Source organism: Dendrobates tinctorius, unplaced genomic scaffold, assembly GCF_039654945.1.
Source record: "Dendrobates tinctorius isolate UK_male_01 unplaced genomic scaffold, ASM3965494v1 ptg000019l, whole genome shotgun sequence".
Taxonomy (NCBI): Eukaryota; Metazoa; Chordata; class Amphibia; order Anura; family Dendrobatidae; genus Dendrobates; species Dendrobates tinctorius.
This window is the reverse complement of record NW_027361687.1, coordinates 53,045,440-53,117,528: the sequence shown is the minus strand read 5'-3', so window position 1 is coordinate 53,117,528 and position 72,089 is coordinate 53,045,440.

The window sequence follows — 72,089 nt, the reverse complement described above, 5'->3', positions numbered from 1 at the left end:
AGGACATCATTACAAGGCAGATCAGTTCTATCTGTTTAGTCTGTGGCATTTTAAAGAGCAGTCTGTAGTTTAAGCCACTGGATGTTTTTAAAAAAAAAATTTTTTAAATCTATTAGCACAAGATGAGATCAGAAAAGTCATTGATTCTTCTCTGCAGCTTTAACAGTTCCCACTCTTCTGGGGACAATTTTGATAAGATTTTGGAGGTGTCTGGGAATTTTTGCCCATTTATGAGGTCTGACACGGATACTGAGGTGTCACGGGGCAGTAGGGGGAAAACAGGTAATGTGGAACCAGGGCCCCTGAACTGCCCCTAAGGCTAAGGGGGTGTCCTGACTTTCCTTACCTTGGGGGTACACATAATGGTAGTGAGGCCCAAGTCTCCGACCTGTCCCTATCTCCTGTTTAGCCCTGTGCTAAACCCCCAACCCCCTCCCCAGGAGGTGACACAGGGAAAAAGTACACTGCACAAAAACCCAAAGGAAAGATCTAACAGACAGGGTAAAACAAAACAACACTTAGCTTGCTCTGCTGCAATGCTCCTGGACAGCAGAGTTAGCCACTTGAAAACAGCATACAACTGTAGCACCACAGAACTCTGCCAGCTCCTGAACTCCAGCTTGGTTGGTCTCCAAAGAGGAATAATATCACCAACAGTTAGCTGGTGCACCTGGTGAGCTTATATAGGAAGGTGTGAGTGGTTTCCACCTGCCTCAACACATAGACCAGCCATGCAATTACACTAGCGGCCACCAGGGGCAAAAACTGATATTAACCCCCGATGGCCTGAAAGGGAAAAGGTTATATATGAGGATCCAGATCTGACATCGATCCAAAAATGGATTGTCACAGTACCCCCCTTACAATGAGGGGCCTCTGGACCCTCAACACCGCACCTCACCGGAAAACCACCTACAGTGAGGATGCCTAGATCCACCAGAGTTCACCTCAGCAGCCATGTGACTCACAGGTTTATGGCAAACGCGGTTATATATATGTTCCGGAGGTGACGTACATCTCCAGAGCGCCGACCTGGGGAACAAATTGTGTATGGGCATAACACCAGCTGGTAGGTTGCTGGGCCGAGAATGGCAGACACCCGATAAGGATCAATAACGTGAGAATTCCAAAATCCAGCAGCACACTTCCACCGGATGTGACTGGTGGACACCCATACATACTCGTTCACACACAGGTCCGGACCTGAACGTTTATTGCCATGCACACGTTTTCCACAAGATGGTGAACTCTTTAAGGAACTGACAACAGAGGTGTCCCCCTGTGTCACAACACTCACACCCCCACAATTCAGAGAGGGAACCACCCCCCTCCTCCGACCCCTCCTCCTAAGATTACTCCGCCTCTCAGGGGTTGGCAAATGGTGAGGGTTGAGACTTGCCCCTACTCCCTGGCAGCACCTCTGCTGCCCCCACTGGAGAAGAAGGGGATGGTTGTAGAATAACGGCAGAGACAGTAGCCCCTGGGCAGCAGCCCTCACACGACTGACCCCAACGGACTACTTCCCTGGACCGCCAATCTATCAGCTGGTTGTGTTTTTACAACCAAGGGAGACCTAAAATGATAGGTGATGGCATACCCCCCAAGACGTAGCATGACAGGGACTCTTCATGCTGAGTCCCTATATGCAGATGTATATTTTCTACGACTTGGGTCAACCTCCCCTGGCTCACTGGGACAGAGTCAATGGCCTGGACACTTAGGGGTTTGGCCAGCGTCTTACACTTCAGGCCATGCGTCTGGACAAAGTTAGCGTCCACCAAATTGACTCCTTCTCCACTGTCCACAAGCACAGGTATGCTCTCAGGTACCCCGCCAACCACCACTTCAGCTGATAAAGTACACTGAGAGGGCAAAATGGAGGAAATATACACTCCCTGGTTGTCTCCCTCCACACGACCAGGGGGACGCGGCTACTTAGGTGGTACCGAAGATTTGGCGCGCGCTGGGCAGACTCCTATGAAATGGCCAGTCTTCCCACAGAAAAAACATGCCCCCACACCACGGCGAACCGCAGGCAACCCCTCTTTGGAATCAACTACTCTGCGCTGCATGGGTTCCTCCAACTGTTCAGGTGTATCCTCCTCCCTAGCAAAGACTATAGGGGGAACATATGGTGTATTGGTGTATGTCTCTCCCATAGACGTCTATCCACCCGGATGGCAAGGGACATTGCAGCCTCCAGCGACCTGGAGGCAGCATACTGCACAAGAGTATCCTGCAACCTTGGGGACAAAATTACTCCTAAGGGCAGGGTCATTCCACAGAGTATCCGTGGCCCACCTCCTGAACTCAGAGCAGTACTCCTCACTCAGCCGGCCCCCCTGCTTGATTTTACTGAGTCAGGATTCCGCCAGGGAGATGCCATCAGGATCTCCATACACAAGCACCAGAGCTGCAAAAAACCCGTCCACCAACCGTAACGATGGTGAATCGGTCGGCAGGGAGAAGGCCCAGTATTGGGAATCACCCTTAAGAAGGGAGACAATAATCCCCACACGCTGTTCCTCACTCACTGATGAATGGGGGCGGAGCCTGAAATATAATTTACAGGCCTCCTGAAACACAAGAAATATTTCTCTCCCTCCAGAAAACCTGTCAGGGAGAGATATCGGGGTCTGCTTGAGCCTGAACCTGAGCCGAGGCCCAGAACCCCACTAACTGCTGCAGCTGCTGCACCACATCACCCCGCAGCCCCTTAAGCTCATCAGTGAGGGACTGAAGCAGTTGGGCAAAGCCCTGCATTGGGCCATGGCTATCCAGAAAAAATGGGATGGTTGGTGATAATGTCACGGGGCAGTAGGGGGAAAACAGGTAACGTGGAACCAGGGCCCCTGAACTGCCCCTAAGGCTAAGGGGGTGTCCTGACTTTCCTTATCTTGGGGGTACACTTAATGGTAGTGAGGCCCAAGTCCCCGACCTGTCCCTATCTCCTGTTTAGCCCTGAGCTAAACCCCCAACCCCCTCCCCAGGAGGTGACACAGGAAAAAAGTACACTGCACAAAAACCCAAAGGAAAGATCCAACAGACAGGGTAAAACAAAACAACACTTAGCTTGCTCTGCTGCAATGCTCCTGGACAGCAGAGTTAGCCACTTGAAAACAGCATACAACTGTAGCACCACAGAACTCTGCCAGCTCCTGAACTCCAGCTTGGTTGGTCTCCAAAGAGGAATAATATCACCAACAGTTAGTTGGTGCATCTGGTGAGCTTATATAGGAAGGTGGGAGTGGTTTACACCTGCCTCAACAGATAGACCAGCTGTCAGGAACCCCGCACTGCTCTTGCTCACTGAGCCAGTGCGGGTGTCCTGAGTACAAAAACAGTGCTCAAAGATACCTGTGGAGCAGGGCAGCAGCAATGACGATGCGTGCTTCAGAGTATCAAGGCCTGAAGCACGTGACTGCTGGGGGCGTGGCCTAAGCTCCACAGAGCTAGGAGCTGCAGGGAAACTCCTAGAAAGGTAACTACAGGACAATGTTACCAAGGGGCATAGACAGAGACAGATGAAGCCGGGGTCAAAGCACAAGATAGCAATACAGTACAAAGGGTTAGACAGAATGGATAGTCAGGAAGTAGCAATAGATCAGAAAACCAGAACGTACAATAGGGACAAACTGTAACAGAGTAACGATAGCCAAGCCAGGAGGTCAGAACCAGAAAAGACAATTTGGTACCAAAATGAGTGACGGAGTACAGAGTGAGGGAACAGACCGGGTCATACACAGGAAGCAAACAAGCAATGCAAAATACACGCACACCAGGGGTCAGACACACCAGAACAACAGTATAGCTGACAGAGAACCCTGGTAAAGAGTGAGTAAAAATACCCCTCCCAGATCCAGAAAGAGGCCACGAACACTTAACCCTGTGAGTGCAGCGCAAGAACCCTGTTCAAACCATGACAGTACCACCCTCTTAACGGGGGGCCACTGGACCCCCAGGTTTGTCTAGGTATCTGGCGTGGAAAGCCCGCACCAGACGATCGGCAGGCACCGAACTGGCCGGAACCCATGACCGATCCTCCAGAGAGTACCCCTTCCAGTGTATCAGATGTGCCCTACTTCATACTCCAGCTGCCCCTCTACCAGCACTGACAGAGCATTTGATGAGGGATCCTCTCTCACCGTCCCCACAGGCTTTAACAGGGAACTGTGGAAGACATCAGAAATTTTAAAGGAGGTGGGCAGCTGCAGTTGGTAGGCTACTGGGTTAACAACCTCCACAACTTTGTATGGGCCAATAAACTTGGGGCCCAGCTTTATAGATGGTATCTTAAGCTTGACATTGCAGGTGGATAGCCACACCTTCTCCCCTACTGCAATTGCTGGACCTGGCCCCCTCCTCCTGTCAGCAAACCGCTTATAGTTTTCCTGGGCCTTGGAAATATTTCTCTGAACCTCCCTCCAAAGAATTCTAAGACATTGTGTCGCACCATCAGCTCCAGGACAACCTGAATCCATGCGGGAAAACTCTCCAAAATGTGGGTTAAACCCATAGTTGATCTGAAAGGGAGACTTCCCAGTAAATTGACTCACACGACCGTTAAATGCAAACTCTGCCATGGGCAATACCACACACCAGTCCTCCTGCCTGGAAGAGGCCAAGCATCTCAGAATCTGCTCCAACGATTGGTTTGTGCGCTCCGTCTGTCCATTAGACTCTGGGTGGTAGGCAGAGGAGAAGGACAACGAAATCCCCAGCTTTTTGCAAAAAGCCCTCCAGAACCTGGCTACAAACTGTACCCCTCTGTCTGACTCCACATTCATAGGCACTCCATGCAACCGAATTATATGCTGCATAAATAAGCGGGCCAGGGTTTCAGCAGATGGTAACGCGGGGAGAGGTACAAAGTGGGCTTGTTTTGAAAACCTATCCACCACCACCCATATCACCGAGTTGCCCCTGGAAGGAGGAAGATTTGTGATAAAATCCATGGACAAATGTGGAAAGGCAAAGGCACCAACTCCCCGGCCGGCCGGATCTGAGAACTTTTAGAACGAGCGCACACCCCACATGCAGTAATAAACTTTTTAATATCTGTTACCATAGAGGGCCATCAGAAACCCCTCACAATTGCCCCCCGGGTAGCTGCAATCCCAGGGTGAGCACTCAACATAGAATCGTGAAATTCCTGCATAAGTCCGAGACGGAAACGTTCCGGTACAAACAATTTACCTGGGGGTTTACCACCCGGAGCCCGAGCCTGGACCTCCAAAATCCCTCTCTGTAACTCAGATGAGATTTCGGCCACCACTAATCCTGGCTGAAGAATGGAGGAGGGAGGTTCTGGAGGGGACACCGAATCAAAGCTTCGGGATAAGGCATCAGCCTTGATGTTTTTAGATCCCGGGCGGAATGTGATGGTAAACTGAAATCGAGAAAAAAAAAAGCACCCACCGAGCCTGTCTGGGGGTCAATCTCTTGGTAGACTCGATATAGGCCAAATTTTTGTGATCAGTGATGACTGTAATGGGATGAACAGCCCCTCCAGGAAATGCCTCCATTCTTCAAAAGCCAACTTTACCGCCAACAACTCTTTATTGCTGACATCGTAATTTCTCTCGGCAGAGGAAATTTTTTTAGAGAATTAGGCGCAAGGCCTCAGATTAGTAAGGGTAGGAAGGCCCTGTGACAAAACTGCCCCCACCCCTACTTCTGAGGCGTCAACCTCCACGACAAAAGGTCTTGACGGGTCGGGTTGTACCAATACAGGAACTGAAGAAAAGCACTTTTTTAATGTCATGAAAGAATTTTTTGCAGCTACAGACCAATTTTTTACATCAGCTCCCTTGAGAGTGAGGTCCGTTAGAGGCTTTACCACCTGCGAGAAGCCCTTAATAAATTTCCTATAGAAGTTGGCAAAGCTGCAACCCTTTCAAGTCATGAGGCTGCACCCAATCCGTAACAGCCTGGACCTTCTTAGGATCCATGTGGAACCCCTCCCCTGACACAATCAACCCCAGAAAGGATACTTCTTGCATGAAAAATGAGCATTTTTCCAACTTGGCATACAAATGATTCTCCCTCAGTCTCATGAGAGCCATCCGCAAATGGTGCAAGTGAGATTGACTGTCCACCGAGTACACCAGAATGTCATCCAAATAGATAACCACAAAACGACCAATTAAATCAGAGAAAATTACATTAAACAAATTCTGAAAAACAGCAGGAGCGTTGGTGAGACCAAAGGGCACAACCAAGTTTTCGAACAGCCTTTCAGTCATCAGGAATGCTGTTTTCCATTCATCCCCTTCCCGGACTCTTATAAGGTTATATGCCCCACATAAATCCAGTTTAGAGAACCACTTGGCCCCAGTGAGTTGGTTACATAGATCAGGAATTAGGGGGAGAGGGTATGTATTTTTCACAGTAATTTTGTTTAATTCCCGAAAGTCGAGGCACGGCCGCAAATCACCATCTTTATTCTTAACAAAAAAGAAGCCCGCCGCCACAGGTGAAACAGAAGGCCTAATATGCCCTTTGCGGAGACTCTCGGTAATGTACTCCTTCATGAATAGACGTTTGGGCCCGGACAAATTGAACAGGCGAGCCTTGGGTAACTTGGCTCCAGGGACTAGATTAATGGCACAATCAAAGGGTCTATGTGGTGGTAGCGCCTCAGCCTCACTTTCAGAAAATACGTCTTCAAAATCTTTCAGGTACTCCGGAACACCTTCCAGATCGACAGACGACACTGACACAGATTTTACTGGGGTGACAAGAGTTGTCAAGTTACAACATAGACCGTTAGCCATACAACCCCACTGAATGATCTCCCCCGTGACCCAGTCAATAGTAGGATTGTGACATTGAAGCCAAGGCATACCCAGTACCAGTTCAGCTGGCAGATTATTTAGAACAAAACACCTTAATTTTTCCACGTGAGTGGAACCCACTTTCAGAGAAAAGGTATCAGTCATGAAGCAAATTCCCTCCTGGGTGATAGGAGAAGAATCAATCGCCACGATTTTAACAGGATCTTTTAACCTGACTGTCCCTATCTTATGAAAAGTCACAACTTTCGCATTGATCAGATTAATAGAAGTACCACAGTCAACAAAGGCGGTAGTCACAACCGGACCGCCTGTAAGTTCTAGTTCCACCGGAAGCAGAATTTTAGTAAGTGAGGAAAAGGGTACCTGGGAGTCTGGGCAACCTCCTCGATTATTACCTAGACTCAGTCGTTTTCCTGACGGCTTCACTGAAGAAGGGCAAGAAGGACAGTTCCTTCTACAATGTCCAGTGGATCCACAGTAAAAGCACAATTGGTTGTTTCTACGGTGTCTCTTCTCTTTTTCCTTCAATGATGTGGCACCAACCTCCATGGGCTCAGGACTAGATGCAGAGTCTCTCAGATTGGAGAATAAAGGGGTCTCCTGCAGCATGACCCCTCTTGCCCGCAGCCTACTGTCCATGCGGACAGCCTGGATCAAAGCATCCTCCAAAGAATCCGGTGGAGGATGAAGGGCTAGGGCATCTTTCAAACGTTCGGACAGGCCTCTACAGAACAAACCCCGGAGGGCAGCATCATCCCAGGAAACCTCCGCTGCCCACCGTCTGAACTTAGAGCAGAACCATTCAGCAGAGTGCCTCCCCTGTTTCACACTCATCACCATATCCTTTGCCAGACGCACTCTATCAGGCTCATCATAAATGTGCCCCAGAGCCTCAAAGAACAAATTCACAGACATACATTCAGGAGCAGAGGAAGAGAGAGAGAAAGCCCATGCCTGTGGAGCCCCCCCCCGAAGTAGGGAAATGACGACCCCCATCCTCTGGAACTCATCCCCGGAGGAGCGGGGCCTCAGAGAAAAAAAAGCTTGCATCCTTCTCTGAACGACCTGAACTCCCTTTTATCCCAAGAAAAGGTCTGGCAATTTGACCGGAGATTCGGGGGATGCCAATGACACATCTCTATCCCCAGCACTAGGAGCCCTTGCACCAACAGCCCCCTGCACAGTATCCACCAACTGTTGCTGGGTATGGACCATCATGCGCTGTTCCACATTGAGTTTGTGGAACATTTGGGTCAGGTGCTTGACCTGATCAGCCAAAGCTTGTATGGGATCCATGAGGATAGCACACTTTTTTTTTTCCCTTCAGAGGAAAAAAAAACTGAAATGGTCAGCTATAATGTCAGCAACACACTGAGCCAGTGCGTGTGTCCTGAGTACAAAAACAGTGCTCAAAGATACCTGTGGAGCAGGGCAGCAGCGATGACGATGCGTGCTTCAGAGTATCAGGACCTGAAGCACGTGACTGCTGGGGGCGTGGCCTAAGCTCTACAGAGCTAGGAGCTGCAGGGAAACTCCTAGAAAGGTAACTACAGGACAATGTTACCAAGGGGCATAGACAGAGACAGAAACCAGATGAAGCCGGGGTCAAAGCACAAGATAGCAATACAGTACCAAAGGATTAGACAGAATGGATAGTCAGGACGTAGCAATAGATCAGAAAACCAGAGCGGGCAATAGACGGTACAATAGGGACAAACTGTAACAGAGTAACGATAGCCAAGCCAGGAGGTCAGAACCAGAAAAGACAATAGTACCAAAACGAGAGATGGAGTACAGAGTGAGGGAACAGACCGGGTCATACACAGGACGCAAACAAGCAACACAAAATACACGCACACCAGGGGTCAGACACACCAGAACAACAGTATAGCTGACAGAGAAGCCTGGTAAAGAGTGAGTATAAATACCCCTCCCAGATCCAGAAAGAGGCCACGAACACTTAACCCTGTGACTGCAGGGCAAGAACCCTGTTCAAACCATGACACCAGTCATGCAATTACTCCAGCAGCCACCGGGGGCAAAAGCTGATATTAACCCCCGATGGCCTGAAAGGGAAAAAGGTTATTTATGAGGATCCAGATCTGACATCGATCCAAAAATGGATCACTGAGAGTTTCATCCCAAAGGTGTTGGACTGGGTTGAGGTCCGGGTCCTGAGCAGACAGTCATGATCTTACTCCCCTAACCATGTCAATATGGACCGTGTGCACTGGACACAGTCGTGGAGATTAGAAAAGAGCCTTCCCCAAACTGTCCCCACAAAGCTAGAAGTTACAATTATCCACAATGTCTTCCATCACTGGTGCTTATAGGCTAAGGCTGACCTCTGAGGAACAAGCTCATAGCCAGGGACGTAAAGACCACGGTCACAAAGGTCGGGACTGCGACCAGGCCCGTGCGGGTGACGGGCCCGCCGACACCAGCACATACTTCCTCAGACACACATTCAGCCAGATGGGTATAGCGGCACAGAGACCTGAGCGGCAATACACGCTCCTGGCCAACCACAGGTCATCAACTGACGTCGGCATGCACATGACTAATGGGCACATGGCAGGGATGTTATCTGCGCCAGCAGCTTGCAAACTGAAGTAAGCTTCCGGCTTCAGAAGAGGACGCTGCACTGCGTGGGAGCGGAGGGATAGTGAGTATAATTGTTTATTTTTTTCTATGCATTAAAGATCAGCGGCAGGATGGGAGAATGGGTCGCCCTCCCAGGGCTGTGGGGTACTCGGTACCGGGCTGGTGTCAGCGGGATGTGTCACAGCAGCGGTGACCCGGTCTGTGGCCCTGGGTGCCCAATGTAAAAAGGGGAGATTGAATGGTGGAATGTAATTAATGGAATAGTTCGTGAAGCCACCTGTGGTGTTCGGCAAGTGTTAAGCTGACGCTGCATGCAGATCCTCTGGGACTGATGGTATGGTGCAGCAAAGATGTAAAAGCTCCCCACAGGTGAAGCTGTAGTCCCAGGGCAGTGTAGATGTCATTGGCACGGGGATGTAGCGGTGCCGGAAGGGTAGGAAGCAGACAAGACACAGCGGGGTGCAGTTTCTGTACCTTTACTTGACAAATGCAGTCCAGGGTCCTGATTACAGATGGTAACGGAGCAGGCTAGCCTGTAAGCAACTCAGGGATTCTCTCTCAGCAGATGGGCTGTGCAGTCTCCTTCCTAGCGCTTATGTGAGTGAAGTACTCCTAGTACTGAGTTACACTGAAGTTCCTCTCAATTCTCTTCTACTCTCACTCCTCGTATGGCAGACAGCTGTAGTCGCTATTCCTCTCTTGGCTCACTCCGTGCTGTTGTGCCTCCGAGCCTTAGATGGGGTTAGGGCATTTACAGCCTCCTACTCCTCTGGTGTCTGTTGCAGGATCATTAGCATCCATACAACCGTGGAGACCAGGCTCCAGTTCATGCGCTCTCACTGGAGATGAGCCTTTCCTCTCTGCTCAATCTCTGCGCTTCTTCCACACGTCTGCACACTTCACCCTCCTCAGACTAACTGACCACTCCTTCCTCTTGGCCCTCAGAGAGCACTCCTCCCCTTAATTCCGGTTTAGAGTCCCCCCTGCTGGCCTGGAGTGGAACTGTGTTGCATGTATAGGTTAACTGCGAGAGAGACCCTTCGTTGCTTCCAGGCATGACAGCACCTTCCCTGGAGGAAGGCAATGCCATTGTGGTGGCCATACTCCTGGGGGCGCCACAGGAACATATGCCAGAATTGGGGTTATATATACTAGGATAGGGCCAGGAAGAGGGACATATGCCAGGATTGAGGATATACAGTATATACCAGTATGGGGCCAGGATGATGGACATCTAATATATAAAGCTCAATGTGTGTATGTATGTATGTATGTATGTGTGTTTATGTCCGAGATAGGCATCCGCACCGTCGCAGCAACAGCCACAAAATTTGGCACAGTCACACGTCTGGACCCCGAGAGTGTCCTAAGCTATGTTGTGAGGGGAAATTTTAACCCTGCGCGTTCCGATTCACCAAACAATTTTGCCCCTATCTACATAATGGGGAAAAAGTGTGTGCGTATTAAGCCCCGCCCCTCATTATGATGTCACAATAGGTTGCAAGCCCCGCTGCTCATTATGATGTCATAATGGTTGACTATGGGATGAAGGATATGTATGACGGGTATATGGGCACAGGACTATGGGATGGCAGATATGTATGTTGGGTATATGGGCACGGGACTATGGGATGGAGGATATGTATGATGGGTATATGGGCATGGGACTATAAGATGAAGGATGTGTGATGGGTATATGTGCACTCGACTATGGGATGGCGAATATGTATGATGGGTATATGGGCATGGAACTATGGGATGGAAGATGTGTGATGGGTATATGGGCAATATGGGCATGGGACTATGGGATGGAGGATGTGTGATGGGTATATGGGCACTCGACTATGGGATGGAGGATATGTATGATGGGTATATGGGCACGGGCCTATGGGATCGTGGATATGTATGATGGGTATATGGCCACGGGACTATGGGATGGAGGATAATTATAATTTGCTATAACTAACCACAGATAGTATGCCCGGTCAGCGCCGGGCTCATCAGCTAGTATACATATATATATATGGACATATCAAGGAGTCTCTATGTTCTCCCCGTGTTTGCGTGGGTTTCCTCTGGGTTCTCCGGTTTCCTCCCACATTCCAAAGACATGCTGATAGGCAATTTATATTGTGAGCCCCATCGTACAGTGCCAATAATGTCTTTAAAGTGCTGTGGAATTAATGGCGCTATATAAATGAGTAATATATATATATATATATATATATATATATATATACAGTATATATGGGTCGCTCTCCCAGGGCTGTGGGGTACTCGGGCCGGTCTCTCAGATGGGAATGTCACAGCAGCGGAGACCCGGTCCGTGGCCCTGGGCGCCCATGTAAAAGGGGTTGAGTTGGGAATAAAGTTTATAAGTGATTCGTGACGCCACCTGTTGTGTTCGGCAAGGGAGGTGTTAAGCCGACGCTGCAAGCAGATCCTCTGGGACAGATGGTGTAGTGCAGCAATGATGTTGTAGCCCTCCACAGGTAGGGCTGCTGGTCCCAGGGCAGTGTAGATAAAGGTTTAGGAAGAGGGTGCAGTGTTTGGCACAGAGATGTAGCAGTGCTGAGGATGTTGCAGGAAGGAGGCAAGGACACAACGGGGTGTAGTTTCTTTACCTTTACTTGGCAAACGCTGTCCAGGGTCCTGGTTACAGATGGCACAGGAGCAGGCTAGCCTGGAAGCAACTCAGAGATCTCTCTATCAGATGGGTTGTGTAGTCTCCTTCCTAGTGCTGGCTTGAGGTACATGCAGTACAGGGTTACACTGAAGTTCCTCCGTCTTATCTTCTCTTAGAACTACCTCGTATGGCAGACAGCTGTAGGCCTCTATCTCTCTTGGCTCACCAGTCGCTGTTGTGCCTCCGAGTCTTAGGTGGGAATAGAGCATTTACAGCTTCCTATTCCTCTGGTTTCTGTTGCAGGACCTACAGTATCCATACAACCGTGGAGACCAGGCTCCAGATCATGCGCTATCACTGGGAGGGAGCTCTCTATCCTCTGCTCGACCTCCAGCTTCTCACTCCACGTCTACACACGCTGCCCTCCTCACACTATCTTCCTTCCTGGCCCTCAGAGCGCGCTCCTCCCCCAATCCTGGTTCAGAGCTCCCTCTGCTGGCCTGGAGTGGGAACCGTGTTGCATGCAAATGATTAACTGCTAGATAGACCCTTCCTTGCTTCCAAGCCTGACATCACCCTCCCTGGAGGAAGGCAATGCCATTGTGGCGACCATACTCCTGGGGGCGCCACATATACTGTATATATTCCAGGATGGGGACCCCAGTCCAATGTTTGCAGCAGGGCACATCAGAATCTAGTTACGCCACTGCTAATAGCATTATCTCTCCATCAAACTTTACAGAGGGTGCAAAGCAGTCAGGCGGGTAACGTATTCCTGGCATTCACCAAACCCAGACTCATTCATCAGATTATCTAAACTTATTAAGATGACCTGACCAGGTTTGTGACGCCTAGATCCTTCAAGCTGGCTCATGCATCTCTGAAGGATCTGTAGAGTTTCGCCACCAGTTGGATCCATCCGTGGTCCATTACTGGGTTGGTTTGCTGGAATAGACCAGTCCACACTGATTTTGCTATGGCTTCCCTACAGGACATTATTAATTACTCAAAACAAGACTAACCAGTGTTTTCCTTCTACTTTTGAAATCTTGCCCTGAGGCGCAGACCTGAGACACAACAGACAATGTAAAACTGAAAGCGCCGGCCTGTAGTCCATCATCGTTAAAGACCCTGTTGCATTTAGTCAACATGTTCATTATGATGCAAATCATACATTCAACTAGTCCATTTTGCGCCTGTCTGTTGGATTTCAAGAACTGTTCTCCTAGAAGCTGACAAATGTCTTCTCTCCTCCGGCCAAAAACCTTCTTAAATCAAACAGGTGTCACTCACACGTAAAGTGAAATTTGGCCAGGAGTCCATTAGACTGTCCTGGCAGTGGGTTGTATTGCACTATTTATTAAGAATGGGCTTTATGACCCTTCTGCAGACATTCTGGCGGCCATTAAACAGGTGAAAGTAGTAGAGCATCTTGTCGCCCAGAAATGCAGATGTAAGAGTGACATTATTTCTTCTTATAGAGGAAACTGGATGAAGATGATTAATGAATGGTGGCTAATGTTCAAGAGACCATAAATGACATATAACACACTGTTATTGGGATCTGCAGATGACACTGTCATGGGGGATCTGTGGATGATGCACTGTTATGGGGGATCTGTGGATGAAGAACTGTTATGGGGATTTGTGGATAACAGTGTTATGAGGATCTGTGCATGTGTAGGGAGATGGACCGGACTGGTGGTGTCGCTCTCGTATCAGGGCTGCAACTGTCGGGACTGTCACCATTGTTGCAGGGGGAATTACTTTCTGACTGGAAGAGACTTTGGCACCTGACTGCAAGGGGCAGGTGTAAGATAAAAGGGACGGGGCACGCCAGAACGGGGCTTTTGGCGGGAAGACAGCGTGTGTGACAGGATAAGGTTGACTCCCTCTCTGCAGACTGACGCCAACAAGCAGGCCCGCTTTGCGCTCTCCATTCCTCCACGCACACAGACTGTGTAGCTCCAGAGGCCTCTATTCCTGTAGTCTCTGACGTGACTAAGACCAACCATTCCGTACCACTCACCGCTTCTGACCCGCAACATAGTACTCACCTAACAGTGCACGCTGAACCAGGTAGCGTGACCGTGGCCTCCGCTCCGGGACTTAGTTCGCCGACCACGGTGCCGCAGCTAACCACTCGAGCAGTACCTTGTTCCAGGACCAAAAGACTATGCATGAGAAGGCCAGAATACGTCACTTCCGTTAAGAGACAGTGCTTCACCTTTCTACGGGACCAGTTTGGGAACTTCACACGTCACCTACAACGCCATCGTGGGATTTTCCAGAGCTTCCACCGTCCGGACATCACAGACTGATAAGATAACCCTATATTTGAACTCATGCTATTGCTCTTTTGTGGTATACCCCTTGTTCATCTATATTACCTCTCTCCCTGCGTCGAGTAATGACTGTTATAACAACTCTTTATAAAATACCCATTAACTCTTGCTCTGCCTGCTGCTCGTCACTGCATCCCGCGTTCCTGCTAGAACCTTGCACTTGGTGTAGTGGGCAGGATGCAGTCCAGCAGCATGTAGGCAGCAGACGAAGCAGTCGGGGTCGGACCTAGGTTGAGTATTTCTCTGAGGGCAATGTTGAATAATTTACCAAAGTTTATGGGAAGCAACACCGTATTATGGAGCTTGCCTGAGCACATAAGGGGGATGTTGAGACTCATGGTGATTCCACGGACGTAAGGGAGCTGAGGACGCGTCTTTTTAGTCGCATGCAGAAGGAGGGGGAGACTGTGACTCAGTACATGAGCGCACTGCAAGAATTGCATACTGTGATTGGCAGGAAAGACAGCATAGGCATAGATCGTGTAAGGGAGGTCCAGGACAGTAGTCGTAGCCGAGGACACCGGGCTCTGGTGTCCTGGCCTCTCCTCACAGAAAAATCATGCTCGCTAGTCAGCATACCTGTGTCTCCTGATTCAGCTTCTTCAGGGTCCTCCCTATGCAGTAGGAGACTGTTGAAGCTATGATGGACTGTATCTCAGATGATGTGAATTTTCCTGGAAACAAAGACATCTTTTCTTGGTTCATTACACAGCTTTTCCAAAGACTTCACAGTGTTTACAGCAGGCTTCATATAACAAGGTTCCTTCTCTTTCCCTGCACTGTTTCCATGGTTACTCTGCATGGGCCCGAGTCGGACCTTCCCTGATGGTTTCTCAGTTTCTACTCTGTTCAGCTTTGCCACAGCTAAGAATCCCTCAATCTGTTTCGCCCCAGACACAAGATCCTTAGTCGCCGGAGTCAGTAGCCACTGAGGATGAGCCATGACCTGATGTACTGCACTCTGTACTGGCCTCACTTCTTCTCCAGCTGATCTTACTGCTTCTATGGGTTCCCTTGACCGTTTTGCCCCAGTCTTAAAGGCGTGTGGCCAAACAATAAGCTGCCACATTCTGTTGTACTAGCCAGTTGCTGTGCTGTGCTGGTGAGGGGGAAGGCTGGGCTTCTCACTTGTAATGTTGCAAGACTGCTGCCAAGCCCTGGGCCCCTGAACTATTCTAGAAACTATCCCCTGACTTACCAAGCAGCAGCACCTCCCACAAGTTACTATGGACTGTACTACACATTAGCTAGGAACTACATGCACTAAAATGCCCCATCTAGTGACCAATGTGTGCACTGCACTTACCCTATCCAACAATGTTATTCACACATTTAACAGACTACAAAGACGGTATAGAGCATATTATACATAATACAATTATCAGAAATGGTAATACACATAACTGTGTAGCAGTACCAGTAAAGCAAATGTTAGTAATATAAGGAGTAGTGTAGCAGTACCAACATAAATATAAACATGTTTTTCTCATCCCCTTACATAACCCCTTCCTTTTAATATTGCTGTCCCCAACCATTATAAAATTTTAATATACACTGTGTGCAGAATTATTAGGCAAATAAGTATTTTGATCACATCATCCTTTTAACAAATGTTGTAAACAGCAAAGGAGACTCAGTATGAGTCAAGTCCACACCTTTTCCTTTTTCTTCAAAGGGAGATGTTCCACCCCCTTCCTTTGTAAATGGTACTACTGTACCCGGGCATACAGTTCCTGAGTACAGTCCTGCTTTTTCAGCAGAATGGGCACAACGGTGCAACAAAACAAAGAGAGTCCACAGGCTCCAGATAAAAACACCCAGCTCACAGTCCTCCAGGCCAAAACAAATATATAAAAAAAGCAAAAGGAATGTCCTTATGACCAGTTTTGGCCACGAAACTCCTCCATCCTTTGAGGGGAAAACATCAGGGCTTTTCTTCTACCCTGAAGGACGCAGAACAGTCCTTCCATAAACTTTTAGGTGCTACGGCACAACCAAATATATATATATACTCCACAAACATTCTCTTCAGCAGCACTCTTTCCGTATCTTTTTCTCCGGGTTTCATGCCCTGGTACGGGCGGAAGAGGACCCTGCAGTCGCAAAGTCAAAGGACTGCCCAGGAGTAGTAGTCCCAGCGTAAAACTGTGACGTGGACGGGAGCGGGTTCCCTGCCATTTGGGCAGAACAAGAAACGTCCATCTGTGCACTACTACTGGCCAAAGGTCCAGTCCCTCATACCCGGTGGCTATACGACAGATCTAGAAGACCACTTTCTGATTTATTCAATGGTAGAAAGGGTTGACCCCTCCGGAAAAGGATCCGAGGTGCACTTTCCACCTCTCGATACAGCATTCTGCACACACCCGTCCCGAGACGATTATGTTCTTCCACGCCTGCAGCTGCATGGTCTGGTTCCCAGAGATGTAATACCATTACCGTTCTAGCTTCCGGCACAGGTCCCTCCGGGGCGGTCACTACTTCCGTTCCTCCGATTTCCAACTCCCAGCAACTTGGTTCCGTCCCCTGATGAGAAGTCTATGTCCCTCCGCGACGGCTCTGAACATTGCAAATGCCCTGACTCCGCCGGGGACGGCTCTGCTCGCCACTCTGGAGGAAGGCTTTTCGGTTCACGCTTCTTCAATTCACCGGCCTTCTGCGGTGAGTGATGTTGTTAGCGGCTGTACTCCGATCTCTCTTCTTGGCCCCACCCATTTATAGGTGGGGTCATTTCCAACAACTCCTCCCATTTGCTGTTGTTCTGTAGGGGGAGAAAACAGCTGCACTCTGGGAAGTTTTGATTTTCAATGCAAAAAAATTTTTAATTGAAGACACCAGAGGGGAATAGTGCGTTGAGGTAACGTTTCGACCCTATGTCGGGTCTTTCTCAAACCTCACTTAAAGCACAAGAGAAAAAGAAGCGATCACGGCAGTATGAATATGCAGGAGGGGCTAAAGTGCCATATGTAGAAGTCCGGTCTGGCAGGGACCAGGCAGAGGTCCTAAGATGAGCTGGAAGCGTGGGGCAGAAAGCGCCGTCTGTGATGTGACACTACACCACATCAAGCTCAAGAGTCCTTCAGTGACAGAGGGGTGTTAGGAAAAGTGATTGTCCCCGCCTCTTCCAAACTTATTCTGCCCCCTGTTCAGATGTTACTCACTCTGCCCATTCAAGCTCGCACCCCGTTAGGAGTAGAGATCCAAATTGAGCCATCTTTTTCAGAGAAACTTCCCCCCGGGTCTCCTGGTGGCACGCACATTAGCCATTGTGCTTTATGGAACAGTTCCTGTGCTTTGTGTCAATTTGGAAGATCAGGACATCACAGTTTCTCCCAAAAGTGAAATAGCTTGGATTATGTGCATACCTGAAGAAGTAATACCACCTCAGGCTGTGTAGCTGAAAGTACAGCAGGGGGAGAACCCTGGACCGTGACGGGAAACTCCTCTTCGACGCCAGAGCCTCAGCAGATCCAGGAAGGACGATGTATTTTGGAGCAGATGTGGGCCGAGATGACCAAACTCACTCAGGCACAGGTGCAGCAGGTAAAAGCTCTGTTGGGACCCTATGCATGCAGACGTATTTGCCTGTCATGAGGATGATTTTGGCTGCACTACGGTCATCACACACGAGATACCAACTGAAAATACCATACGCATAAGAGAGCGTTATCAGCAAATTCCCCAACAGCTGTACCAAGAAGTGAAGAGTATGCTAAGTGTCAGATGTTACAGAAAGGCATCATTAGAGAGAGTCAGAGACCATGGGCTGCTTCAATAGTCCTAGTGTGAAAGAAGGATGGCACTCTGCATTTTTGTGAGGACTATCGTAAACTCAATGCCTGTACCGTGAGAGATTCATACCCATTACCCAGGATCGAAGAATCCTTGTCTTCACTAGGGAACGCTAAATTCTTCTTAACATTAGACCTCACCAGTGGCTATTGGCAAGTACCGATATTGGAACAGGACCGGGCAAAGACCGCCTTTATACTACCCATGGGCCTGTTTGAATTCAATCGAATGCCGTTTGGCCTAACTAATGCTCCTGGAACTTTTCAGCATCTTATGGAGAGGTCTTTACGTAATTTGAACTTTGAAGCTACGCTCATCTACTGTATTTAGGCAACATCATAGTCTATGCTGCTTCATTTGAAGATCATCTCCAAAGATTAGAACAAGTGTTAAGTAGCCTTCAAGGACACGGGCTAAAAGTGAAACCCCAAAAATGCCATTTGTTCTGCACCCAGATTGAGTACTTGGGCCATGTGGTCTCTGCTGAAGGACTAAAACCATTGCGAGAGAGAATTGCTGTTATACAGGATTGGCCCACACCAGAGACGGTAAAAGATGCTCGAGCATTCTTGGGACTGACTGGATATTACCACCGTTTTGTGAAGAATTTTGTATGCATAGCAAAACCGCTGCTAGAACTGCTGAAGGGAGTGCCCTTGGGTGCAAAGAACTGGACTATTCGGTGGAAGGAGCATCAGGAAATAGCTTTTCAGGACCTAAAGAAGGCATTGGCGGATGCTCCTGTGTTGGCTTAGGCAGACTTTCCTCAACCGTTCATTCTCCACACTGACTGTAGTTTGCATGGACTTGGGGCTGTGTTGTTGCAGATACAGGACGGGAGAGAGAAGGTGATCGCTTATGCAAGTCAGTCCCTTCATGATTCAGAACGTAATCTGGACAATTACAGTTCCTTCAAGTTAGAGATGCTGACATTGGTGTGGGCTATGACGGACAGGTTGGCGGAATATTTGTCTGGGTCCGAAGTATTAGTGTGCATCCACAACAACCTGTTAGCTCACCTGGAGAATGCGAAGCTGGGAGCTCTGGAGCAACGATGGGTGGCCAGATTGCTTACAAAAGAGGAGCTGAAAACACTCATGCTGATGCCTTATCCAGGTTGAAACATGCTAAACATGGGCAAAATATAGATGAAGAGTTAGAAGATGAGGAGATCCCCAGGTTCCTAGACACCGCCAGGATGGTGGTGGCTACACAGGACCAGGTGCAACCTTTGACTTGGGAGGGCGTCTTGGGGCGATCCCGGGATGAGTGGGTCTGGTTACAAGAAGATAGTGAACATGCTTTTCTGAGGCAGTGGGTGACATCAAAGAGACTTCCTAGTTCGAGAGAGAAAGATACTCTATCTTCGGAAACTGCGGATTCTTCAGGATTGCTGTATCAGAAAGTGCAGCTTCAGAAAGAGCTGGGTGCCACCTGGCATGTCAGTTCCAGAAACGCTGTTGCTAGAGATAGCCACCGAGGCACACAAAAAAGGAGCTCACTTCGGTCAGGAAAAGACTTTTCAGTGGTTACAGTGGTCTGTCTTTCATCCCCGCCTGACGGCTGTAGTGGAGGCTTGTAGGCTATGCCAGAAATGTGAACTGACTAAACCACCAGAGCAGAGAGTCCCCACACAAGCTATTTTGATGTCCGCGCCCCTATAACTGCTAATGATAGACTATCTGTCCATCTGGTCAGTCCATCAGGGGTATGAATATTGTTTAGCAATGGTGGATCATTTCACGAAGTTGCACATGCCATCTGCAAATATTTAATTCAAGTTTATGCCTGTCCAAAGCGAATCCATTCTGACCAGGGAGCCTGTTTTTTAGGAAAGGTGATGGAGGAGTTGCATCGTATGTACAAAATTGAGAAGTCCCGCACCACACCGTATCATCCTCAGGGTAACGGTGCCTGTAAACGATTCAACCAGACACTAATTCAAATGCTGAGGACCCTGGAAGCGGACTGGAAAGCCCGATGGCCTGAGTATGTATCAGAATTAGTATGGGTATACAACAATCGAGTGCACCGAACCACTGGTTATACTCCCTATACCCTCTTATTCGGCCGTGCAGAGAAAGCTATCACTGAGCTGGAGTTGGATCCAGAAGAATACTACCCACGGATGAGGGTGTCCTCCTGGGTTCAAGAACATCGCCATCGTCTGCAGACCTTGCATCGCCTGGTACAGACTAGGCTTTGGGAGTTGGAGCATGCTGAGAAAACTCCGCCACAAGGGACAGATCTCCAGGCCAGGGACTGTGTCTTAGTGCAAGAAAGACGTCCTCGGGACAAACTGGAAAATCGGTGGGAAAAGGCCCTGTATCGGGTAAAGTGTCCCGTCAGCTCTGAAGGGCCAGTGTATGAGATTCAACCTGAGGAAGGGGGAAGCTCTCCTACTCGGATAGTTCACCAGAATATGCTTCAGCCTTGTTTATCAAAAGATCCTGTTCAAGTGGGAGAAGCACTTGAAACTCTCGAAAAAGCTCCCACAGTAGTGGAAGAGGAAGAAGAAAGTTCTGAACAACTGACCGAGGATGGACAAGTAGAACAAGGACCTGGGGTCCCTGAAGAATTTGCCCCAGAAGGAACCGATACACCATCGCTCTCCCCTATGCAACCTGACTCAACCACTCAGGGGGACTCCACTACTCCTTCCAATTTATGATGCTCCGAACGAACAACAGCCAGAAAATCCCCAATCGTTATGACCAGGATCAATTCATTTGGCAGCAAACTGTTCAAGAAAAAGGAAGACGGCCATGTGTTTCACAAGAGTTCTCGCCCATGGAATGGTGGACAAAAGGGGTGGAGGAATGTAGGGAGATGGACCAGGCTGGTGGTGTCCCTCTCGTATCAGGGCCGGAACTGTCAGGACTGTCACCGTTGTTGCCAGGAAGGACTTTCTGAGTGGAAGAGACCTTTGCACCTGACTGCAGGGGGCGGGTGTGAAATAAAAGGGACGGCACGCTCCAGAATGGGGCTTTTGGTGGGAAGACAGCGTGTGCGACAGGAGAAGGTTGACTCCCTCTCTGCAGACCGACACCAATAAGCAGGCCCGATTTGCGCTCTACATTCCCCTGCGCATACAGACTGTGTTCCCTTCAGAGGCCTCTATTCCTTTCGTCTCTGACGAGACTTAGGCTGGGTTCACATTGCGTTAAAGGGGTGCACTTAACGCATGCGTTACATAGCGGCATTAACGCTATGTAACGGATGCGTTAACGCACCCATAGACTGCTATAGACGAGCGCATCGTTAATGCATGTCATAATCGGCATGCGTTAGCGATGTGCCGTCATTCTGTGATGCTGCAGACGGCGTCCGAGGGTCCGTCACTGCTAGCGCAGATGAAGCATCTGCGCTAGCGGGATCGCATAACACAATTGTGGCAGGGAGTAGCATTAACGCAAGCAAAAAAGGAAGCACAGTGTAGCGCCATAACATGCAAATATGAAAAATAAATTGCATTACTGCATTAGAAATATGAAAAATTGGGAAAGTTTAGCGCATAAAATGGCCAAGTGATGTGTACCTGGAAGCCACGTTAAGGCATTTCTCGTTTTCTAGGTCCCTGTCTATGCCAATCCTCACTAAGACTGAAGTCTCCATCTGAATGGGAACCTATGAAAAATCCTCTGTTTAGACTGAAGTCTATATCTCTGTGGAGGGGAAGTGCCCTGCTTTGATTAAAAAAGCCTGCGGCTAACAGGTGGAGTGCTCAGTCAGAAGGTAAATGAATACAATTTTCAAAAACTGACCGTCACATCCAAGCATAAACATTGTGTGAACAGGTGCTTAACCTAGAGTCACCAACTCATATACATTCAAGCATAAAAGGAAGCACACTGTAGCGCCATAACATGCAAACATGAAAAATTAATTGCATTACTGCATTAGAAATATGAAAAATTGAGAAAGATTAGCGCATAAAATGGCCAAGTTATGTGTACCTGGAAGCCATGTTCACACAATGTTTATGCTTGGATGTGACGGTCAGTTTTTGAAACTTTTGAAACTAGCGTTAATGCAGTCTGCCAACGCTATGCGTGGATGACACTGTTATGGGGGATCTGTGGATAATGCACTGTTATGGGGAATGTGGATGATGCACTTTCATTGGGAACTGTGGCTGACACTATTATGGGGATCTGTGGATGACGCACTGTTATGGGGATATGTGCCTGACACTGTTATGGGGATCTGTGGATGACGCACTGTTATGGGGATCTGTGGATAACACACTGTTATGGGGATCTGTCAATGACACTGTTATGGGGATCTGTGGATGACGCAGTGTTATGGGTGGATCTGTGGTTGACCCCCTGTTATGGGGGATTTGTGGATGATGCACTATTATGGGGATCTGTGAATAACTCACTGATATGGGGGATCTGTGGATGACGCACTGTTATGGGGATCTTTGGATGTCCCACTGATATGGGGAACCTGTGGATGACGCACTGTTATGGAGATCTGAGGATGACTCACTGTTATGGGGGATCTATGATTGATACAGTGATATGGGTGCTCCCTGAATAACATACTTTTATGGGTGTAAGTTGTTCCCAATGTTCTTTCATCCTAGCACTTTTGTACTTCTCAGGTCAGTCGCAAGTTGCATTCGCTGTTTCAGCACAATCTGTTTCAGGCGGCATCAGTTATTTCCATACGGCCAGTTGCAGGCGTTATCGGCTCATATTTCCACGCAGTCAGCCACAGGTGGTATCAGCTATTATTTCCATACAGTCAGTTGTAGGCGGCATCAGTTATTTCCATGCGGTCAGTTGCAGGCAGCATTGGCTTACATTTCTACACGGTCAGTCGCAGGCGGTGTCAGCTCATATTTCCACACGATCAGTCGCAGGCAGCGTTGGCTCACATTTCCACATGGTCAAATGCAGGCGGCAGCAGCTCTTATTTCCACGCGGTCAGACGCAGGCGGCAGCGGCTCTTATCTCCACGCGGTCAGACGCAGGCGGCAGCGGCTCTTATTTCTACACGGTCAGTCACAGGCGGTAGTGGCTCTTATTTCCACGATGTCAGACACAGGCGGCAGAGGCTCTTATTTCCACACAGTCAGACGCAGGCGGCAGCAGCTCTTATTTCCACATGGTCAGACACAGGCGGTATTGGCTCATACTTCCACACGGTCAGACACATGTGGCAGCGGCTCTTAATTCCACGTGGTCAGACGCATGTGGCAGCGGCTCTTATTTCCTCATGGTCAGTCACAGGCGGCAGTGGCTCTTATTTCCACGATGTCAGATGCAGGCGGTATTGGCTCATACTTCCACACGGTCAGACGCATGTGGCAGCGGCTCTTATTTCCACGTGGTCAGACGCATGTGGCAGCGGCTCTTATTTCCACATGGTCAGTCACAGGCGGCAGTGACTCTTATTTCCACGATGTCAGATGCAGGCGGTATTGGCTCATACTTCCACACGGTCAGACGCATGTGGCAGCGGCTCTTAATTCCACATGGTCAGATGCAGGCAGCGTCGGCTTACATTTCCACACAGTCAGACGCAGGCGGCAGTGGCTCTTATTTCCACGATGTCAGATGCAGGCGGTATTGGCTCATACTTCCACACGGTCAGTTGCTGGCGGCAGCAGCTCCTATTTCCACACGATCAGTCGCAGGCAGCGTCGGCTCACATTTCCACACAGTCAGATGCAGGTGGCAGTGGCTCTTATTTCCACATGGTCACCTGCTCAGTGATTTAAAGTAAATGATCAGAGAAGTGAAGAGATGAAGTCTGCGGGGCTCCTGACAGGTTCACCCTCCTGCTTGCTGCTGACCTCTGCAATCATCTAACACCCATTTCCATGTTGGGCAAGTTGACCAGAAAGACCCAGAGTGACATCTCCTTTCACTCTTTACTGCTTTCACCATTTTAGCCCACCAGGACACCTCTGTCCCCTGTCAATGAGTGCTGACAAGCGACTGACACTTGCTTTGTCCATGCCCGGCCGCCCATCCATAAGTGTTCGCTGACCCAGTAGCTTCCTCTTTACTTTTATTGTCTTGTTCTTGCTCTGACAGAAAAAACGAAAAAAATGGAGGAGCTTAATGCTGTCACTGGTCAAACTCAACCCAAAGCGCTGACTGGAGCCATCTTAATGAACCAGACCTGGGGAGATTATCTATCTGATAAATCTCCGTGACCAACTAAAAAAGACATGATCATTGATCGATCTGGGTTGATCAAAAATATCTAAAGGAAAAAATGCCTTTTTTGACATTAACATCTCAGCTTTCCTTTTACCAGAGCAGTTTCAGAAATGATATCTGAGCTCTGATTGGTTGCTATTGCCAACAATGTGTTTTCTTTCAGAAATTAGGCCTTTTTCACACCTTTGCTCCCAAATAGCTGGTTAGTTGGATATCACACCAGACTGTGCGGGAGGCTCCGGGAGTAATGGGAGCCTTCCCAGAAGAGTTTTCCTGTTTCTGGAAAGTTTCTCATACCCCGGTAATTTGGAAAACAGAAGATTGTGGGTGTAGAAAGGGTGTGGATTTGGCATAGGAACAACTAATAAAAGTTACTTGGTCAAAGTCACCCTGTCACGGTATGACTCGACTCCAATGGGTGGTCGGTCAATGGACGGCGCAACTCACACACAACGGGATGGAAAAGGCGAAAGGAAGGACCTAGCGAGAGGGAATGAGGGATGGTCACCACCTGAGCTAAGCCTGGGCCTGTCCCTGCACTCCCCTCTCTCTGCCCTGGCTAATGCATTGGCCCACAGGGAACACTAGCCTTTGCCACTGCAGATAGTGTACACATGGAAAAGTGACAAACCCCAAAAGGGACTAGGAGAAAAAACACCACACTTAGCTTATATGCACCATTGCAAATCTCCACAATTCAGATATCAACAGCAACAGGACTCTTAACACCAAACGTGGCAGGCACCAGAGAGCTTCTACTGCTAGGTAGGTCTCCAGAAAGGACCTATATAACCAACAGTCAGCTGATGCACCAAGTGACCTTTTAAAGGATGTAGGGAGTGGTCACCACCCACATCAGCTGACCCAGCAGCACTGCAGTAACACCAGGTTGCCAGCGGGGAAAAACTGGTATTAACCCCCGATGGCCCGAAAAGAAAAAAGTTTTAACTTAGTGGAGCTAGAACTGCCACAAATCCAAAAAAGATCATGACGCACGCTCTCCTGAATGCCAAATTCTTTCTTAAAATACATGCACACTCGGCCAAACTGAGTATACATGTGTATAGGGAAGGAGGAAGACATTTTTAAGCTAAGGAGTGCTCGCCCAAACAGAAGACATTCAACACCAGATGAGAACTACTTTAATTAATCATTTAAGACTCTCCCCTGAAGAATGCCTCAGCACTTAAGAACTACCCATGAGGAATGCCTCAGCATTTAAGAACCACCCATGACAATTGTCTCAGCATTTAAGAACCGCCCATAAGGAATGCCTCAGCATTTAAGAACCACCCCTGAGGAATGCCTCAGCACTTAAGAACCACCTCTGAAGAATGCCTCAGCATTTAAGAACCGCCTGTGAGGATTGCCTCAGCATTTACCAATCACCCGTGAAGGCATTGTTTTCCTGAGCCTCACACCTTTTGCACTCTGGTTCCCAGGACTGTTCCATAAAAGTTGGAAAGAGTAGGACATTAGCTCCAGATGATATCATACCAACTTTCTAATTGGACATTTAAGCCTCACCCCTGAGGAATATCTGGCCTCACCTTAAAAAAAATGTGCAATACCCTTTTATGTGCATTGTTTTCCTATGCTCCATCCCTTTTGCACTCTGGTTTACGAAGGTTTCAAAATATGACCACATAGGTAAAGATTATGATGAAGGAGAAATGAATAAAGATGGCACTAGGTGAAGTGAGTGAGTGAGCTAAGTAGTAAGGAAGTGTATCAGGCATAGCTAGAGCTTGCTATGATGCCTATATTAGTCATGAGGAAAAATCTAGTCATTATACAAAGGTACTAAGCAGGTAAATGCTGCAATATGCTAGCAAAATAAAAATAAGGTACAGTAGATAGGGGGTTAATTATGCCATAATTAAGTGAAAAATAAGCAATTTTCAATAGAAAATTATAATTAGAATAATAAAATATAAGCAAAAATCAAAACACCTTACAGAATAAATGAATGCATGTTTAACTATAATAAAAAAGTTAAAAGAAATAATACAAAAAGGAATGAGGAAATGTAATTACTATGGGAAAATGAAAAAATACAGAAATATATAAAAAGAAATATAAATATAAACATATAAAAAATATTAAAATCTAAAATACAAAAAATACATAAAATCTGAAAAAAAAATAAAAGAAAGGTAGTACTTTCGTTAGCTTTCTTGGCAGCTAGTATCCCATAATCCCACGTTGGCCTTCTACATGGATCTCATTTTACTAATTGGATGTATTATCTCTAACATCAGTACAGGGTAAAGGGGCACCGAGTGACCCCCAGTGTACCAGAGATGTAAGGAATAGCCTAAATGGGTATTAAGATGGAAACAGTTCGATCTAGAAAATAAAGACCCCCTTTTCTAAGTCATAAAAGGAGAGTTGGATAGTGGGCCGTGCCAACAGAACGGGCAACCATGCTTCAGTCTAAATACTAGATCCCGAAGGAAAGTGGGAGTAAAAGGATACTACAGCTGTACAGTACTCAGATCTATAGGGCCACTGTTTTCTGGGTGACCCTAAAGGTCAAAGGTGAAGGGTTTCCCAGGAACGTCTTTGATGGGGGACGTCTTTGATGAGAAAAGAGTCTCTGTACAGATGTCCCAAAATTAGCATGAGAATGTGGAGCACATGCTCGAAAAGTGTAGCAGAGACGGAGAGCTTTAATGGAATTTAATTAAAACTGCCACATTCTTTTACTTTCCATTTTATCAGCCTCACACCTCACACACACACCAGTACCACCTTGTTCTCTGCGCTCCCCTCCACCAAATCTCACACTCTTGGTAACCTCGCTAAGGATGGTGACCCGTGCCAGTTGTGCCATTCAAGAACCCTATACCTTCAGAAGAAATGAGGTTTTTGCATAAAGCTCACAGAAAAAATATCTATACTCTATCTATTATCTATCTATCTATCTAGCTAGCTAGCTAGCTATTGTCTATCTATCTATCAATTATCTATTTATGTATCTAATTTCTTAATTATTACTTTCATTCTTTTGTTCCTTCTTTCTTTCCTCCATGTTTTGTTCTTTGTTATTTTCCATTAATTAGTCTTTCTTTGCCTCTTTCTCTCTCCCAGCCATCTATATATGCATCATATGTCTATTTCCTATTTATTTAATATCTATTTATTTATCTTATACCATTCCATACTATACCATGCCATATCATATATTCCTTCCTTCCTTAAATCAATTTAGATAGATATTAAATGCACATATATATGGCTGGATAGATAGGAAAGAAAGAAAGAAAGAAAGAAAAGAAGGAAGAAATGATAGATGACATGAAAGTAAGAAAGAATGACAGAGCGTTATAGGTATGAGACAATTAGATAGATAATAGATAGATAATAGATAGATGATAGAAAAATAGATAGATGATAGACAGATAATAGATTGATAGATAGATTGATAATAGATAGATAGATAATAGATAAATAATAGATAGATAATAGATAGTTGATAGACAGATAGATAATAGATGATAGAAAAATAGATAGATGATAGACAGATAATAGATAGATAGATAGATAGATAGACAATAGATAGCGCTATAAATAGATAATAGATAGATTGATAATAGATAGATAGATAATAGATAATTAATAGATAAATAATAGATAGATAATAGATAGAGATAGATAATAGATAGATAATAGATAGATAGTAGATAAATCAATAATAGACAGATGAGAGATAGATAATAAATAGATAGCCATAGCTTGCAAACTTGAAATATGAAAGTTGAACTGCATTACTGCATTAGAAATATGAAAATATGAAATTTCATATTTCTAATGCAGTAATGCAGTTTAAATGTCATATTTCATGTTTGCAAGCTATGGCGCTACAGAGTGCTACCTTATTTATTTGACTATATATGATACGTACATAGATAATAGATAGATAGATAGATAGATAGATAGATAGATAGATAGATAGATAGATAGATAATAGATACATAAATAGAAAATAGATAGATAATAGGTAGATAGATAGATAAATAGATAGATAGACATTTAAATAGATAATAGATACAAAGATAGATAATAGATAAATGATACAAAGATAGATAGATAATAGATAGATAATAGGTAGATAGATAGCTAGATAGATAATAGATGGATAGATAGATAGATAATAGATACAAAGATAGATAGACAATAGATAAATGATACAAAGATAGATAGATAATAGATAGATTATAGATTGATAGGTAATGGACGCAAATGGATTTGAGATACATAGAAATGAGATATATACATAGAATGAGACCACTATTTCTCTATAGTATGTCTTTACATAAAATAATATGCTTTGTTTTACCTGGAGGGGCACTGCAATAAACATGAGCTTTTGCCACCAACCACTCAGACTTGGTAAGTTAAAGGCTTATGTTTGTCCTTTGCGGGGGTGAGGGGGAGCCCCATCATTTTATGACAAAGGATCCATCCTCCCTATACTCCAGCCTCCCTTTAATCCTATGGCCATTACTGATGATGATGTAGTCAACACTGATTCCCCAACCATTGATTCCCCAATTAGCGCCAATTAGACAGCCCGTTATCACACTGTCCCATTGAACGGAAAAGGGATTAGTGCTACATGTGTAATGACCACACATGAGCAGCATGGCCCATGAATTGGTGAGATGTGAGTGTCTTAGTTTATTCTCTAGGTGGCCCGAAAAGAAAGAGATGCAGTTGTTCCATCGTTCTGGGTTAGGGAGGTGACATTAGAACCGCAGAGATTTAAATAATGGACCATATGCCTGTAAATTCTGCAATTAATGCTGCATGGTTTATGTTTTGTCCATTTGTTAGTCTATTTTGGGTTTAATAGGTCCCCCAATAAGCTCTTCACACTTTGTCTAATTGCTTAGATCCCCCATGATCATCAGTGATCAGTGGGTGAACTCAGAAGTAAGTCATCAAAATCCTTGTAGCTCCTCAGCAGGAGAGAAGAAGTATTACACTCTTGTGCTAATTATGCAAATTGTCTCTTCAGAGAGGAAGAGGACTAGAACTCTAGTGCCACCTACTGGAGGTAGCAATCCTAAAAGTCAATGTTGACCCTTTAACGAGCCGAGTTACATGACTTAGGATAAAAGCCAAGCCAGAATCTCCATTTGCAGACACTGTGTTTCGGGGTACTGCCCCTCATCAGTGCAAAGAGGGAGATCTGGTTTGGCTGTGAGAGAGTTTCTGGCTTGGCTTTTATCCTAAGTCATGTAACTAGGCTCGTTAAAGGGTCAACATTGACTTTTAGGATTGCTACCTCCAATAGGTGGCACTAGAGTTCTAGTCCTCTTCCTCTCTGAAGAGACAATTTGAATAATTAGCATATTTCCCAGAGGAGCATTGTGGCTTTAAGTCGCCTCACCTCGACATGCTTAGCATGTCATTCTCCGCAAGGAGAAATGATACTCTTGTGCTAGCAATGTACCAAGTCTTCATGAGTGTTCTCAACCTCAGTGTTTATGATGGACAACCTTTTTTGGGGATCCAGTCCTGCCATGTATGAAAGGGCGCAAGCATCACCATCACTTCATTCACCTCTACGGGGGCAAAAGAATGTGTGACTAATGGTATCGTAGACAGTGAATAGAGTGGGGCACAGGTTTGTCATTACACCTTCATTTAGATGGGACTTTCTCCAGATCAATGTTGGTGCCAGGGTTATTGGTGAAATAACCCTTTATAATCAAGTGGGATCTTTCTTTGATTGGGGCATTTGCCTTTTAGTCTCATATTTTCCATGGATTAATATAATAACATGGCACTGATTTACAGTGCTTTGTAGGCCATTTACGGTTGAGTTCCTTAAATTCAAACCTCACTTTACAAATCGTGGGTCTCTCTGAGCCGAGCGTTTTTGCATTTTCATGTCCTTACGGGTAAAACAAAAACCCAGCAGCTAGCTTTAGACATTTAAAATGCTGTCTAAAGGACCCATAGACTTGAGATATTGACCCAGGTAAGCTTCTGAGATCCCACCATAGAGAATGCCAGTTTATGGCTTGTACTGGACATGATGCAGTTTATCCCAAACCCTATACCATACAAATCAATGTGTCACATCATGCCCAGGCTGGTCCATCTGCAAGTAGAAAATTCCCAGGATTAGAAGATGGGAGCGTCTTCCATGATCTTTCCCATCCTTGTAAGGAGCCACCTCAATGAAGACAGTAGCCTTTCTCTGGACACAATTGAGGTAATAACCCCCTTTTCAGCAAATGGTTTGCAAAGTGGTTATTGTGGGTCATTAGAGGGCCGCTATTGTGTGACCTCCTCCTGTTTAATGTTTGGTTAACCATAAACGTGAGCTAACACTTTTGTGTGGACAGTGGCCTAATTACTGAAATAGTTCCCAACTTGATATATTGACATAGCAATATAGAGCTGACCGACCCTACAGGCCCACAGTTCCCACCTAATGATCAGTGGGTTTAAGGCAGTAGGTCAACCATGTGTTTCCAAAATGTCATTAGATGCTCCAAGCCTGGGAATCTCCGCATGTTGCATCCCATGAGGCCGTACCCTCTAATTTGTAGACCAAAACAAGATTTTCTCAAATAATAATTCAAATTAGTTCCCAGAAATGTACTTAATTTGGAACCAGAGGTGAGCTAAGCCTTAAAGGGGTTTTCTCATGATCATAAATGGGCAAAATTGCAAATTGCTTGAAAATAACAAGCAACTTGGCAATTTTTCTCTGTATTAAAAATCCTTACCTTGTTCCAGAACAGAGGGTTTTTTACAGGTTACTGCTCATTGCCAATCTATCAAAGATGGCAGGTTTCTTAGGCGGCACTTGCAAGCTCTTTGCTAAAATGATTGTAAGAGCTGCTCTGAAGATGGCTAGATCCAGCCTGATCCAATGACACGTGATAACAGTCCAATGACAGTTGATATCGATCCCGATGCAATGACAGCTGATCATTTGCCTTTACTATTACTGATCACTTCCTTTCTGGTGACATAAAAATAATTTGAAACAGCACATTTTATGTTTATACAATCACATAAATGGGATCGGAGAGAGGAAAGCAAGCAATTGCATGAATAGGCAAAAAATGTGAAAAGAAATGGCGATGATTGAAACGTGTAAATAATAATAAGCGAGCGCCGATCACTTTGCTATTACATCGTTCATCACTTGTGACAGCCAACTAGACCACATTCAAAACTACAGAAGAATAGAAAAGTTATATTATAGTATTTAAAAAAATTCAGAAAAATATTTTTAAAAATATTCCAATCAGTAATAATAATAAAAAAAGGTAATACAAAATATAATGAGAAAGGAAAAGCGAAATGTAAAAGTCTACGTAACAATAGAAATCGTAAGCATAGAAATAAAGATAAAAATAATTTTACAAATTGATTGAATGAAAAAATTGTACTACAAAAAATTCAAAACAGAAATCTGAAATGTAAAAAGCATATTAAAAGCAATAAAAATAATTTGAAAAATTGATGAAATAAAAAACTGGAACTATAAAAAATATATATAAATTCTGGATGATAATACAAATTGAATACAAATTGAAAATTAAACTAGAAAAAAATAATTATACATACTAGATATTTGAAATTATGAGCATATTAATAAAGATAAAAAATCATTCTAAAAGTTGCTAAAATAAAAAATGTAAATTCCAGATATTACAAATTCTAAGTATATTAATCAATATAAAGATGCTAAAATAAAATAAAATGAATTTAATATTAGTACATCTAGAAAATATAAATTAATCAATAAATCACATATTAAAAAATGATATTGATAATATGTTGAATTCGACTGCCATCTTGGATCCTCATAATTGTGCAATCAAGTGATCGTCTTTCTCTGTGAAACGTAAAGCTACGGATATTTTCTCATCAAAGGAAGATAAAATGGTGAGAGACGCTGTGTCCCAAATATAAAAGCCCACCCAATAAGTGTGAAGAATTTAACCCGCCGTCTTAGAAACAGAAGACACTTTTCAGAGCCTGTGCCGAGCTTGTCCATTTTCATCTCTCGGGACAATGTGTTACTGTTCCTTTAAATAATAACGTAAGAAAAAAGGAAAAATATTAATATTTTGTGGTTTTTTGGACATTTTTGAATTTTTCATCTTCAAGAACAATAATAAAGCCTTTATTTGATGGGGTCTCTGTTGCTGGGAATATGTCCCCTCAATGTAGGACTCTCTTGGGCTGACCGGCAATCAGTGTGGACTCTTTCGGAAACCCTTTCTCTGCACTAATTACCATACTGTAAGCTCGCTAGGTGATAGGGATCTTCATAAATTTTGCAGTTGTCATAACATCTCCAAGCACTTAAGCATGTAATTTCATTAATGAGGGTCAAGGACTTTTTCTAATATAGTCCCGGAATTCGTCTCTTGCTGTTAACCCTTCAAGTTAGATTTTTTGGTTTTTTTTTAGGGTGACTACTTAGTAACAGGTGATTAGATGCTATCAATTATTCATTCCTCGCGTTCATAAGGGATTTATAGTGAAATGGAATATTACGGAAAAATGAGACTTGCTTTATTGTTCTCTCGAACAAAAAAATATTATTAAGCTGAGCGCTAAAAAAAAAAAATACATAATTACCTAATACACAAACAAGAAGTATTCAGCTCACCCCTCTTCACTCCTGATCACACCTCCGACGCACGGAAACACCCTGACCCGGGTGTATAGTGCATGCACAACATAAAGAAGGATTTTTCCAGCGTCTCCAGGAGATAAAATAATAATTGCTTTATTGAGAATATAAAATCTTCATACCATCAGGTAAAAACGACATAAAGAGGCGTATGGAGGGGTGCAATTTCCTACGCGTTTCACCCAAAGAGGGCTTAATCATGGAATGCGTAAGAAAGGTCTCCTGGAGACGCTGGAAAAATCCTTCTTTATGTTGTGCATAATTACCTAATAGGTTGTGAAAAAAAATATGAGAAGTGTCAAATTTTAGATGATTAAGATATAACTAGGAAATATATGGGCTGTGTTAAAAAAAGATTGAACAGTAGATTATTAAGATTAATTTTTCATAATTTTTTTTAATACTATATAACCAGCAAATATATGGAATGCTGTAAAAAAATAAAAAAGATACAAAAATATATAAATAGTTCAATTTATAATTAGATACTGAAGAGGAATATTACAGTGTATATATATATATATATATATATATATATATACATACATATATTATTTCTTACATTTGTGCTTCTGATTAGGTGATCACCTGAACCAAATCTTATTTAACAAGGGAAAGTATAAAAAACCCTGCTGTGGTGTTCACAATCCTCTTGAAATAGGACAAGCTGATTGGAAAACAAGTGCTAGTAATATCTCAAAAGTAATAGGAATGAAAAAATAACTTTTAACCATGCCAAAGGAGTTGAAAAGTCTAAAGTGAGGAAAACAAGGGCTCAATTCTGGCTTTACTAGCACACAGTGAGCATCATATTGCCTCCTTCCTTAAAATTTCTAAGACAGTAAGAAGGCTCTTTATGTGCATGTCACACAAGAGAGGGGCAGGAAACTCCCAAACCTTGCATAAGCAATAAACTAATAGATTAAAAGCACATGTGACATGCACAAAAGTGAACAGGTTGGTTGGACAGTGTTCACACCACCCAAAGACTGAAACACAAAGAAAACACACAGTATGACAAACGTGCAAAAATACTCTGCTGTAAAAAATATATAACAGTAGACAGGAAGTGCTAGTAAAAATATGACAACAAAAACAGGGTATTTAGTTGATACGGTGGTGGTGACTTTACACTTCATGGGTGGTTAGTGTTAGGGTTAGATGTTACAGTTAGTTGTAGTCTTCATCTGGAACTACTTCTTCCCATTGTACAATGGTCTCTGTACACTCCATGGGTGGTTACCTCTATGGTTAGTATTAGGGTTAGGTGTTAGGGATAGGATTAGTGTTAGGGTTTGGGGTTAGGGATTATGGTTAGGGTATATATTTAGCATGTCTGGCTATTTGTAGTCTTCATCCAGAACCCATTCTTTCTATTGTAAGATGGTGTCTTTACACTTTATGGGTGGTTAGTGTTAGGTGTTAGTGGCTAGTTGTAGTCTTCATCCAGAACAACTTCTTCCCATTGTATAATGGTTTATTTACACTCCATGGGTGGTTAGTGTTAGGGTTAGGTGTTAAGGATTAGTTGAAGTCTTCATCCAGAACAACTTCTTTCCATTGTATAATGGTGCCATTACACTCCATGGGTGGTTAGTGTTAGGTGTTAGGGGTTAACTGTAGTCTTCTTCCAGAACATCTTCCCATTGTAGCATGGTGTATTTACACTCCATGGGTAGTTAATGTTAGGGTTAGGTGTTAGGGTTAGGATTACTGTTAAATTTTGGAGTTAGGAATTAAGGTTACGGCATACATTCAGCATGTATGGCTAGTTGTAGTCTTTGTCCAAAGCCTCTTCTCTCCATTGCACAGTGGTGTCTTTCCACTCCTTGAGGCGGCCATGCTGACTCTCTTGTTGATGTTATAGTTATGTCTGACAGTAACATCCACTTAAACTTCCATCCTGTCAAATCATAAAGAGGGTGATTGATCTGTTAAGGGATTCGAGAGGAAAAATCTCAAAAAATGAGGCACACCGTAAGCAAATAATATCATAACGGGCCCTAATCGGCCAGACACTCAGACAATGGGAGCGTCCGTACTATTCGTCATATCGTCATCAGAAGGTCAGCAGTGGCTACTTAGTTATCATTAGCCTGAGCCAATTTAATCTGTGCAATTGCTCATAAATCAAGCTAGACACCGAGAGGCCACCCGGTGCCCCTGCGTAGACCCTGTACTGAAAGGCTGGCAATTCACATGTACTCTTTACCCCAGGATCGCATCCCTCCCCTGCCTGGATGCGGCTTCTCCCGCAGCGTTTGCATTTCAGGCTGCTCTGGAAATATTAAGTGATGTCATAAATCACAACGACTGGGCCATCCATCACCGTGTCAGGCTGAAGATCAGGGTCATGGGGAAAAAAGATCAGGGGTCAAGCAGAAATAGATAGAGGTCAGAACAGTCAGGCATTTCTTAAAACAACTTATTTTATTTTGGTTACAAGACAAGACAACTCGGAGAAGAAGGCCTATTAAAGGGACAGGTGGCCGGAGTGACAGTTTGTCAATATCGAAGCAGGGAGAGGGTGTGCATATTCCACCACCACGATGTGTCCAGAACACGTGCCAAAGGCAAGGAATCATGTCTCCTATAGGCACAGAATAAATGGAAAGCTATAGATACATATTCAACGAGAACCTGACACCGAAAATAAAAACCAGGTGCCTGAAAGACAAATTGCAGATAGAAGCCGAGCAGAAAGTCAGATCCCAAATGTCCCAGAGGACACGAAATACGGCACATTTCTGTACAGAAAGCTAAAAGTTATAATAAGCCAATGTTCACCACTACATGGCGCTATAATAACAAAACATACCACTCAATGGTAGATATCTAGTACTATATGCATGAAGTATACTGTACGACGGTATATGTGTGCACTATGGATCTATACAATGTACTGTAAGGCGGTATATGTGTGCACTATGGATCTATACCTTGTACTGTAAGGTGGTATATGTATGCACTAGAGTTGAGCGAAATGGGTCGAAAAAATTCAAAAGTCGCCGACTTTCGCCAAAGTCGGGTTTCATGAAACGAAACCTGACCTTAGCGTGAGGTCGGCCACGAGGTCGGCGACTTTAGCGCCAAAATCGCGTTTCAAAAGATGCTTTAGCGCCCTTTTTCAGCCAATCAGGAAGAACGGATACTGTGGGCAACGTGATGACATAGGCAGCGGTCACCACCTTCTTGGAGAAGGGCATGCAAGTGATTGGCTTGCTTTGTGTGGTGTCACAGGGGGTATAAAAGGGCGGGGACGCTGACCGCCATGTTACTCATGCTGATCTCAGAATAGGGAGAGCTGCTGGAGCTGCTGATTCTGTAGGGAGAGCGTTAGGAAGGCAAAAAGAAAAAAAAAACTGCTTCTGCTGCTAGCGCTTTTCACTGTAGTTACTGTGCAGTGAAAGGTGAAGATTTTTGCTTTTGTGCAGCAGCGCTGGTGGTGATTAGCCTGTCTTTTAAGGCTAGCTGCATTGCTGTGTGCACACTGGTGTTCAAACTGCTTTTTTAAAAGCAATCCAAATTGTATTGTTTTGTTCTGGTGAGGTAGTGAACGTTTAATTTTTCACACACCGTACAGCGGTGTATGCTCCTCACACAGTACCGTGTAACGGCTGTTATCACGGCAAAATTGAAGCTATCTACGTGTGTGACTCTGTAAGGAAAAGTCGAGGAGTTTGTCCGTTCTTACAGACCTACACCTTATAGTTTTGTCCGTTTAGTATATTTGCTGTTTGATTACATTCAAAACTAGAGAGAGACAGCGTGTGTCAGTCCGTATACAAAAACTCGGAGCTTGACAATTTTACATACACCGTACAGCGGTGTACGTGTACGCTCCTCTCTCAGTACCGTGTAACGGCTGTTATCACGGCCAAATTGAAGCTATCTAAGTGTGTGACTCTGTAAGGAAAAGCCGAGGAGTTTGTCCGTTCTTACAGACCTACACTCTAGGGAGATTCGATTCTGCCCAATTCTATATACACCTTGTAGTTTGTCATACACTAGGCAATTTCTGCCGGTCACATTGCGGTGTTATAGACACAGGGCCTGACAGAATCCAACTGTGTCCTGAAGTGTAGAGAGATTCCAATTCTCCACAGTCCTCTATCCACCTTTCTTACAACATCCAGAATCTGCCTGTCACATTGCGGTGTAAAATAAACAGAGCCTGACAGAATCCAACTGTGTCCTGAAGTCTACAGAGATTCCAATTCTCCCCACTACTATATACACCTTGTACCTTGTTTTACAGTACCATATAGTTGGTGGTTTTTTGGGTACATTTTCCCCAAAAATGAGGAAGTGTGGTGGAAGAGTCCGTGGAAGTGGGCGGGGGTTGGCAGCTGGTAATGATGGTGTTGGTGTTGGTGGTGGATCTGCTGGTAGTGGCAAAAGCAAAATATCACCTAATGCAGGAGGTGTTGAGCCTGTGTCATCGTCTGGCTACACAAGGCCTCGAAGGCTCCCTTTTCTGGGAGTAGGTAAACCGCTTTTAAAGCCGGAGCTTCAAGAACAAGTTTTGGCTTACATTGCTGACTCAGCCTCCAGCTCTATCGCCTCCTCTTCTGAAGTTTTAAAAATTAAAAGCATTGAGTCATCATTGGAGGCTCATGTTCATGAACCACACCTTTCCTTGTGTCCTTCACCCAGCCAAAATTGAAGGATGCGGCAGGCCACACTACAGATTACTCCATGGAGCTGTTTTCACATACCATGCCTGGGTTATCAAGTCAAATCGTGAATTACCGAGGCAAAGATGAATCTGACATGGAGTGTACTGATGCACAGCCACTGATAGATGATTCTGCTGGTACATTCACTCAGAGCACTACATTGTCCTCGCAGTGTACTGAGCCAGAATCTGATCCAGATGAAACTCAGGTGCCCCTTCCCGCATACTATACCACCATACACGGCAACACAGAGGAAGGTGCACGTGACATTGAAGAGGAGGTGATGGATGACCCAGTTGTTGACCCAGATTGGCATTCATTGGGGGTAGAGGGTGCCGCTGCTAATAGCTCAGAAGAGGAGGAGGAGCATCCTCAGCGGGCATCGACATCGCAACAGCTGTTATCTGGCAGGCCCGAAGCAGTCCAAAAACGGGTTACAAAAACCAAAAGAGTTGCAGGACAGCTTGGCCAGACGGTCAAAATAGCACAACGTGCAAGGCCTCAAAATGTCTTCCATAGTAGGAAGAGTGCAGTGTGGCACTTTTTTGAACAAAATCCTAATGATCAGACAAAGGTTATCTGTAAGAAGTGCGCAAAGACCTTTAGCCGAGGGAAAAATCTGAGAAATTTGAATACCAGTTGCATGCTAAGACATTTAACCACCATGCACTTGCAAGCGTGGACGGACTACCAAAACTCACGTACCACATATGCTACTGCTCCCAAAGAAGGTAGTCAGCAACGCTACATTGTTTCCCCCACTGTAAGTCCACCGGTTAGCACACCACCAGCAGCAAATGTTGAGTTGTCGTTGCAAGGGCAAATCAGTCAGGGAATCACACTGTTATTGCAACGAAAGACCAACTCCATCACCATCATCAACCCTCTCTCAGTCCGCCATGTCCACCGCTAGCTCCACCACATGCAGCTCTCAAGTCCAGCTCACCCTACCAGAGACTATGAGTAGGACAAGAAAGTACTCATCCTCTCATCCTCGTACACTGGGTTTGAACTCCCACATTGAAAAAACTAATCCCGTTAGAGATGATGCCCTATCGGTTGACATCGCAGCATTCCGTGAACTCATGGCCTACTCAGTACCACGCTATGACCTACCCAGTCGCCCCTTCTTCTCTCGCAAAGCCATCCCAGCCCTCCACCTTCATGTGAAAGACCGCATTGTCCATGCACTCAAGCAATCAGTGAGTGGAAAGGTGCACCTCACAACTGATGCGTGGTCCAGTAGGCATGGCCAGGGCCGTTACGTGTCCATCACTGCGCACTGGGTTAATGTGGTGGATGCAGGGTCCACAGGGGACAGCTGTGATGGCACAGTGCTGCCTAGCCCACGGTATAGGAAACAGTTGGCTGTAGGCGTTCAACTCTCCTCCTCCTCCTCCAGAAGCGAAAGCTTGTCCACAGAGCGCAGTCGCACGAGCACTGCATCTCCAGCTGACAGTGGTGCACACGATGTGTCCCACTATCAATCAGCTAGTGGAAAGCAGCAGGCTGTGTTGCAGATGATGTGTTTGGGCGACAGACACACGGCGGAGGTTCTGGCCGACTACTTTCAGCGACAAACTGAGTCATGGCTGGGCAGTCTACATCTTGAGGCAGGCAAGGTAGTTAGTGATAACGGCCGGAATTTTGTGGCAGCCATAGCCCTTTCAAAACTCAGACACATACCTTGCTTGGCTCACACCTTGAACCTGGTGGTGCAGTGCTTCCTCACTAATTATCCGGAGTTAACAGGCCTGCTCCATAAGGTTCGAAGACTGTGCTCGCACATCCGGCGTTCACCGGTACACTCCAGTCGTATGCAGAAGCTGCAGCGATTGTTCCACCTTCCCAAGCACCGCCTAATTATCGACGTTGCAACAAGGTGGAACTCCACCCTGCACATGGTTGAGCAGCTGTGTGAACAGAGGCAGGCCGTAATGCATTTGTGGGAGGATACACAGGCAGGCACTTTGAGGGCAGACATGGAGTTGACAAGTGTGCAGTGGTCGAAGCTGAAAGACCTCTGTAAAGTCCTTCAATGTTTTGAGGAATGCACACGGCTGGTAAGCGCAGACGACGCCATCATAAGCATGAGCATCCCACTTAAGCGTCTGCTCATGCAAACTTTGACGCACATCAAGGAGCAGGCGTCTGCAGCCGAGGATGATGAGGAAGAGGAGGAGGGAAGCCTTGATGACAGTTAGCCATTGTCTGTTCAGGGAACTGTCGTGGACGAGGTGGAGGAAGAAGAGGAGGAGGAGGATGATGATAGGGATGATTATTTAGGGGAGGAGGATGCTTCTCGTGGGGCAAGAGAAAATGTTGGCGTGGCAAGGTCTGGTACTGGGTTTGTGCATGACTGGAGGGATGTGGATTTGCCTGAAAGTGCTCCTCCACCCAGCACTCGCAGTGCATCATTGACACTGGGAACATTGGCCCACATGTCAGATTATGCCTTGCAGATCCTAAAAAGGGACCCCCGCATTTCCAAAATGATGAACGATGATGACTACTGGTTGGCCAGCATCCTGGATCCACGCTATAAAGGCAAATTCCAAAACATCATGCCACAGGAGAACCTTGACCTAATATTGGCTAACAAACAAGCGACTCTGGTAAACCGGTTGGTTGAGGCATTCCCAGCACACAGCAGCGGTGATGGTTCTCACACGAGCCGTAGGGGCCGGTGGCAACTTGGAAGAGGTGTTGGTGGTGCACACATCAGAAGTGGCGTTGGAGACAGAGGTTCATGACCATGTTGTGGACTGATTTTTCAAGTCCAGTTCACACGACTGGTAATACTGCATCAATTGAAAGTGACAGGAGACAGCACTTGTCAACTATGGTTACAAACTACTTTTCCTCCCATATCGATGTTCTCCCTCACAGGTCATTCCCATTTGACTATTGGGCAGCTAAACTGGACACCTGGCCTGAATTGGCACAATATGCCTTAAAGGAGCTCGCTTGCCCAGCTGCAAGTGTGCTATCGGAAAGAGTCTTCAGTGCTTCTGGATCAATCCTGACAGAAAAAAGGACCCATCTGTAGACCCAAAATGTGGATAATCTAACCTTCATTAAAATGAACCATGCATGGGTTTCCAAGGATTTTGTCACACCTTACCCGGATGACACATAGGTTGACAGAAAAATGGCTTTCTTTGGTCCGCCTCTTCCTGGGACTTGACCAATTTCACCTTTAGCAGCAGGTGAATGTCCCACATCAACATATGCCATTTTGTAAACCTCCCTAACTGGGCTGCCTCCTCCCCCCATGGCCGGGGTCACCACCTAGCACATGCAACTGTGCGAGTGCCGTTGCCCTAGACAGGTGGGTGGGCCGACTCTTGGGCGCGGGCACTGGCACAGGGTCCCTCATAGTGCAATCAAGTGTCTTTGATGGTGGGGGTGCACACCCACCGACAGACACACCGCCGTACTATGAGGGGCCCAGTGCCAGTACCGACGCCCACGAGTGGGCCCCCCTTGCTTGGGCACGGCCCCAGCATTTGCAATGTTTACCTCTCCTTGCTTCTCCGCTGTGTAGTCTGGGCTGTCAAATCCTTCACTGGGACTGCCACTACAAATTTGGTGAACTGATAGAAGATGATGGTTAAGACGTAGCTATGCCCTGTCCCGCTGGCCGGGATCTAGCTTCAGATGATCAATGGCTTCCATTTCTTATGGACGTCGACTCACAATGAGATGCAGTGGTGGTTTCTCATCAGCTTTCACAGTTTTCCTACCCACAGACATGTGACATTCCAGCTCACATTTTTAAATGTGCCCTCTCATGCCAATCCAAATGAATCGCCTACGGCCTGTGGCTTCTGTCTTTTGCACTCCAAAGTTACGTGACAGAGCATGATAGGCAGTGAGCACCATATTTACATCTCTCCCTGTGATCAAAATTATATGGATATGAGTAATGGCGATGGGATCAACGGTACTGCGATACAGCAACACTTTCTTCACAAAGAAAGGTTTTCGCTGTCTCCACACACTAATTAATTGAGGGTCTGCATCGCCTCTGAGAATTGTGAAGGAAGTTTATCCCGTGAATAGGAATTCCTAGTTTTCTGCAATCACTAGAATTTATGTCAGTAATTGTATGCATCTCATTTCCTATTGCGGAGAGTCTGGACTGTCTTACTGAGACAGAAATATATATGAAGATTTAAAAATACCACCAAAAGTGTATACTGGTGTACGCTTCGAATACATTTCCTTTTTTCTACTTTTTAGATTGTTGTCTAATCCATACTGAGAACATGGAGATTTTAAATATTTAAACTATGCTATACAGTATATACCTGCTATCCAGTGATAATGTACCCTTTCTCAACTTTGTACAAGCTGGTCAAATCCATACTGGGCCTGAGACCGTCTGAGCCTGCCTCCTGATCTATAGACATAGGTTTTTAATGTGTAAACTATGCTATACATACCTGTAATCCGGTGATACGTTACCCTTTCTCACCTTTGTCCAATCATGTCTAATCCATACTACCTTTGTCCAATCATGTCTAATCCATACTGGGCCTGAGACTGTCTGAGCCTGCCTCCTGATCTATAGACATAGGTTTTTAATGTGTAAACTATGCTATACATACCTGTAATCCGGTGATACGTTACCCTTTCTCACCTTTGTCCAATCACGTCTAATCCATACTGGGCCTGAGACCATCTGAGCCTGCCTCCTGTTATATAGACCTACGTTTTTAATGTGTAAACTATGCTATACATACCTGTTATCCAGTGATACGGTACCCTTTCTCACCTTTGTGCAATCACGTCTAATCCATACTGGGCCTGAGACCGTCTGAGCCTGCCTCCTGATATATAGACATAGGTTTTTAATGTGTAAACTATGCTACATATATACGTGTTACCCGGTGAAACTGTACCCTTTATCAACTTTCTAGAATCTTGTCGAATCCATACTTGGCCTGAGAACGGCTGCCGAGCTGTTAAGCAAGCTACAGCATCTGTGGTTTGGACACGTAATTTTTTGCATTTTTTCAGGATTGCCGGTTAGGCCTAATTCAGGAATTGCGGTTAACCTGCACTTATTGGGAAATCATCGTTCGCGGGGAATAATTGGAATCACAGATCCCCATCACTAACGGTGTTCTGTTGGTTATCTGCACGTGTCAGCGACAAAAGCTGGTTCTTTCAGTGTAGCGCGCATGCAGCCCCGGACATGTAACGCCATGATAGACCATGATAGTGCCAGAGCCTCGCGTATCCCTCTATTAAGCTTGACGCGTACCGTGGGGGCATGCCGGATTCTCGTTCATTAACGGAATAAAGCTGACAAATTGCTAGCACAACTACAAATGGACATACCACACCACACACACAATCAACAAAGCTTTCAATATGTGCATCTTTTCTCGAGGTGGCATGGTTGTGGTTTCCCGGGTGGAGTCCAATTAAGCCGCAGGCTCCACTCCTGGTTGTGCCCTTTTGGACATTCCTTTAAGGTTCAGCTTTGCAATCATACTGCCCCCGGAAACCAAGCACTTTGCCTTCATGGACGCTGTTTGGAGGTTCGTGGGAATAACGCCGCCCGATCGCCAGTTGGCATAATTTATTGGTGGGAAGTCCGGCGGTATATGATCGTGTTCGATTTCAGAATTTTTTTGGGGGGTTGGTATTTTACATTTTTATTCCAGCCTTTCTTGACTTCATAAGGGAATGACAAGCCTATATCTGTCTCCTCCACCTCCTCCTTTTACTCCTCCACCTCTTTTCTAAATGTAGTTGCCCTTTTCCATATGTAATTTTTGTCTTCTGAGCATTTTCTCTGCTTTGGGACACCTTTTAAGGCGTTATGTAATTGTTTTCTATGTGTTTGTATGTGTTTGTGTTTGCCTGCCATTGTTTTCAATGGGGTTCGATGAACATTCGACGAACTTGCCTCCTGTGTGACGAACCAAAACACTAGCGTGGTGGCTCAACACTACTCCTGATATACAGACGTACATTGTTAATGTTTAAACTATGCTATATATACCTGCTATCTGATGATACTGTAATACTGTACACTTTGTCTACTTTTTATATTCTTGTCTAATCCATACTGAGCCTGTGAGCATCTCTGTGTGACTGATGGAATATATATGGAGATTGACAATTATCCTTTGACTGAATAGAGCTGTACATTTCTGATACAGTGCCATATATCTGATGTTATTTTGTGTCTATTTTGTGCAAAAATTTTGAAGTTTGGTGGAAGAGGCCGCGGACGTGGGCGCGGGGGGGCAAGTTGGTGATGATGGTGGTGGTGCATCTGCTGGTAGTGGCAAAAGCACAATAGCAGCTAAGGCAGGAGGTGTTGAGTCTGCGTCATGGTCTGGCTCCGGAACGCCTGGAAGGCTACCTTTTCTGGGAGTAGGTTAACCGCTTTTAAAGGCGGAGCATGAGGAACTGGTTTTGGCTTACATTGCCAAAACAGACTCCATCAAATATGCCCGCCTCTTCTGAAGTTTCAAAAAATGCAAGCACTGAGTGGTCAACTGCTGGCTCCTGGTCAGGAAGAACCCCTTTCCTTGTGTCCTGCACCCCCACCCAAACTGAATGAGGCAGCAGGCCACACTTCACATTAGTTCATGTAGCTCTTTCTATCATACCATGCCTGGGTTATCAAGTCAAATCGTGAATTCCTCAGTCCAAGATGAATCTGACATGGAGTGTGGGTGGCCAGCCGGGGTAGTGGGGTTAATCGGTACCGGGCCGGTGTCTCACAGGGATGTGTCACGGTGGTGGTGACCCGTTCCGTGTCCCTGGGCGTCCATGCAAAGGGGTGAATTACGTTTATAGGTGAATGATACGTGACGCCACCTCTGGTTTCTGATTAGATTGACCAGCGCTTCAGTGTCGCTTCTGTGGGACAGATGTTGTGGTGCAGCTAAGATGTAGAAGACCTGCACAGGTAGGGCCATAGTCGCAGGGCAGATGAAAGAGTCGGGAGATGGTGTGCAGTGCAGGATGTAGCTGAGCCGTGCGCCAGGCACAGAAGAAAGATGACAGACACAGGCGTGCAGTTCCTTTACCTGTACTTGGTAGGTGCTGTCCAGGACCCAGAGTACAGATGGAGAAGGAGTTGGTCAGCCTGAAGCCAATTTGGATTTCTCTCTCTGCAGATAGGTAGTGTGGCCTCCATTCTAGCACTTATCTGAGGTACTCGCAGTGCCGAGTTCAATGAAGTTCCCCCTGTTGACTCTCTTTTGGAACTTTCTCGTATGGCTGGCAGCCGTAGCCTTTTCCTTCTGGCTCACACACGTCGATGCTGGGGCCTCCGAGCCTCAGTTGGGTACAGAGCATTTACAGCTGCTACTTCCTCCGGATTCTGCTGCAGGAACGTCAGTGTCCCTACAAACTCGGAGACCGCCACCCCCACCCGCCATCAGACACACCGCCACACACCGCTGTACTATTAGAGGGACCCTGTGCCACTGCCGTCGCCAACGAGTGGGCCCCCTGCTTGCTCAGGATCACAGCACTTGCAAAGTTGAAATACTTACCTCTCCCTGCTCCACCGCCATGACGTCTTCCGCGTTTCTAAATAGAAAACCTAGAGGGCACCACACACGAGGATACACACAGAGTCTGTAAAGCAACAATAGTAAATTAGAAGAAAAAGCTACAGACTAGAACCAGGATCACCCGAATAAATTTAATATAAGTTTATTAGATACAAAAAGACAAATCAAAATTAAAAACATTTAATAGTCACAAAAAATGACAATATTTAAACGCTATTTAGCACACAATAGAGCTAAATAACTCCCCCAAGACTCAATATTGCACAACGGCTATATATAGTATCAGATATCATATAAATCAATATATCCTTAAATGTAACAGATACACATACATGCAATAGGCACTCGGCATAATTCAACCTCAAAATTATTTATAAGGTAATTCGTCTGTCCCCTATAAGTAGATATGGATCATTATAATGTAGCTTAGATGAATGGTCCCAATGTTTCAAATCGCCATAAACAAAGCAGAGTACTCCATCAAAAGGGAACAGAAACAAACTACCAAAAAGATCAATAAAGTATCACCAGGGTTGTAGATACAAGAAGCCAATAAGGCTAAAAAATACCCATCACGCCAAAAAGTAGGCTGAATGCCGTCACATGGGGATATTAGTTGCTGGGGGAGCTTGTGGAGATGCCCGACGCGTGTTCGCCACAACTAGGTGGCTTCGTCAGGGGCCCCTGATGAAGCCACCTAGTTGTGGCGAACATGCGTCGGGCATCTCCACAAGCTCCCCCAGCAACTGATATCCCCATGTTACGGTCTTCCGCGTTTCCTGACAGTGATAGTCTGATCAGAGAGCGCAATGACATCACGTCTGTACGCCCTCTGCCTAAACAGCCAAGTACAGTGAGATGGACGATGGGGACGACAAGGAGTCCAGACTAGTACAGGGATTCCATAGCAAGGAGACTTATTTAATTGTTTTCAATGTTGGGACAGCAATTTTTGGGGAGCACTATACTCTGGAGAATGATATATGGGACCCACCATACACTGGAGCATTCCAAAGTTGGACATCAGACACTGGAGCAGCATTTACAGGGCACATTATACACTAGAGCATTAGAAATGGGGCCCATTATGTATTGAGCATTATTTGGGCCCATAAAACTGTGGAGCTTCATCCATGGGGACCAACATATACTGTAGCATTATGTGGAGCTCATCATATACTGTTTCAAACATTATATGGGACCAATGATTCTGTATGGAGAAATATATGGGCCTCATTACTCTGTATGGCGCACTATGCGGTGCCCATAATACTGTATGGAGTAATATACTGTCCGTTTTTGGAGCTATTAAAAATGGATATCAGTCATGAGATGTAAAAAGTGAATTATTTTTCATTGTACTATACCGCTATTTCTCTGCCGTATCGGAGCATCATGAGTTGTGGTATGTGTTAAAGGGGCGCTCTTTGGCCCAGGGCACATGAAAACCTGGAGCCAGCCCTACCTCCCCCACAAATTTAGCTAAATAACCCCCATTTTTCAGTGCGTAACTAGTATTATGAAGTAAATTAAGGTTGAAAAGCTTCAGTAACCAGAATTGATGTTTTTGGCATTCAAAAGGGCACTGTAGGTGTGTTTCCTGTCCTCCACTCCCTGCCGACTTTGCTTCCCCATTGACTTGCATTGGGTTTCGTGTTTCAGTCGGCCTTCGACTTTTCACGATAATTGGCCGATTTCGTTCGACCCGACTTTTGCCAAAGTCGGGTTTCATGAAACCCGACTCGATCAGAAGAAAGGCAAAGTTGCTCATCTCTAGTATGCACTATGGATCTGTACAATGTACTGTAAGGCGGTATATGTGTGCACCATGGATCTGTACAATGTACTATATGGCCGTATACAGTCATGGCCAAAAGTATTGACACCTCTGCAATTCTGTCAGATAATACTCAGTTTCTTCCTGAAAATGATTGCAAACACAAATTCTTTGGTATTATTATCTTCATTTAATTTGTCTTAAATGAAAAAACACAAAAAAAATTGTCCTAAAGCCAAATTGAATATAATTCCACACCAAACATAAAAAAGAGGGTGGACAAAAGTATTGGCACTGTTCGAAAAATCATGTGATACTTCTCTAATTTGTGTAATTAACAGCACCTGTAACTTACCTGTGGCACCTAACAGGTGTTGGCAATAATTAAATCACACTTGCAGCCAGTTGACATGGATTAAAGTTGACTCAACCTCTGTCCTGTGTCCTTGTGTGTACCAGATTGAGCATGGAGAAAAGAAAGAAGACCAAATAACTGTCTGAGGACTTGAGAAACCAAATTGTGAGGAAGCATGAGCAATCTCAAGGCTACAAGTCCATCTCCAAAGACCAGAATGTTCCTGTGTCTACCGTGTGCAGTGTCATCAAGAATTTAAAGCCCATGGCACTGTGGCTAACCTCCCTAGATGTGGACGGAAAAGAAAAATTGACAAGAGATTTCAACGCAAGATTGTGCAGATGTTGGATAAAGAACCTCCACTAACATCCAAACAAGTTCAAGCTGCCCTGCAGTCCGAGGGTACAACAGTGTCAACCCGTACTATCCGTCGGTGTCTGAATGAAAAGGGACTGTATGGTAGGAGACCCAGGAAGACCCCACTTCTTACCCCGAGACATAAAAAAGCCAGGCTGGAGTTTGCCAAAACTTACCTGAAAAAGCCTAAAACATTTTGGAAGAATGTTCTCTGGTCAGATGAGACAAAAGTAGAGCTTTTTGGGCAAAGGCATCAACATAGAGTTTACAGGAGAAAAAAAGAGGCATTCAAAGAAAAGAACACGGTCCCTACAGTCAAACATGGCGGAGGTTCCCTGATGTTTTGGGGTTGCTTTGCTGCCTCTGACACTGGACTGCTTGACCATGTGCATGGCATTATGAAGTCTGAAGACTACCAACAAATTTTGCAGCTTAATGTAGGGCCCACTGTGAGAAAGCTGGGTCTCATCAGAGGTCATGGGTCTTCCAGCAGGACAATGATCCAAAACACACTTCAAAAAGCACTAGAAAATGGTTTGAGAGAAAGCACTGGAGACTTCTAAGGTGGCCAGCAATGAGTCCAGACCTGAATCCCATAGAACACCTGTGGAGAGATCTAAAAATGGCAATTTGGAGAAGGCACCCTTCAAATATCAGGGACCTGGAGCAGTTTGCCAAAGAAGAATGGTCTAAAATTCCAGCAGAGCATTGTAAGAAACTCATTGATGGTTACTGGAAGCGGTTGGTCGCAGTTATTTTGGCTAAAGGTTGTGCAACCAAGTATTAGGCTGAGGGTGCCAATACTTTTGTCTGGCCCATTTTGGGAGTTTTGTGTGATATGATCAATGTTTTGCTTTTTGCTTCATTCTCTTTTGTGTTCTTTCATTTAAGACAAATTAAATGAAGATAATAATACCAAAGAATTTGTGTTTGCAATCATTTTCAGGAAGAAACTGAGTATTATCTGACAGAATTGCAGGGGTGTCAATACTTTTGGCCATGACTGTATGTGTGCACTATGGATCTATACAATGTACTTTAAGGCGGTATATGTGTGGACTATGGGTCTGTACAATGTACTGTATGGTGGTATATGTGTGCACTGTGGATCTATACAATACTGTATTGTGGTATATGTGGGTGCTATGGATATGTACAATGTACTGCATGGCAGCATATGTGTGCAGTACGGATCTGTACAATACTCTTTAGCAGTATATATGTGCACTATGGATCAAATTCAAATTCAAATAAGCTTTATTGGCAGGACTAAATACACATTAGTTTTGCCAAAGCAAGTGCACAAATAGAGATAGGGACTGTATGGATGTTGGGTAGGAGCTGTAGGAAAGGTGGATGAGGGCAGATCCAGGATGGGGCTATAGAAGTCCATAGCATAGGGAAGGTGGATGGGGGGATGGGGCAGATCCATGGTGGGGGCCATAGAAGTCCATGGCATATCATAGTTCTCTTTCTAGCAGTCTATGACATTCGCTCACATACCGTGCTGCTATCTCCACTGCTCTCTCTTCTTCCCCCAGCAGGACATATGTTTTCACTTCCTCCTTCATGGTGATGAAATCGGGAAGAGATGTGAGAGTCTCCTGAAGTGAGTGTCCCTCTCTGCTGAGTATTTGGTGCAGTGTAGCAGGAAGTGGGTCTCATCCTCCAGGGCCTCCTGGTCACAGTGTTGGCACAGTCTTTCCTCCCTGGGTTTGGAGCTCTGCCTGTGTCGGCCGGATTCGATGGCCAGACTGTGGGCACTGAGTCTATATCGGCTCAGGATCTTGCGGTCTCTGGGTTCCAGGAGTTTCTCCAGGTATGGGGCCAGTCTGTAGTCTCTCTGTAGACTCCGGTATGTGGCGCCCCCAGGAGTACGGTCGCCACACTGGCTTTGCCTTCCTCCAGGGGAGGGTAATGCCAGGCTTGGAGGCAATGATGGGACTCTCTCACAGTCAATCCATGCATACAACACAGTTCCCCTCCTGACCAGCAGGGGGAGCTCGGACACAGGATTGAGGGGAGGAGTGATCCCTGAGGACCAGGAGGAAGGAGGGGCAGTTAGTCTGCGGAGGGTGAAGTGTGCAGACGGAGAATGGGAAGCTGGTGGTTGAGCTGCAGCAGGCGAGCTCCCTCAGCTTGAGAGTGCACAGAACTGGAGTCGGGTCTCCACGGTGGTACGGGTACTAACGGCCCTGCCACAGATACCCGAGGAGTAGGAGGCTGTAGATGCCCTGCTCCCATCGAAGACTTGAGGCACAACAGCAAAACGGATAGAGAGCCAGGGATTCAGAGAGTGAGAGGAGTCCCAGAGAGAGAGGCTACAGCTGTCTGCCGTGCATGGAGAGTTCTAGGAACATTTGACAGGAGGAACTTCAGAGTAACTAAGGACTGGGGTGCTTCACACACACAGCGCTAGTAAGGAGACTGCACAGCCCGTCTGTGAGAGAGAGTCCCTGAGTTGCTTCCAGGCTAGCTTGCTCCAATACCATCTGTAATCAGGACCCTGGACTACAGTTACCAAGTAAAGGTACAGAAATTGCACCCCGCTGTGTTGTGTCTGCTTCCTAACCTGTCGGCACTGCTATATCCCTGTGCCCATCACTTATACACTGCCCTGGGGTTACAGCTTCACCTGTGGGGAGCTACACCATCTAAGCTGCGACACACCATCAGACCCAGAGGATCTGCACGCAGCGTTGGCTAACACCTCACTTGCCAAATACCACGGGTGGCGTCACGAACTTTACATTACAAACCAACACCACCGCCATTGATATTGGGGCCCAGGGCCACGGACCGGGTCACCGCTGCTGTGACACATCATCCCCCTGGCATCGGCCAGGTACCGAGTACCCCGCTGCCCTGGGTGTGCGAGGGCGACCCAATTTTGGCGTCACGAACAGGATTACGGAGCCCGGTATCACCGGGTCCTGTGTGCCATAGACGGTGATTGTGAACTGTGTGAGATTTGACTCCAGTTGCCGACATTGCCGCGCTGCTTGGCGCGTGCGGGAAGAAAGAGGCGGGTCTTCGTGGGCGGCGCCTGCCACAGAGCACGAAGTAGTGAAGTACCGCGCGGGAAGAGAGGACAGGGCGCGAGAGGAGGAGGAGCTGAGGCCTACAGCCCGGAGCATCGGGCCTGCGAAGCGGCCGCCGATGAGCTCCCGCAACCCCCGGCCCTGGCTAACATTAACTAGGGGGGGAGAGAATGTCTGTGCCACAAGCTAATGCAGCGGCGGACGCCGCTGCCAACCCCGCGGTACCGCCAGGAGGAGCACCCGCCGCAGCGGTCCCCATAATGCCGCTATCCATGCCCTACATACCGGGAGCGGCCTGGCTACCGCAGTACTCGGGTGAGTCGCATACCCTGAGTGAATTTAAAGAGAGACTGTGCAGCTTGTTTAAAGTTTACCCCCTGTCTGAAAGCCAGAAAGTGAATATCCTGATTGGACAGCTAACGGGTGCAGCACTGAGGGAGGTGAAAGCCTGGAAGGACACGGATAAAGAGACTGTTGCAAAGGTCCTGGCCAAGCTGAAGAGCACTTTTGACACCCGTACTGCCGCTGAGATCAAGATGAGGTTCTTTGGCTGCAAGCAGAGGGCACAGGACAGTATCAGGGACTATGCTCTCAACCTGCAGGAGGCGCTGCGAGCAGTCAAGCAAGTTCTGACAGCGTAAAGGAAGAAGATAAACTGTTGAAGGAGCAGTTCATTGAAGGCCTCTTGTCCAGTACCCATCGAGGACAGTTGCGCATAATAACCCTGCAAAACCCTGATCTGGACTTTGCTGAATTCAAGGACAGGGCTATCCGGGTACTGCAGGAATCCACTGACAGCCATCCAGCACCCCCTAAACGCCCGGCGATCACCTATCATCAGGAAGTGACGTCTTTTCCTTCCATCCCTGTGGAGGCTGATGCACAGACTTTGGACAAGGACCCCACTGAGGAGCTGCGTCTACAGGTCCAGGAGTTGACCAAAGGAATGGCTGCACTCACTACAACCGTGCAGTCCCTACAGATGTCCTCCAAAGACAAGATCCAGCTTGCTTCCAGTCCAGAGGATGTCCCGTGGTTCCGGAGAAGGAGAGCCCCACCACTTCGAGGAAGGACCAACGATCGCTATGACCAGGACGGACGTCCCATCTGTCGTCGCTGTCACAAGGCAGGTCATCTTGCCAGGTACTGTCCTTTAAATGAGCAACCCCTGGGGCAGAGGGCCAGCCCCCAGGAGTAGGATCCCCAGGCCCAAGGAACTGGAGAGCCAAGAATGTGGGAGGGAGACCAATCCTTCCTGTGGTGATTGATGGTATCCCCATGAACGCTTTGCTGGACTCTGGCTCCCAGGTGACCACCATGCCCTATACTCTTTACAAGAGGTATTGGGCTGATTCTGAACTCACCCGTGGTCTCTCTGATGAACTGACAGTAGTTGCTAGTAATGGTCAGACCTTACCGCAGATTGGATGTAAGGAGATTACTGTCAAAGTGGGGAGGGTGGAATTAAAGTCTCAAGGTCTGATAATTGTTGATATTGATAGATGTGAATTTAACCTTATGATGACTCTAGGTACCAATGTAATTGAAAACTGTCTGTCCAAGGTTATTGTCTTGTTGCAACAGGTGGCTGAAACTGTTGGTTCCGGAGAACAAAGAGTCCTGCAGAAGGAGATCCGAGCCCTGATGCAAAGGCAACAAGTGGAACTCGCTGGTGGCGAGATTGGCAGCGTCAGAGTGAGTGATGCCTTCCCCATTGCAATACCCCCCAGATGTGAAATGTTGGTATGGTGTCGGGCGGCCATGGGTCTTAGAGGGAGAGATTACCAGGCATTGGTAGAACCAGTATACTCCGAAAGTAGGCCCACTGTCCTGACAGCTAGAGGGGTGGTTGATGTAAAAAAAGGGAGAGTACCTGTACGTCTTCTGAATTGCGGGGAAGAGGAAGCCACAATACCTCGGTATGCCACAGTTGCTAAGCTGCTCACCGTTAACAACAACTCTTTGCAGGCAGCAGAGCCTTTAGTCTCATCTGATCAGGTGGAGGACAATGGTTCTGTGAAACAGCCAGAGGAGTGGTGCCAGCAACTGCAGGTAGGAACTGACTCTACACCTTCATACCAGAGAAATGGGGTTTACAGAGTGACACAAGAGTATGAGCGGGTATTCAGCAAACACCCACTAGATTTTGGGCAGGCAAAAGGGGTCCAACATCATATCCCCACCGGAGACCATCCACCCATAAAGGAGAGGTACAGACCAATACCCCCAACACAGTACCAGTGTGCTAAGAGTATGTTGAGGGAGATGAAGGAGACTGGGGTTATCAGAGACAGTTGTAGCCCCTGGGCAGCTCCCATTGTGTTTGTAAAGAAAAAGGATGGTACCATGAGAATGTGTGTTGATTACAGAAAGATTAATAGCATTACACATAAAGATGCCTACCCATTACCTAGGATTGAGGAATCCTTAGCTGCACTTAAAACTGCTAATTACTTTTCCACCTTGGATCTGGCCAGTGGGTATTGGCAGGTTCCCGTGGCAGAGGCAGATAAAAAGAAAACCGCATTTACCACTCCAATGGGTCTCTGTGAGTTCAATTATATGACATTTGGGCTCTGCACTGCTCCAGGGACATTTCAACGGCTGATGGAGTGCTGCCTGGGACATATGAACTTTGAAACGGTCCTGCTGTACCTGGATGATGTCATCGTTTTCTCCAAGACCTATGAAGAGCATCTGGAACACCTGGCCGAAGTGTTTGAAGCTTTGTCCAATTTTGGCCTGAAAGTGAAGCCTTCAAAATGCCACCTCCTGAAGCCTAAGGTACAGTACCTCGGTCATGTGGTCAGTGCAGAAGGTGTGGCACCAGATCCTGACAAGGTCACGGTCATCCGGGACTGGACGAAGCCCAGCAACCTCCATTAGGTACGCCAATTCCTTGGACTGGTAGGCTACTACCGGAGATTCATCAAAGGCTTTACTGAAATAGCCACCCCGATGCAAAACCTTCTGGTGGGGCAGTCCAAGAAAGGCAAGCAGAAGAATTCCACATTTGAATGGACTGAAGAGTTGGAGAGGTCTTTCACCAAACTGAAGATGGCCCTCACAGGTGACGAAGTTCTGGCCTATTCAGATTATGACAAACCCTTTGTGCTGTACACGGATGCCAGCAATGTGGGATTAGGAGCAGTACTGTCGCAGGTACAGAATGGAAAAGAGAGAGTGATCTCCTACGCCAGCAGGAAGCTGCGTCCCACTGAGAGGAACCCTGATAATTACAGTTCTTTCAAGCTGGAGTTCCTTGCCATAGTCTGGGCTGTCACCGAAAGGTTCAAGCATTACCTAGCTTTGGCCAAATTTACAATCTTCACTGACAACAACCCGTTGACCCACTTAGACACTGCCAAGCTAGGAGCACTGGAGCAGCGATGGATGGCTCGGTTATACAATTATGAGTTTACCATCAAGTACCGGACAGGGCACAAGAATGCCAATGCTGATGCGCTATCCAGGATGCCTAATCTGCCAGATGCAGGAGAAGACCCTGAGGCTCTGGAAGAGGTGGAATTGCCTCCCTTCCACGGGCCACTGGCGGCCCAACGTGCTCAAGGAGTGAGAAACAGGTGGCCTGACTTGAAGGAAGTCTCTCTGAATCATTTGCCCCATCATGACTGGGCAGAAATACAAGATAGTGACCCAGCAGTCCGCCTGGTGAAAGAGCTGTTGATACGAGCTGACTCACGTCCGGAGTCGGATGCTCCTGAAGAAACCCAGCAGCTGTGGAAGGAGAGAGGCCAGCTGTTTATCTACGAAGGGAAGCTGTGTCGGAGTATCAATGCCCGCACACATGAGCTGGTCTGGTAGGTAATAGTCCCGAAGAGAGAGGCATCAATGGTCCTGGAAGCATACCACCAAGGAGCTGGACACTTCGGATGGAAGAAGTTGGAAGCATTGCTCCGAAAGAGGTTCTACTGGGCTGGTATGAGGAAAACCATTGAGAGGTGGTGCCGGGAGTGTGGACGATGTAACCTGCGCAGAAAGGATCGAGACAGCCAGAGAGCTCCCCTGCAGCCAATCATCACCAAACAGCCCCTCGAGTTGGTAGCCCTGGACCATGTGAAGCTGGTTCCAAGGCGGTCGGGCTACAGCTATGCTCTCACCATTGTGGACCACTACTCAAGATTCCTGGTAGTTGCAACCGTCAAAGATCTCACTGCCAGGACAGCAGCCAGAGCCTTCCAACAGCACTTCTGTAGGCCACATGGGTATCCTGAAAGAGTACTCACAGATCAAGGTCCAGCTTTTGAGGCAGAAGTGTTCCATGAGTTCTGCAACTTGTATGGTTGTAAGAAGATCCGGACAACACCTTATCACCCACAGACCAACGGCATGTGCGAGAAGATGAACCAGGTAGTGATTGATTTACTGAAGACATTGCCCTTGGAGGAGAGAAATCTGTGGCCAGAAAAGTTGCCCGATCTGGTGGACCTCTACAACCATATCCCAGTGAACTCTACCAACTGTACTCCAGTGTACCTGATGAGAGCCAGGCCTGGTAAGCTGCCTATTGACTTGGACATGGGAGTCCTGATGCCTGAAGTAAGGTCACCAGATGCTGACTGGGACAAGGAGAGGCAGCAGCAGTACAGAAGGGTACAGGAGTGTGTGGAGAAGAGTCTGGCCCAGGCAAGGCAGAAGCAGGAGAGACTTTATAACCAAAATGCACCTGCTGTTCCTTTTTCGGAAGAACAAGTTCTCAAGAGAAAAAGAAGACTGCATAAGCTGTATGATCAATGGGAAGAGGAGCCTTACACCATTCTGCCCTCAAACTTTGGTAATGCTAAAGTATGCCTGGTTAGTAAAGATGGAGGAGAGACCTCAGCAGCGGTATCCAGGGACCATTTGAAGTTGTGCCCTGACCAGTTAAAAGAGAGAAAAGAAGAATCCGATAACCTCCAACCGATAGAGTCGGGAGAGAAGGTCAGCACAGTGCTTGGGCAGTTCCCTGCGAATTGGACTACAATTAATGATGCAATAGTGGTACCAGTGTTGTTATTCCCTCAAGTGGAAGCACAGGAGGACGTGACTCGAGAAGATCAGGAGAATCAGGTAGCAGAAGACACACCAGCAGTGGAGTCAGCGAACCCTCGCCCTGCCAGTGGTGAACCTGTTGTTCCCCTGGGTAGTCCAAGAGTCACTAGACAAACACATACAGTCATGGCCAAAACTATTGACACCCCTGCAATTCTGTCAGATAATATTCAGTTTCTTCCTGAAAATGATTGCAAACACAAATTCTTTGGTATTATTATCTTCATTTAATTTGTCTTAAATGAAAAAACACAAAAGAGAATGAAGCAAAAAGCAAAACATTGATCATTTCACACAAAACTCCAAAAATGGGCCGGACAAAAGTATTGGCACCCTCAGCCTAATACTTGGTTGCACAACCTTTAGCCAAAATAACTGCGACCAACCGCTTCCGGTAACCATCAATGAGTTTCTTTCAATGCTCTGCTGGAATTTTAGACCATTCTTCTTTGGCAACCTACTCCAGGTCCCTGATATTTGAAGGGTGCCTTCTCCAAACTGCCATTTTTAGATCTCTCCACAGGTGTTCCATGGGATTCAGGTCTGGACTCATTGCTGGCCACCTTAGAAGTCTCCAGTGCTTTCTCTCAAACCATTTTCTAGTGCTTTTTGAAGTGTGTTTTGGGTTATTGTCCTGCTGGAACACCCATGACCTCTGAGGTAGACCCAGCTTTCTCACACTGAGCCCTAAATTATGCTGCAAAATTTGTTGGTAGTCTCCTGTCTTCATAATGCCATGCATACGGTCAAGCAGTCCAGTGCCAGAGGCAGCAAAGCAACCCCAAAACATCAGGGAACCTCCGCCATGTTTGACTGTAGGGACCGTGTACTTTTCTTTGAATGCCTCTTTTTTCTCCTGTAAACTCTATGTTGATGCTTTTGCCCTAAAAGCTCTACTTTTGTCTCATCTGACCAGAGAACATTCTTCCAAAATGTTTTAGGCTTTTTCAGGTAAGTTTTGGCAAACTCCAGCCTGGCTTTTTTATGTCTCGGGGTAAGAAGTGGAGTCTTCCTGGGTCTCCTACCATACAGTCCCTTTTAATTCAGATGCCGACGGATAGTACGGGTTGACACTGTTGTACCCTCGGACTGCAGGGCAGCTTGAACTTGTTTGGATGTTAGTGGAGGTTCTTTATCCAACATCTGCACAATCTTGCGTTGAAATCTCTTGTCAATTTTTCTTTTCCGGCCACATCTAGGGAGGTTAGCCACAGTGCCATGGGCTTTAAACTTCTTGATGACACTGTGCACGGTAGACACAGAAACATTCAGGTCTTTGGAGATGGACTTGTAGCCTTGAGATTGCTCATGCTTCCTCACAATTTGGTTTCTCAAGTCCTCAGACAGTTCTTTGGTCTTCTTTCTTTTCTCCATGCTCAATGTGGTACACACAAGGACACAGGACAGAGGTTGAGTCAACTTTAATCCATGTCAACTGGCTGCAAGTGTGATTTAGTTATTGCCAACACCTGTTAGGTGCCACAGGTAAGTTATAGGTGCTGTTAATTACACAAATTAGAGAAGCATCACATGATTTTTCGAACAGTGCCAATACTTTTGTCCATCCTCTTTTTTATGTTTGGTGTGGAATAATATCCAATTTGGCTTTAGGACAATTCTTTTTGTGTTTTTTCATTTAAGACAAATTAAATGAAGATAATAATAGCAAAGAATTTGTGTTTGCAATCATTTTCAGGAAGAAACTGAGTATTATCTGACAGAATTGCAGGGGTGTCAATACTTTTGGCCATGACTGTATCCCTGTGCCATGTAGAATCCCTAGTAGTGTACCCAGTACCTCACACACTACAGCACCAGTGTTACATAGATCTACACGTACCACACAGGGAGTACAGCCAGTTATGTTCCGCATCTAAAGTAAATGTGATCGATGAAACTGTTGAAATGTAAATATGTAACTGTTTTCAAGCTTTTGTGCCTACAGGTAACCTGTAAGAGTTCCCTTTGATTTTTATGGACACTGAACCACAGGACTTGTGTGTGGTCAAAAACTTTATTTATAAATAATTTACCATTTGCCCAGGAATGGACCATGGACATTGATGCTGAACTTACCATCATAGGACCATTTTTGGAAACACTTGGTTTTTGTACATTTTTCCTTTTTCAGATCTTGTACAAATATTGTTGTTCAAATGTTTATATGTTGTTTTTCATGTTTTCTTTTGTTCAGCCCAGGAGTGCTGACTTTCACTAGGGGGGAATGTGGCGCCCCCAGGAGTAGGGTCACCACACTGGCTTTGCCTTCCTCCAGGGGAGGGTAATGCCAGGCTTGGAGGCAATGATGGGACTCTCTCACAGTCAATCCATGCATACAACACAGTTCCCCTCCTGACCAGCAGGGGGAGCTCGGACCCAGGATTGAGGGGAGGAGTGATCCCTGAGCACCAGGAGGAAGAAGGGGCAGTTAGTCTGTGGAGGGTGAAGTGTGCAGATGGAGAATGGGAAGCTGGAGGTTGAGCTGCAGCAGGCAAGCTCCCTCAGCTTGAGAGCGCACAGAACTGGAGTCGGGTCTCCACGGTGGTACGGGTACTAACGGCCCTGCCACAGATACCCGAGGAGTGGGAGGCTGTAGATGCCCTGCTCCCATCGAAGACTTGAGGCACAACAGCAAAACGGATAGAGAGCCAGGGATTCAGAGAGTGAGAGGAGTCCCAGAGAGAGGCTACAGCTGTCTGCCATGCAAGGAGAGTTCTAGGAACATTTGACAGGAGGAACTTCAGAGTAACTAAGGACTGGAGTGCTTCACACACACAGCGCTATTAAGGAGACTGCACAGCCCGTCTGTGAGAGAGAATCCCTGAGTTGCTTCCAGGCTAGCCTGCTCCAATACAATCTGTAATCAGGACCCTGGACTGCAGTTACCAAGTAAAGGTACAGAAATTGCACCCCACTGTGTTGTGTCTGCTTCCTAACCTGTCGGCACTGCTACATCCCTGTGCCCATCACTTATACACTGCCCTGGGGTTACAGCTTCACCTGTGGGGAGCTACACCATCTAAGCTGCGACACACCATCAGACCCAGAGGATCTGCACGCAGCGTTGGCTAACACCTCACTTGCCAAATTCCACGGGTGGCGTCACGAACTTTACATTACAAACCAACACCACCGCCATTGATATTGGGGCCCAGGGCCACGGACCGGGTCACCGCTGCTGTGACACATCATCCCCCTGACAACGGCCCGCTACCGAGTACCCTGCTGCCCTGGGTGTGCGAGGGCGACCCAGGTACATGGTCAGTTTCTGTGAGCTGATGATGTCGTTCTTCCAGTCACTGACATACCTCTCCTGGCCTTCGTCTACCATCTTCCTGATTCCGGCTTTTGTCAGGTTGTTGTGACTGGTGTTCTGGTCAGGTTGGGTATGGGTGGGCTGTTCCGAGGGTCCTTGTTTTTCTGTTTCACCTACATGTGTCAGGGTTTATGGTGATGGGAGCTTGGATTGCTCCTATGTAGGTGAGCCCGGAAAAACAGTGCCCTATTTAGAGCCGTTAGGTGTAGAGGGAATCTGCCCACCTTGGCCCGGCAAGCACTGTTGGAGGTGCTCCGATGGACTTGGAGAAGGTGCTTGCAGAATTCCAGGTGGAATATTTCTGTTGGGCTGGAATCCCACCTTGACCAGTCTGGATAGGTGTGAGGACCCCTTTCTTCGCTGCCATACAGGAGGATTGGGGCGATGATAGAGTTGAAGATTTTTAACCAGACCCTCACTGGTGGCTTCAGATGGTAGAGTTTCCTTCGGATGGCATAGAAGGTTTTGCATGCCTTGTCTTTCAGGGTCTCTATGGCTTGTATGAAGCTCCCTGACCGGTGAATCTCTAGGCCAGGTAGGTATTTTTGTCCGTTCCTGTAAGGGCGCAGTTGTTTAGGATAAATGAAGGGTGCTGGTCTGATTTTCTCTTTCTCTTCTGGAACACCATGATGTTGTTTTTCTTTAGGTTGACCGGTAGTGCTCAGGTGGAGCTGAATTTCTCTAAGATTTTCATGTTGTCTTGGAGGCCTTTCTCGGTTGGAGACAGAAGCAGCAGGTCATCTGCATACAGCAGGAATTTCACCTGCGCGTCATGGAGGGTGAGACCTGGTGCTGTGGAACATTTCAGATCTATACAATGTACTATATGGTGGTATATGTGTGCACTGTAGATCTGTGCAATGTACTATATGGCGATATATGCGTGTACTATGGACCTATACAATGTACTGTATGGCACTATATGTGTGCACTATGGATCTATACAATGTACTGTAAGGCTATGTGCACACACTGCAGATTCACCTGCGGGTTTTTTCCCGCGGAACCGCAGGTAAAACCGCAGGTAAAGTGACCTGCGGTTTTGCTGCGGTTTTGCCCTGCTGTTTCACACCTCTACTATGTTAAAGGTGTGAAACCGCAGCAGAATCCGCAGAAATAATTGACATGCTGCGGAAAAAAAAACGCAGCAAAACCGAGCGGAAAAAAACGCTAACATAGGCTAACATGGTAAAGTACCATGTCTGCAGAACTGTTGCGGTTCCGCAGGGCCAAAACCGCAGTGGAACCGCAGCGTGTGCACATAGCCTAAGGCGATATATGTGTGCACTATGGATCTGTACAATGTACTGTATGGCGGAATATGTGTGCACTGTGGGTCTGTACAATATATTATATGGCGGTATATGTGTGCAACATCAATCTGTACAATGTACTGTAAGGTGATATATGTGTACACTATGGATCTGTACAATGTACTTTAAGGCAGTATATGTGTGCACTATGGATCTATGCTATGTACTGTAAGAAGGTATATGTGTCCACTATAGATCTGTATAATATACTGTATGGTGGTATATGTGTGCACTATGGATCTGTACAATACTGTGTTGTGGTATATGTGTGCACTATGGATCTGTACAATGTGCTAAATGATGGTATATGTGTGCACAATGGAGCTGTGCAATGTATTGTATGACAATATATGTATGTGTATTGTATGACAGTATATGTATGTACTATGGATCTGTACAATGTACTGTATGGCGGTATAAGTGTGCACTATGGATCTGTACAATGTACTGTATGGCTCTATATGTGTGCACTATGGATCTGTACAATGTACTATATAGCGGTATATATGTGCACTATGGATCTGTATACAGTTGTGGCAAAAAGTATTGACACCCCTGCAATTTTGTCAGATAATGCTCAGTTTCTTCCTGAAAATGATTGCAAACACAAATTCTTTGGTATTATTATCTTCATTTAATTTGTCTTAAATGAAAAAACACAAAAGAGAATGAAGCAAAAAGCAAAACATTGATCATTTCACACAAAACTCCAAAAATGGGCCGGACAAAAGTATTGGCACCCTCAGCCTAATACTTGGTTGCACAACCTTTAGCCAAAATAACTGCGACCAACCACTTCCAGTAACCATCAATGAGTTTCTTACAATGCTCTGCTGTAATTTTAGACTATTCTTCTTTGGCAAACTGCTCCAGGTCCCTGATATTAGAAGGGTGCCTTCTCCAAACTGCCATTTTTAGATCTCTCCACAGGTGTTCTATGGGATTCACGTCTGGACTCATTGCTGGCCACCTTAGAAGTCTCCAGTGCTTTCTCTCAAACCATTTTCTAGTGTTTTTTGAAGTGTGTTTTGGGTCATTGTCCTGCTGGAAGACCCATGACCTCTGAGGGAGACCCAGCTTTCTCACACTGGGCCCTACATTATGCTGCAAAATTTGTTGGTAGTCTTCAGACTTCATAATGCCATGCACACGGTCAAGCAGTTCAGTGCCAGAGGCAGCAAAGCAACCCCAAAACATCAGGGAACCTCTGCCGTGTTTGACTATAGGGACCGTGTTTTTTTCTTTGAATGCCTCTTTTTTCTCCTGTAAACTCTATATTGATGCCTTTGCCCAAAAAGCTCTACTTTTGTCCTATCTGACCACAGAACATTCTTCCAAAACATTTTAGGCTTTTTCAGGTAAGTTTTGGCAAACTCCAGCCTGGCTTTTTTATGTCTCGGGGTAAGTGGGGTCTTCCTGGGTCTCCTACCATACAGTCCCTTTTCATTCAGACGCCGACGGATAGTAGGGGTTGACACTGTTGTACCCTCAGACTGCAGGGCAGCTTGAACTTGTTTGGATGTTAGTCGAGGTTCTTTATCCAACATCCACACAATCTTGCGTTGAAATCTCTTGTCAATTTTTCTTTTCCGCCCACATCTAGGAAGGTTAGCCACAGTGCCATGGGCTTTAAACTTCTTGATGACACTGAGCACGGTAGACACAGGAACATTCAGGTCTTTGGAGATGGACTTGTAGCCTTGAGATTGCTCATGCTTCCTCACAATTTGGTTGTCACGGTCATGTGTGTCTGGATGCAGCGAGTACCGCAAGGCGAACCCATATGACACACGTGACCCTGAATACCCCGCCTCCAGTTGGGCGAATTTAAATAATACGACGTGCAGCTGGATACACCGCCTCCAACTGGCGAATTTAGGTATTACACGTATACATACAGTAGTCTGGAAACCCCGCCTCCAGTAAGGCGAATTTAAATAATAAAGGGGAACCTGGGTAACATTAACAATGGTGGGCCCTGCAAAAGGGAATAGGGAAGTGGAGACCTCCTGTACTCCCCTGAGCCAGTGTCTCTGCACTCCTAATGTTCCCTATGCCGGTTCCGCACTGGGCGACGCACAGGAACCTAAAAACCCTAGCTCGCCCTGAACCTAAACCCTCACTAGGGAATTGGTCGGTGCGGAAACTAATCCCACCACTGCACTAAACACACATGAGGGAAAATGACAATACAGGGGAAACACCACTTAGCTTTGCTCTGTTGTGTACGCTCCTAGCAACAGAGCCCACCACCTGTGTGCATCTTCTCCTCCACCCGGATCCATCACCATAGCTGGATCCTTCACCATAGTGCAGCCTTGGAGTCCACCACAAGTTGCAGCTGTCCAGTAACAGAGTCCCAAAGATGAGTTCAGCTCCTGCCCAAAAAGTCAAGCATGCCTGAGTCCAGCTCTCAGCAACCAAGTCCCACACGCTGAGTGCATCTCTCTCCATAGTCGTCACTCCACCAAGCCATGCAAGCACTTCCTGCCGACACCATAAACTGTGACTCCACCACGCCATGCCAGCCCTTCTTGGAGACCACCTAGCTGCCACTTGTCCCCTCTGGCTGGGCTGCGCAGGACTCATGTTCAGCTCCTTCCTCACCCAGGCTTGCTTCCCCAATGACGAACACAATATCACCAACAGTCATCAAACACACCTGAACTCTTTTAAAGAGCCTCACACCTGATTTATAATTAAGTGCACATTAAACCAAAGAAACTAAAGTGCACTACCGCTCACCACCACTGGGGCAACTTAGAATGAACGACACAACGTGTAATAATTCTAATGGCCACCGGGGGAAATCAACCCACTTTGGCACCAAGCCAAAGGAAAAAAAAGTTCACTTATCCATTTAATCTGTCAGATCCACGCTGGATCACGACATTGGTTTCTCAAGTCCTCAGACAGTTCTTTGGTCTTCTTTCTTTTCTCCATGCTCAATGTGGTACACACAAGGACAGGACAGAGTCAACTTTAATCCATGTCAACTGGCTGCAAGTGTGATTTAGTTATTGACAACACCTGTTAGGTGCCACAGGTAAGTTACAGGTGCTGCTAATTACACAAATTAGAGAAGCATCACATGATTTTTCGAACAGTGCCAATACTTTTGTCCACCCTCTTTTTATGTTTGGTGTGGAATTATATCCAATTTGGCTTTAGGACAATTCTTTTTGTGTTTTTTCATTTAAGACAAATTAAATGAAGATAATAATACCAAAGAATTTGTGTTTGCAATCATTTTCAGGAAGAAACTGAGTATTATCTCACAGAATTGCAGGGGTGTCAATACTTTTGGTCACAACTGTATGTACACAGAGACTGCACCAGCAGAATAATGAGTGCAGATCTGGAGTATAATACAGGATGTAACTCAGGATCAGTACAGGATCAGTAATGTATGTACATAGTGACTGCACTAGCAGAATAGTGAGTGCAGCTCTGGAGTATAATACAGGATATAACTCAGGATCAGTACAGGATCAGTAATGTAATGTATGTACACAGAGACTGCACCAGCAGAATAGTGAGTGCAGCTCTGGGGTATAATACAGGATGTATCTCAGGATCAGTACAGGAGCAGTAATGTAATGTATGTACATAGTGACTGCACCAGCAGAATAGTGAGTGCAGCTCTGGAAGTATAATACACGATGTAACTCAGGATCAGTACAGGATCAGTAATCTAATGCATGTACACTGTGACTGCACCAGCAGAATAGTGAGTGAAGCTCTGGAGTATAATACAGGATATAACTCGGGATCAGTACAGGATCAGTAATGTAATGCATGTACACAGAGACTGCACCAGTAGAATAGTGAATGCATACTATCCATAAATAGAGAGATGGTGAGGGAACACTTAGCTAATTTACTGTACATCTCCTTGTCCAGATAAATTACATCCTGGAGTACTGAAAGAGTTAGCACAGGAAACTGTGAACCACTAGCCAGAATCTTTGAAAAATCCTGGAAAACAGGAAAGGTCCCAGAAGATTGGAGAAGTCCAAACGTTGTCACTATCTTCAAAAAAGAAGACAGAGTCAGGAAATTGCAGGCCAGTGAGCCTTACTTCTATACCAGGAGAGATCTGTGAACAAATAATTAAACAACATGTGTTTAAGTACTTGGATAAGAATACAGTAATTAACCAGAGCCATCATTGGTTTGTACCAAACAAGTTATGCCCGACTAATCTAATTTCCTTCTATGATGGAATCACTGACTGGTTGGATCAGTGAAATGTGGTAGATATAGTATAGCTCAACTTCAGCAAAGCATTTGATAAATTATCTCATATTATGCTTATTGAAAAAATGATGGGATTGACAAGGCTACAGTTAGGTGGATTCATAACTAGCTCAATAACCGTACTCAAAGAGTGGTGATAAATGGTTGCACATCCAATTGGAAAAAATTTTCAAGTGGGGTACCACAAGGCTCTGTTCTGGTCCCAGTGTTATAACTTTAGGAAGGCAAAGTTTGACCAGCTTAGAGATGCCCTTAATCTGGTCGATGTAACAGTCAGGGGATGGACAAAGTCCGAGAGTGGACCCTCTGGGTCGCGGATCTGGAGCCCCTGGGTCGAGCGCGCCAGGTGATGACCAACCCCTATACAGGGATCGTTAGGGGCAACACCGCAGAGGACAGAACCGCGACAGCCGGTACCAGGAGGGGCGGCTCGGGGACACGGGGTGATACAGGGCAAGGGCACCGGACGGGGATCCAGAGAACCAGAGCCAGGATATAGGGGGAAGCAGCCAGGTAGCAGGTACTAGAGGGGAAGCACAGGAGAGGGCGCGGGAGCCAAGGGGTTACAGACTAGGAGGACCCAGAAGGGAGACACCGGGACAGAATACAGAAGGGCCGAGACCCAAGGGACCAGGAGGAAGGGGCGAGGAGAAGGAAGGACAGGGCAGAGACAGCCAGGGAGAAGGAGAGGAAGCTAACATAAAGCTTTAGCAAAACAGTGGGGCCAGAACAGAGCGTGGAGTATCACACAATCCTCAGGCGTCCTCTCTACAGTGAGGACGCCTGAAATACTTTAGGGTCCGGAAGTGGGAGGTACGCCCAGCCCTCAGCGCCGCCCACCGCCAGCAGAAGAAGGAATGCTGGCGCGTGCCCGCGGCCTAAGGAGAGGGCGCAGAGAAGTAGCAGAGCAAGAGGCAGGGTAAGAGCGCGCGCTGTGGCGAGGACGCTGATGGGGGGCGGTGGCAGCTGGTGCTGCCGACGAGGACACGCGACCAGGCACTGCCGCGGATGCTACAGTACCCCCCCTTTACATCCCCCCTTTTTGAGATTGGCTAGAAATCTTTTTAGTATTAGGGGAGTGTTGATATTTTCTCGAGGCTCCCAAGACCTCTCCTCAGGGCCAAACCCCTTCCAATCAATAAGAAAAAGGGACCTCCCCCTGACCCTTTTCATGGCTAAAATGTCCCTTATTTCAAAGATGTCATCAGACCCAATAGGTGAAGGAGGGGTAACGGAGGCTGGTTGGAACCGATTCAGAACTACAGGTTTCAGGAGCGAGACACGAAAGGCGTTGGGAACTCGGAGTGAAGCCGGCAATCTCAATTTATAAGCCACGTCATTGATGCATTTTAGTACCACGAAGGGACCGATGTAACGAGGACTTAACTTATAGGAAGGAACTTTCAGGCGGATGTGCTTGGTCGAGAGCCATACCTTGTCGCCAGGATGGTACGGGGGAAGGTCCCTCCGTCTCTTGTCTGCGTGTTTCTTGATTTGGGCATTGACCTTCACGAGAGCGTCTTTGGTCTCCTTCCAAATCTCAGAAAATTCCATGACGAGAGCATCCGCTGCGGGAACTCCAGATGACACGGCAAAGGGCAGCGGAACACCCGGATTGCGACCAGAGACCACAAAGAACGGAGATTTGGTGGTCGACTCACTGGGATGGTTGTTGTGGGCAAATTCTGCCCAAGGTAGAAGTGAGACCCAGTTGTCCTGATGAGCGTTGGCAAAGTGACGCAGATAGGTGGTCAGGCCCTGATTTATCCGTTCCACTTGCCCGTTGGTCTGTGGATGATCAGCAGAGGAGAAGTTGATGGATGTACCCATAAGCCGACAGAGGGCCCTCCAAAAGCGAGACATAAATTGGACCCCACGGTCCGACACAATCCGTAGAGGGAGGCCATGTAACCTGAATATCTGGTGGATGAAGATCTCGGCCAACTTCGGAGCTGACGGCAAACCGGCCAGGGGGACAAAATGAGCCATCTTGGAGAACCGGTCCGCTACGACTAAGATGGTGGTGCAACCAGCTGACAGAGGCAAGTCAGTTACGAAATCCATAGCAATTTGCTGCCACGGGACCTCCGGAACAGGCAATGGGTGGAGAAGACCGGAGGGAAGGGTCCTTGGGACCTTGTTCTGAGCACAGGTTGTGCAGGAGGCAACATAATCCACTACGTCTTGGCGGAGGGTGGCCCACCAGTAATAACGGGCGAGAAGTAAGAGGGTCTTCTTGGTCCCCACGTGCCCAGCGACCTTGGAAGAATGCCCCCAGCGCAGCACCTCCAGATGCTTATTCCGAGGAACGAAGGTCTTGCCTGGTGGAGGAGTAGAAAAGTTCACAGGAGCCACAGTGATCACTTTGGCAGGCTCGATAATATAAGATGGACCCTCGTCCTCCTCTGGCGACTGTAAGGACCTGGAGAGTGCATCCGCCTTGATGTTCTTATCACCGGGCCGGAAGTGAAGCTTGAAGTCAAACCGCGAAAAATACAAGGCCCATCTGGCCTGTCTGGAATTGAGCCTCTGAGCGGACTGTAAATAGGCCAAATTTTTATGGTCCGTGAAGATAGAAAAGGGATGCACCGCCCCCTCGAGCAAGTACCGCCATTCTTCTAGGGCCATCTTAATGGCCAGCAATTCCCTGTCTCCAATGGAGTAATTGCACTCCGCAGGCGAGAAGGACCTGGAGAAGAACCCGCAGGGAACCAGTTGACCCGAGGAGCCCGGCTGGGAGAGAACTGCCCCAGCTCCGGTGGAAGAGGCGTCCACTTCTACAACAAAAGGCCTACTGGCTACCGGCCGATGCAAGACTGGTGCTGAGGCAAAGGCGCGTTTCAGCACCAGAAAGGCGTCCTCAGCCTTGGGGGGCCAGCGGTTTGGTTTAGTTCCTTTACGGGTCAGGGCCGCGATGGGTTTGGTCACCGTGGAAAAATGTGGTACGAACTGTCGGTAGTAATTTGCGAACCCGAGGAAACGCTGGATGGCCTTTATACCGACAGGGCGGGGCCACTTGAGTACCGCAGAGAGTTTCTCGGGATCCATCCTTAGGCCGGAGTCAGTGATTATATACCCCAAGAAGGGTAGCGAGGTTTGTTCGAAGAGACACTTTTCAATTTTGGCATAGAGGTGATTCTCTCGGAGACGGTGCAGGACCATGTGTACACTTTTCCGATGAGAGGATAGGTCGGGTGAAAAGATAAGAATATCATCTAGGTACACCACTACGCACGAATATAATAGATCCCGAAACACCTCGTTAACGAACTCCTGGAACACGGCTGGAGCATTGCAGAGACCAAACGGCATGACTAAATACTCATAATGACCGTCACGGGTATTGAAGGCCGTCTTCCACTCATCCCCTGCGCGGATCCAGATCAAATTATAGGCTCCCCGCAGATCCAGCTTCGTGAAGATCCGAGCCCCTCTCAGCCGGTCGAATAGTTCCGGGATCAGCGGGAGCGGGTATCGATTCTAAACCGTGATATTGTTCAAGCCCCGGTAGTCGATACATGGTCTGAGCGATCCGTCTTTCTTTCGGACAAAGAAAAAGCCTGCGCCTGCTGGGGACGCGGATTTTCGAATAAACCCCTTGGCCAAGTTCTCCTGTATGTATTCAGACATAGCCTGGGTCTCTGCTGGGGATAAGGGATACGTTCTCCCTCTGGGCGGAGTGGCTCCGGGAATCAGGTTGATAGGACAGTCGTAGGACCAATGCGGAGGCAGGGAGTCAGCTTCTTTTTTACTAAAAACGTCAGCGTATGCGTAGTATGGTGCGGGAAGGCCCGGAATATTGGCAGGCACAGGCAGGGGACGAGGACGGAGGATGGACTGCAAACAACGTGCATGGCAGGAATGACCCCAGCGTAGGATCTCCCCAGAGCGCCAGTCAACGACTGGTTCGTGCAGCCGAAGCCAAGGTAATCCTAGGAGAACGGCGTGGGACAATCTAGGCAGGACATAGAAAGCAATTCTTTCACGATGAAGCGCTCCAATTTGCAAATCTATTTCGGTCGTAACCATGGTGACGAGCTCGGGCAGAGGTTTTCCATCGACGGAGGAGATAGCACGTGGATCTTTTAAGATGACCACCGGAATCTGGAGTTTATCCACCTCTTCTTGCCGGATGAAATTGCCCGCCGCACCCGAGTCCACATACGCCCGCACAGATCTGCGCTCCCGACCTGAAATAATTAGAGCTGAAAGAGTAAGGGGCAGAGAGGAATTATGATCACCTAGGGAGACCTCTCTTACCTGACCTAGGTGGAGGCGTTTCCCGGTCTCTCCGGACAGGTGCGCACAAAGTGGTTGGCTCCACCGCAGTACAGGCAGAGCCTGTTTGTCATTCTGTCCCTGCGTCGCTGCTCCGTTAATCTGACCCGATCTACCTGCATGGGCTCGGGAGCGACGCTAGTAGAGGGTTCTGAGGAGCGCGGAATGGGCGCTTGATACAGCCTGAAGGGTCTGCGCTCCCTAACCGATTCTCGAGCGCGCTCCAAAAACCGCAGGTCTATGCGCGTAGCTAAGGATATGAGATCCTCCAGAGTGGTTGGAGTATCCCGTCCGGCTAGCTCGTCCTTAATTTTACCTGAGAGGCCTCTCCAAAAGTCACCCACAAGTTCTTCGTTATTCCATCCAAGTTCCGATGATAATGTCCGAAAGCGGATGGCGTATTGTCCCACCGTGAGAGACCCCTGGCGGAGGTTAAAGGGGGCCTCTGTGGTAGACGCTAAGTGTCCGGGTTCGTCAAACACTCGGTGGAAGGTCTCCAGGAAGTTTTGGATACTAGACACGACGGGGTCATCCCTCTCCCATAGAGGATTCACCCAGGACAAGGCCTCTCCCTCAAGATGGGATACAATGAACGCCACCTTGGCGCGATCAGTGGGGTATTGTTGGGGCAAGAGCTCAAAGTGCAGTCTGCACTGATTTAAAAATCCCCGACATAGCTTAGGGTCTCCGCAATACCGGGGAGGCTTCCCCAGTCGAGGGGGCGGAGACGAAACTGCGTCCCTGGATGGGGTAGCGGCGGCTGCGGCGGACTGCAGGGACAGCAGTCGGTCGTCGACAGACGCCATATAACCCAAAATGTGGGACTGGGCATTGCGCTGCTGCGCGAGCTCTTGCTGAAGGCTGACTAGGAGGGAAGCATGCCCTGGGTCTGAAGTTTGCAGAGCGGACAACCGGGTGTCCATGGACTTCATAAAGAACATTATCCGGGTCTGTTTTTCGCGCAGGAACAGTAGTTCCTTCTGTGTGGAGGCCGCGGCACCGGCGGGGTCCAGGGCCTGAGGATACTGTAACGGTCAGGGGATGGACAAAGTCCGAGAGTGGACCCTCTGGGTCGCGGATCTGGAGCCCCTGGGTCGAGCGCGCCAGGTGATGACCAACCCCTATACAGGGATCGTTAGGGGCAACACCGCAGAGGACAGAACCGCGACAGCCGGTACCAGGAGGGGCGGCTCGGGGACACGGGGTGCTACAGGGCAAGGGCACCGGACGGGGATCCAGAGAACCAGAGCCAGGATATAGGAGGAAGCAGCCAGGTAGCAGGTACTAGAGGGGAAGCACAGGAGAGGGCGCGGGAGCCAAGGGGTTACAGACTAGGAGGACCCAGAAGGGAGACACAGGGACAGAATACAGAAGGGCCGAGACCCAAGGGACCAGGAGAAAGGGGCGAGGAGAAGGAAGGACAGGGCAGAGACAGCCAGGGAGAAGGAGAGGAAGCTAACATAAAGCTTTAGCAAAACAGTGGGGCCAGAACAGAGCGTGGAGTATCACACAATCCTCAGGCGTCCTCTCTACAGTGAGGATGCCTGAAATACCTTAGGGTCCAGAAGTGGGAGGTACGCCCAGCCCTCAGCGCCGCCCACCGCCGGCAGAAGAAGGAATGCTGGCGCGCGCCCGCGGCCTAAGGAGAGGGCGCAGAGAAGTAGCAGAGCAAGAGGCAGGGTAAGAGCGCGCGCTGTGGCGAGGATGCTGATGGGGGGCGATGGCAGCTGGTGCTGCCGACGAGGACACGCGACCAGGCACTGCCGCGGATGCTACAGTCGACTGGGACAATGTCCTCAAATATAAGTAAGTAACGGGGACCAGGGGGGTAGTCGTGGCTGATGGAGGTTGCTCTGTCACACCCTGGTCTCCCGCTACATACACACAATGTCCCATCTGCAGTGTACCTTTTTGTCCGCTTTCTTGTCCATCAGGTTCCTCTCTGGTCTGCTGGGTGTCATGGTCCAGTCCGGAGTTTATTTTCTGCTGTCTTCACTCCGGACTGGTCATGCGGGAGTTAATCTCCTCAGCCTCATTCTGGAGCTAGCTGGGCTATTTCAGTCTCTCACAGCCTGCTGACCAGTGTTACTGATAGCTCAAGCTTCCAGTTTAGAGCCTCTGACCCTTGTACCTTGGTGATCCTCCTGCCTCTGACTGATATTCACGTGTATGACCCGGACTGATTTCTGACCTCGTCTCTTGGTATTCGTCTCTGCTGTTACGTTCCCTCTCTGGCATCTGACTCCCCGGCTTGTACCCCGACCACGTATTTCGTCTCACGTTTTGGACCCCGTGCTCATGTTCTGGCTTTCTGACTCTCGGCTAGGTATTTTGACTACGTGTATTGCTGCTCCTTCTGGTACGCCTGCTCCTGCTAGTTTCTGACTCGGTTCGCCTGACTATTCTCTCTCGTTACCTGTGGCACCTGTGCTGTTGCTCAGGGTTGCTGCTCTTAGTGTATAACCTCTCTTCACTCACCAGCTCCCCCTGGTGGAGGTTTCACTACACTGGGGATCTCGTTCTTCAAGTCCCATATAAAGACAGGCAGAGTCAAGTTCCAATTTAAAACAAACGATTTTACTCAGTTCTTTCCTCCGCTCGTCCAGATTGGCCACAGGTACAACACAGGATTCCTTCACACATCATAGCCCTTCCTCTCCCTGTGCTGTTCCTCACTTTTTCCGGAATATCGCAGGGTCGTACCATCGCCTCCGGTACCGCAGTGCTCTGTCTGACCAGTCTGACTATCTTTAGGAGTTCCCTTTCCGTTTTGCCCTGGACGTTCGGGCGTCTTCCTACATAGCTGACTGTCACCATGTTGAAGCTGCCCTGTATTCCTTCACAGTGACTGTTGCTGCTAGGCCCTGGATGAGCTGGGCTCCTTTCCTTAAAACGTTACATGGCACAACTGCCCTGTCCGGGCTCCCAGGCCCTACTAACTACATGCAGGAAATCCTTCTAGCTTACAGTACCTCAGTTGGCCACTCTTAAGTTAAATAATTCCTATCATCGTTTTACTATCCTATACTATTGTTCCCCCCTCTAGTTGGCTAATCTAAGTACTACACTTTCCCTATACTTATACATATAT